This window comes from Triplophysa dalaica, chromosome 10 (assembly GCF_015846415.1).
Source record: "Triplophysa dalaica isolate WHDGS20190420 chromosome 10, ASM1584641v1, whole genome shotgun sequence".
NCBI classification, from domain to species: domain Eukaryota; kingdom Metazoa; phylum Chordata; class Actinopteri; order Cypriniformes; family Nemacheilidae; genus Triplophysa; species Triplophysa dalaica.
The window spans coordinates 9539834-9608833 of record NC_079551.1 but is presented as its reverse complement, the minus strand read 5'-3'; the positions used below and the strand labels follow the sequence as shown (position 1 = coordinate 9608833).

Here is a 69000-nt window from a genome sequence, read left to right as displayed (position 1 = left end):
CTCCTTGCCTGCTACAAAACTCCCCCTCGCGTCTTCCTGTCACGGGACGGCAGGAGGAAAGGTGATTGAGTTTAATCCTTTCTTTCCATATACGTTTCCTTCAACTCCCTCCTCCTCCCGCGATCTGGTGAGCCAACAAATCAAGGTCAGTCTTTGACGGTGACTAATGCTCTAGCTCGACAACTTTCACAACGTATGACTCACAAACACGCCACAATCGGATCTGTTGCAGTCGAGGGCGTGCTGACCCTCTCGCTCATTTTCTGTTCTTTTTTGATGCTCACGTTTTCCTGATTTGCTTTTTATGAGCTGGCCTGCTCGGCATATGACTCGCGGCAGACGAATTTTGAAATTAAACCGTCTAACCGAAAGTGAGCTCATCCGAGAGATTTATGATGAAGCTGGCTTTTATTTCTGCTTTCATAAGGACAATGTGGCGGTAAAGTAAACGGTAAAGTCACAACAAATTCCAAGGTTGGCATACCAATAAGATCTACTCCAACAATTCGTGCCTCGAAGTAGACATTTGGGTGTCACTAAAATAGGGCTTAAGAAATCACACCTGTCTCTGTGTCAATAAAAGAGTGAGCAGGTGACAATGGCCCAGTTAGTCATTGCTGGTAGATACCGTATCTGCACTTTCCTTTTCCATTAACCGTCATTTAACAAATATAATCTGTAAACTCAGTCAAAGCTCATGAACCAGACCTTTCCGACCAAAAACTGTTTGTCTGTGTTGCATCTGGACGCAACCAGAGGCAGCTGGACAGGGTCATATACTTTTGCAGGATGTTGTCTGGAGTTTCCCAGGCTCCAGCAGTCCTGCCCTTCCTCACGGGCAACTTCACAGGGCCTGACCTGGAATCTGCTGTAGGTCTTCTTAAATTGTTTTCAGAAGCGCTCCGCAACTGAATAATTGAGCGACGCAACCCCTCCTGGCTCTTGAAAGCAAAGGGCCTCTTTTTCAACCTTCTCTCGGAATCTTTTCTTGCGAGGCTACCTCTTCACTCCTTCACGTTCCTCCCCCCTTTGCACACTTTTTCTGCCCACGGGCGCTACACCCCCTTTTCTGTTTGACAGACTTCCTCCTACTCTTTGCCCCCTGGCCCCGTCCCCGGGGCCCCGCGCACCCCCTACATTCTTTAACGCTGACGTGCCGTGTTTACATGGATGTCGAACTGGAAGAGCGCTTCGATCCCTTACCAAGTTGAAGAATGACATTCATGCAACTCGGAATTCCTTCAGCGCTGCTTATTATTCCCATTTAAGGTTTTAAACTTGGAAATTTTATTCGGGGAGTTAAAGATAGAAAGGGAGTCTAAGGGGGGATGCGGCACAATAACAGTCTTTGTAGTGACATTTTGGAGTCTGCTTTGTATGCATCTTATTATTCTGATTTGCTTCACTGTAAGTGCTCAGAATATCCAAGTTTCGTGTTTGGTGGAGAACATGCTATTCATACAAAAACAGACCGCCGTTTATAAAGAGCACCTTTACCTTTTAAAAAACTTGGCATTTGTGACTAATTAATACAGTATTCTTGTATAAAGAGACACATTTGGCAAAAGTGTTTTTGGCAGACTAGCAGGGGCAGGAATGCACAACGTGCGTTTGCAGTGCCTCTATCGAGAAGGTCATCTTTTTCCATCACATACACATGCGTGTCGCCACAAGACAGTCAGCACATTCAAATGTCATTATCTGCTGACTTGTTGCGTAATTCATGTTGAATAGAAGGGTCACAAAGTTCCCAATGATCCTGGCTCCTTCCCATTGTGCCATTACATACATCCTATTTCTTATATGTTACCGGGGTGTCATTGTTAAGTACAGTGATTTAAAAAACTAAATCCAGACATCTTGTACCATAAGGTCAGTGGGCCATTTTTAAGCATGCACAAACCACACCATGACCTTCTCGGGTGCGTAACCACATGCTGTACACGTGAGAGTTTCCTTGTTTAAAGGCTGAAACGTACCAACAGTAAAAGTGCAAATGGTCTCTTGTCTTATTTCGGTTGTCATTTTAAAAGCCAAACTCCAGCTAAAATAAATAAAAAACACCACGATTAGTCCAAACAGTAGTCCAATGATGTCATACCTAAAGGTGATACTACATTTTTGTGCAAATAATAAAAGCAGATGACGTCATTTTGGGTTCGTTGCCACGGTGCTTCAGTAGGCTGCTGACTACTATCATGATGTCCGTCCAAACAAAAAAAAACTCCTTTACTGTACAATTTTTTTTTAGTGCGTAGTTCCTTTCAATAAGCTCATGTTCAATAAGATATTTCAAACGTTCTGCTTTCTCTTTTCCAACCAGACATACATACTCATTCCAGCAGCGTCTCTGGAGGCGGTTAAGTACAGACGCGCACATTCAAAGACCGAGATGGAGTGTGAAAAATGGGGAGGGGGGATTGCGAATGGGGAGTGGGAGGCAGCCACAGTAAGCGTCCAGCTCAAAGGTGACAAGGCTCAGGGCCACCGAATCGGCACCTCACAGACGTTGCCCTTTGCACAGAAACGCCCATGCACCACCATCCCGCCTACACCCAGCTCTCTCCGCTCTAAACGGCACGCTGCACCCTCTCTCCTCGTTAACCGGCGTCGCCTGTTTTGCGTCTGGCTGAGGCGTCCGGCCTTCGCCGAAGAGACCCGCGTACGGTCCTCAAAGGCACTTTCAGTTTGAGTAGTCATGAAGTGAGTGGGAATAGGCCCTCGCGAAACATGGATTTATGTGCTTGATGTTAATCAAGGGCTCAGCGTGTGTTTTGCCAGCTTAGCTTTGACTCATCGTTATGTCGTATTAAAGTAGCCGTAAAAATTCATCTTGGCAGAGAAAAGATGTGTAGGGATACAACAGTGAACTTAGACGTAGGCCTACTACATGTCAGTGCTATTCAAACCAAACAAATGAGAATTTTTAGTTATACTACAAAGTTAAAATATGTAAATGACAATGCATTTTTAGGAACGCTGTTCCTTTAAGTCATTCACTTATACATATTATTGCTGTTCAAACCCACCAAACAAGAAACGTTATAGTTATTTCAATTAAACATTAAGTTTCACATGTGACATGAAAATACAACTCCTTCACTTAATACATTCACTATTAAACGCCTAAAATGAAAATTCTGTCATCGTTCATACTCACCGTCTTGTCATTTTAAACCTGTTTGACTTTCTACTGCAGAACACAAAAGAAGACATTTTGAAGAATGTTGATAACCGAACAAAGATGGTACCCATTCACTTCTACCGTACGGACACAAAACCAAGGCAAGTTAGGGGTAGCGCAGTTGTTCATTGACCGACATTCTTCAAAATATCTTCTTTATGTGTTTTGCAGTGGAAAGTCAAAGTAAATGATGAGAGATTTTTTTTTTTTTTTGGGTGAACTCTCCCTGTAGCATGTTTCTCTTGCTGTTCAGACACGACTTCTTACTAAAGGAATCTGAAGTGTCATTTTTACTCCATACTTTTTCAACAATTCAAAACCAAAACCTTTTTATAAATGACTAAATAAGCTCAAAATATCACTACTTCATCACAAACCATCATTTCAGAACACACTTATTAACACTTTGAGTGTTAATACACGTTTGGAGTCACATATAAAAGGATAAAATCACCATTTTAATATAAAATATTTTGTCTTTGTTCTGCTGAAGAAATGAAGTCATCCAGATCTGGGATAGCGCGAGGGTGAGTCAGTTATGAGAGAAATATTTCTTTAATATAGCTCTCTTTGCATAAATACAAATGAATGGGTTGACTCGTATACAAAAATGTGGGAACAACCAAACTCAGCCCACTGCATAGATACAAGTACCATGGAATGACACGCACTTTCCTAGGAATCTGAAGAACAGCACATATGATATCCTAGGTTGACCTGTGCATTGCCTAGACAAAATGAGTCTTAAATGTCCCACCCTTTTTGCAGGACACCTCAAAGAGGAGAGTCCTTGCAGAAGGCCACATGTGCCTAAGGAGGGGTCATTATGTCTTTTGTCAACACCACCTGCCCTGGCTTGTGTGGACTGAGCCGAACCCTTATGCCTCATTCGTAGTTGTGTGTGTCAAGGTTCTTTGCGTCCCGTTTGGAAATTCCCAGTCTTGCATCCCAAATACGGGCCATTCCTTAGCATTTCTGATAGCAAATCGTTCACGCCCAACGCAGGCTGACGCTAATTATTATTCCCAGAGTTCCTTAAGCTTATCGGTTGTACATGCAAAGAGGTCAGAAAGCAATAATTTCGACAGTAGCGCTGCGAAAAAAATGCTTGTTGACACACATAAACTAAATAATAAACTTGCTTATCTTTTTTGCTATTTAAAAGTATTTTCTATTTACAATGAATAATTTAGTGTCATTTACCGAATTTCAAAAGTACAAAATCTAGAGCAGAAGTGTAAAACAGAGGGAAAAAAAGATTAATATGTTATCAAGTTACAATGTTCTTATTTACCTTAATAGAGCTTTCCAAAGTTTCAGTTTACAAAGTTAGGTCAAGGTGAAACATTCGTCTAAAGCGTAATATATTGTTGGCTTTGAAATGATTCGTGTCTCTCCTGACATCGAAGGAATGTTCTGAATGCATACATCAGCCTTCACGAGCATATTGTTTGAGATGAACTCTACCAGATAATGTCTGCACTGATGTGATTTTCCATCTGCAGACAAAAGCCCATGTGTGTGCGGTGTAAAGGCATGCAGCATGACCTGCGGGTTCATTTTGGCACATGACAAAACAAGCTCGAGTGTAGAATGAGGCACTGATCGGGGACATACGAAGAACCGTGGTTTGCTCTGAGAATCCCTGTTCCTCTTTTCAGCTCGAAATTTTCTAATTTTCGTACAATTCCACTCGGCCCCATGGCGTGGTCTTCTCAGATCCCCCGCCCCAGCATTCCTTTGTGTGTGGGTGGAAGGTTCAATGGGCATGTGTGAGCCCAAAGGGGGCAGACGAGGGAGTCACCAGCACGCGGCTAAGTAGGCTTTGGGGGAGGGCAGCTGTTCTATTTCCCGCGACGAGGGCTACCGTGCAGGGATCCGGATTGCTGTGAAGTCCCTTCAGTAGAAATAATAAAGATCAGTGCCTTAGACAGCTGTTTTCCACCAGATCGGTTCACAAACCAGCTACCCTACAGATTCCTTTTCCCGGAACGTGAGGGTGAGGTGGTCAGTGAGAGACCCCTTCTGGTGTGTTTGAGCTACTGCGAGTCATCAGAGAACATCTGTGGACCACTGCACAGTAGTCTGTCTTGTGAGTCATGAAAAATGAAATGGAAAATAGACCAAAAAACAAATACTTGTCAGATTAATGCAAATCATGCATTTAGAAGACAGCTTGGGACTTGTACCACAGGACGCTCTTGCTCTTTACAAATATTTACTGTTCTTGTCATAATAGGAATGAGGAAGTACAGTAAGGCTTCTTATGGACTGTACATACTGTATACAAAAGCAGACAACACTTTGGAACATATATTGACGTTACTGAACGAATCCATCATGAAAAACAGACACAAATATCAATTTTTACACAATTTATAACAATGTCAGGCCATTTCGATTGATCTACGTAGGCCTCATAAAATTTCTGAACCCTGCACCTAATCCAGGTTATATGTACATATATGTACATATACAATGACGAGCTCCGCCTCCCAACGAGAGGTGGTTCATCAGGTCAGATAAAGAGCAATGTTACGTTGTGTAAATAAGGGCACCGACTCATGCACATTATTTTAGAACAATTGCAAATGATGCAGAAAATGAAATGAATTCTAGATGGTTAGGCAATACATGAGGGTTTGCATGTCAATGCGATGTGTCACCTGCACCTCACTGTCTGGCTTGCATTCTCCATCATCTCCAATTGTGATCCGTGGCGAACCATTCTGTTGCCTTGCATCTGTTTGTTTCATCGCATATTTGTTTGGTTTCATTTCCCCAGCCCCAATCAAACAGGTTTTTTAGAGGCCGAGCCTGTCTGTGGGCTGCGTTGGGGGGGCGGGACAGGAAGAGGTGGGCGACCAGAGAATTGCATTTCCTTGTGTATCTCCACTCCCTGCCCTCGGGTTATCGATTCAGCTCCTACTAAAACAGCACACACCCACGTGGGCTGGCACAATACACACGCGTTTGTTTGGCAGCGGACTCTCTCGCACATAGAAGAAATACACATGTACGTAATGCACTTGATCCTCCGAGCGTTACAAATAAAAAGCTTTTTGCGTTTTGGCTTGTTTTGCCGTTGTTCATTTTACACCATTTTCTCTCCCCCACCTCACACATTAGGGCCCACACAGATATGATACACGCGCAAACACACATTCACATGCCTCTTCCTGCAGACAGCTGATCCTAAGGGACAGTGCATGGAGTGAAACATTATGACTCATGCAGCCTAATTATCTAAACCAGAGAAAAGGTGTTGGATCAAATCAGGACAGCATCTATTTATACTTCTCTATCCATTTAAATTTCTCTTAAACTGTTGTACATGAAATTAGAATTTAGCAAAACATGTTCCTGAGGTCTTTGTTTGCCACATGTGGTCAGTAAGTCGGTTGTGGCATGCGGTTAATACTGTTTACGGTTGCAACTGTTGTAACCGTTTGAAGGGACAACCCTCATTTCAAACAAAGAGATAATAGCATGTTTTTGTGTGAAGATAAAACTTGCTGAATCTCAGGAAAACATTTGGTCCACCCAATAAATTAATAAATTAATAATAATAAAAAATAAATACATACATATATAAATAAATAAATGAAAGAATGAATCAGAAAAAGAAACAAAAATAAAAAAGCATATTTTTGAACCATTAAGGGTTTTATATTAGGGCATTTTCTTCATTGCGATATTCACCATTTTTTCCAAATTTGGGGTCTTTTTAAAAAAGTAATCCTTTATGTTCAATGATGCCTTTTTTGAAACTGTAAACATTTTGAAATTGTATAATTTAATGAGCCTACGTTTAAGGTATGTAAGGGAGGTATATCAAATCTATTACATGTATTTATAGGACTACTGTACCAATTTAAATAATACAACTTGTGGGGGTTTACAAAATGTTTGTATGTTTTACATGGCGGTTATGAGAATTGGGGAGTCTAGTGTGCTACATACTACCACAGTATGTATAAAAACGAAATCTTTACGATCAAAAACAGACTTTTATAAAATTATGTATATACTATATAAAAAAAAGATTTTTAGATAAAAAAACTTGCATTTTATGAAAACTACACTATTGTATATGGGTCGTTGACTAAAATAATGCACATGCGTCCTATGACATGACAGCTAAAAAAAATAACAATGAAGATAAATGCTATTTTATATTGTGGGTATAAATATTGATAATGTAAAATAATATATTAAAAAAAATCTAAATTTTGCTGTCAAACCGTTGGAAACGTGGTATGGTTTATAAAAGCAATAACCTCCAAGAAGCAGTGGGTTACAGTGCATTTTATAACAGCTAATGGAGTTGTGGCAAGACGCGAAACGGAGTGCCAAAAAACCCCTAAGCTGTTATAAAATGAACTGTGACCCACTGCTTCGCAGGGCTTATCGCTTATATAAAACAGTTATTCCATATGTGTAGCAATGTTTCAGAAATAAAGTAAATAAAGTGATATTTAGGCTATGTAATGCGTTTGTCAGCTGTATTTTATAACAGCATAAAACTCTGCTAAACCAATCAGAATCAAGGACCAGAACTGACTGTTTTTTAATTTGTTAACTACCCATAATTCTTTTGTAGTATCTACTCGTTCTGTAGTAAAATAGGACCCTGGCATGTTTTTTTAGATTCACCCAAGTAGGTTAGAAATAATATGAATCATTAAAGGAGCTCTCAACCTTCTCTCAGGATTGAAATTTTCCATTCCCCACCCCCAGGTAAATTATCAACCATCTCTAACATCAAAGTAGCTTTTTATCATATTAGCATACTGTGGGGCACACGCAAACATCTTGAAAGGCTTTCAGTAAATTCTTGATTAATATTGCGTCCATCAGCCTGATGATGAGGAGCTCTCGCAATGCTGAGAGAGATGAGGGCAAACGTGAAACAGGAATGTTTCGTTGGCATCAGCTAGTGTATAATTGGCTTGTAAAAGTCTAATTAGTCTTACAACCTGCAGAAAGGCAATGAACACAAACAAAATTATAATATCCAATGTGCTAGCTGTCAGGCAAGTGTTTTTCAATCAGCAAGTGCCAATCATGCACGTATGCTTACATTTGCTCCGAGCAAATTATGTTTGACAGGAGAATTTAAATAAACTGTATCTTTCCCTTCATTATTTCATATTTGTTTAGCATTTTTAGCATTGCTTAATTCCTGTGTGCCAAATTTGCTGTAAAATTGGTTTGACACAGCAAACTGGAGTGGGAGACCGGGGCAAGTTGTCACTGGGGCAGTAACGTAATGGTCTTGAATAAAACATCTAATTACACAAGTGCTTTTCTTTTTGTAATACCACAGTCTGTTTGTTTACATTTACATATGGACTACTGCATTGACTACCATACATACATCAGAAAATAGTATATACGGTATTATATCTATATGGTGTTTCCTGTTATAAAAAGAAAGCTAACCTTAACACTTAATGTTACATTACCTGTATTTTAAACAAAATGGCACAAAGTATCCGATTAACTGGAGTGCTGATAGTCCCAAAAGTGTCTACATATGAAGAACTGTTTACTTGTTGTCATATATTTACTTCACGTTTCCTAAATAAAAGTGAATTTTCTCCTAAACCAAGGTATCTGTTGAGATGTGGCGTTCATACTTAACTACAGGGGGCGACCACGAGCTGTTTTGAATAGCATACAAACAATAGAAGAAGTAGGCTGCATCCTGCCAGAGCCTTATATGGGTATCCGACAGGTGTACGTTGAAAAGACGAAAATTGCGACATACGTTTGTGTATCTTCCTCGACAAAGCGCTTTCTAGTTTTATTTATGTTAACATACAAACGGAATGATAATGTTTCAAAATACCGCATTTTAAATACACACGCAAATAACAAAATAATATATTGTTATTCATTCAATAATGATGTTTGGAGTTCCTCACTCATTCATTATAACATCTCCGTTTGTAATCAAAAATATACCTTCTCTATCTGTTGGTTGCCATGGCAGCGGCGTTTGCCGTAAACCGCAGATCACCTTGATGAATGGAGACCTGCGAATCTCGAGCAACAGAGGGTGGAGTGGAAGTGCGTCAATCACCAAGCGCTGGTACACGCCCACGGCAACGAGCGTTGTTTGTGTCTGGCCCAGGATACAGAAAGACACAGCTGCCTTATTCCCAGATTTTACCCCACAGAGTACAACAACAAGCCAACACCCTTCAGTGTTCACATCCTGTCGATACTGCTTATTTATTTGCAGTGCAAATGTTTATTTCATTTGAAGTGTAGGCCTATTTATGTAGGCAGAAGTAATGTGCATTATCACCACCGAGAGACGATTATGGCAGAGGCTACTACGTTTTTTGTGTCATTTAGTGTTAAAGGGATAGTTTAAACATAAAAATATTCATGTATTCACTCTAATGTCATTCAAAACCTGTATATGACTTTCTTCTGGGGAACAAAAAAGAAGATATTTTGAGAAAAGGCTCAGAAATGTTTTGTGTCCAAACAATGAAGGTAAACGGGGGCCAATGGGGTTTTGTTATTTAAATTCTTCAAAATATCTTCTTTTGTGCTCTGAAGAAGAAACTAAGTCATACAGGTTTGAAATGACATGAGGGTACATTATGATTGAATAATTTTCGTAAATGATTTTAGTTTTATTTAATTCCATAGTTTGGTGAACATTTGAGCACAATTTTACGCTTTAAAGGTGATAAAGAAATGTATTTATCAGAGGTGAGTGAATAGTCACACATTTATTCACCAGTTGGCTCTGCGTTCAATCTCATTGTTGTCTAAAAGAAAAACTGAGACGTCATAGAGATCTCATCAATTCAGACATTTCGATAACTAAGGCATCGATACTTCTCCAAAAAATTAAAATTCTGTCATCATTTACTCATTTACTTCTTCCAAATCTGAATAAATGTATTTGTCCTGATGAACATAGAGAAATCTATTTGGAAGAATGCTTATAACCAAACATCTTGCCCCCGATTGACTCCCATAGGAGTAGGAAAAATTACTTTATCAATTTTTTTGTTCTGTTGAAGGATGTAGGACAGCAAACACTTCTGGGGCACTTTTGACAACCATTGTATTTTTTCCTACTATGGTAGTCAGTGGGGGGCAAAATCTGTTTCGTTAAAGCATTCTTCCAAATATCGTTCTCTGTGCTCATCAGAACAAAGAAATGTATACAGATTTGGAACAACTCGAAGGTGAATAAATTATGTCAGAATTTTCATTTTTGGGTGAAGTATCCCTTTAAGAATTACACAAGAAATATGCCGGTTCATCCTGTCATGCCCTATATATGATATTGTATGACAATCTGCTCTTCAGGACTGGCAGGTATGGCCAGTTGCTATGACAACATGCCAGCATGTACTCTTCTTCAGTGGTGGCGTGGTGCTATCGAGGGTCTCTAGCATGATCATGCGAGACACAGACAGGACGTACAGTTGGAGAGGGACACAACAGCCTGTGCCCACTCAGAACAGCGTGTACTCTCAGTGGATGGCAGGATATTTAGGGCTTGGCTAAGAGACTGATACACAACTGCTGCTTACACCTGCACAAGAGAGTAATCGAAAGACAAAGAGTCTATCGAGGCATTGTCCATCAAGGACATTTTGCAGAGGCGAGTGTGATTGTTAACTGCTTTTGCTTAAAGCCTATTACTGAGACGGTTGTTACGTAACAACTATGCAATCGAGTCAAACCAGATCACTTCTTTAAACTAAAAGTCTATCGCCGGCCTTAGACAATGATGTCTGATATGGGACTGCAGTGATACAACAAAGGTGTGTTTATTCATAAGGTGAGATGTCTTTAAGGGCTTTAATAGAACATGGTCTGGACTGAAAAGCAACTGAGTCATAGGTGTTTGAATATATATCTAGAAACACACTTTGTCATCATGAGTCTTATGCACCCGATAATAATAATCATGTCTTGTCTCTGCACGCTGACAGAATCAAGTGTCCCATTTTGAAATATAGTCACACCTGATTCAGCCATGAGTCATTTTTTTCCATCACTGATAAGTCATTGCAACAAAACCTGTTGTTAATCTTAAAATGTCTTCACTTTTCTCAAAAACGGTACAGTGGCTGCATTCTAAGTTAATGGATGTGTTTTGTGTTATGAGTTTAATGTGAAGAACCGTGATGCTCATAAATGTGGTTCTCGGAGTGTTATGTAACAAGTTTTCAATGTGAATGAAGACACGTCCCCGTGCGCATATGCTAGCACAGCACAGTCTCTACTGTGCAACCAACAAAGGCAGTAACCACAGTTCATCCACCCCCGCAGTGAGCTTGTAAACAAAACAAGAGCTCACTCCTTACCTCTTAAATATACAAGCTGTAAAATGTGAGCTTATGCAAAATCCAATCAGTGCGGCCCTATGTAAGTGATATGAGCATTTTAGAAAAGCTGAATGGATTATAGCTCTGTGCAGTCTCTCAATCGACTTTATATGGTGCATCAGAATTAGAAGGACCTTTATTACCAAGTATGTTTACACACACATGAATTACACTTGGCAAGGATTCTCGGATCTCCTTCTTAAACCGGATTGAAGGTTGTTTTTTTACTGAGATTTTCAATCCTGACCCTAAAGTCTGACCCTAACAAATTAAAAAAAGTTAAAAAAATGAGATATAGAAAAAAATAAACAAAACTGCATTTGGAGAATTGTATATTTTGTCTACATACTTATGGTATTTCATTGTAAGCCTTTACGTCTGATATATTTCAAATTAAATGGAAAAATTTAATTCTAAATGTGATAAAAAATGATTGATTTTTAGAATCATTGCAGAATATTATATAAGAGTCATTCTCGCTGTGAATATCATCACATGTTTAAACTTGATATTATGCTTCAAGGTAACAATATATGTGACCCTGGATCCCAAAACAAGTCTTAAGTAGCACGGGAACATTTTTAGTAAAAGACAAAAATACATTGTGTGGGTCAAGCTGATCGATTTTTCTTTTATGCCAAAAGTTATTAGTATATTAAGTAAAGATCACGTTACGTGAAGATATTTTGTATATTTTCTATCTTAAATATATAAAAACCTTATTTTTGTGAGTGTATAGCCTACTACAGCACCTCTGATTCACAACTTCAAAGGCAATTTTCTCAATATTTCGATTTTTTTGGACCCTCAGATTCCTGAGTTTTAAACGGTCGTATCTCAGACAGATATTGTCTTATCCTTAAAACTCATACATCCATCGAAATCTTATTTATTCAACTTTCATATTATGTAAAAAAATTAATTTCAAAAAATGTACCCATAAGAAAGGTTTTGTTGTCCAGGGTCACATATGATATTAGACATGATATGCTGACCATGCTTGTTAAACAATGGAAATACTTCTGTTCTGAGACACATGCATTTACTGCCCTCCACTGGCTAAATAGCATAATACAATGTTGAAAATTAAGACAATTTTCAACCCCTCTGTGTCGGCCAAACCTGTAATCCACCCCCTCCCCAAAACACGTGGGTTATGGTTCACAAAAATAAAACCTGTTTAGGCACATCTCACACAAACATATCTCTAACTGACTAATACATGAACTTTCAAGCAATCTTGAGCATACATTTTGCCAGAACAGACCTACAAATCTGCACATAGGTCTATCTAAAAATAGTGATGCACGACGCTGCTTCCTGAGTGCCAAATGACATTAGTACTGTGGTTTGGTGAAAAAAAATACTTAAAAATATCTAATATTCTATTATTATTATTGCTGTTAAATATTTAAACAAACTATTTCATGTTGATCAGGCTGTGTGGTGGTGGGAGTGTATGTTCGAGAAATGGAAAGTTATGGTAAGGTACAGGAAGAGCATGTGTGGGTGGTTTAAGCACAGGACCGCTCTTAAGGTCCTAAGGCTATGATATTTATAACCCGACTGGTTCACCCCTGTTCTAGCATGCTTTCGCTTGGCTTGTAGAAGAAGCATCTTTATCCAGGTCACGGCACATCTTTGAGTGATGATATTTATAGCCCCTAGAAAGAGCAGACATGTATTTTTGTGCATTTGAGTCAGGGCCCCAAACGTACCTTGCACAGTCATTTAAAATATGAATTTGATATTATGCTACAAATAGTTGGTAACTACAGAATATAAAAGATTGATTTATCTAACATTTTTTAGCAAAATAGGAACAAGCTGTTTGCTTTGCAAAGCTCTTAATGTGTCTCTTTCAAGGGTCATGGCAATGTAAGACAAAAGGATGATTATGCATCAAGCTAGCCCCATCTATTTGATTGTTGCAGGATGGTACAATGAGTGGCAAATGTTCACATTCACACTGCAACCAACTGTTTTTGGGTGGGGTCATTGCTGCCCTGTGGGGGTTCTCAGTCGGCCACATTGTTCGGGGTGCTTAAGAGATGCATGAGAAGTGGTTGATTCCATTGATGTGATAATGTTATGGAAGAGCAGTGATTTTCTGTTGGGGGCCATTACTTAGTGATATCAAGGCTGGTCTACTGATAAATTAAATTAGCAAATTAAATTAGCAATACTTCTTGAGATTCTGTTCTATTTCAGCATAGAATCGGCAATAAAGTTTTTTAGACCCTTAAAAAATAAGTATTGAGATCTGTACTTGTAATAGGTAAATCGCAAGGAACCTTATCTTTTTTAAACTTTTATCATCAATTCCTAACAGCCTAGAAACCAACTCTACTCTAACAAACAAACCCTGTTTCTCTTGATTGTTTTATGTAAAAAGCAAGAACTCGTTTTTCATTCCCTTTGATTTTTTGCAGATGTTAAAGCAGGATTCGTTCCTTGGCCTATTCCCTCAAATTATGATTTTGCTGAAGAGAGGTATAAAAAAGAGTTTAAAATTGTCAACTAACTAAATGAGGCATGGTTTCACTGACAATGGTAAGAGGCTAATCCTAGCCTAAAACGAATGTTTGACCTGCCTTACCTGAATATAACTTGCCCTGAAATGTCTTAAAATATATCTGTGCTATTGTTTTGCCTCGAGATGCAGACCAGTGATGTCTTTTTCGATATATATATTTTTACAAAAGTGACGTAAATATCTTAATTCCACTAAGGCGTAGTTCTGGCTTTAGCTAAAGCTGTGAAACCGGGCCTACATTTTTTATTCTTAGCCAATGTAAACACTTTTAATGCTAATGGCTTGCAACACTATAGGGTCGGCCAACCCCCCATTTGCTGTGCTTCTAGGTTTTACTTTGTTCATTGGGTCTAGGGCTAAAAATGGAAACAATAGTGGTTTCTGTAGGCCTATAGAAAGTGAAAATAAATATTTAAAAAAAGAATCATATGCTTCATACACTTTTATGCAAACATTTAAGAAAGTTAAATCTAACTTCTGAATCGTACACATGGTTAGTTTAATCATATATATATATATATCAACGACTAAAGCTAGCACTTCAAAAAAAAACTAGCATTTAAAATATTAAAAGTTTGCTAAAGGATATTTTAGTTTATAAAACAAAAATATTTTCAACACTGTGTGTGATATGAACGGAAAAGTAAATTCAGTTCCTGTAGTTGAATTAAAAGTAACTGTTTTAACATACAATGACCGTCTTTTCTCATGTTAATCAATCAAGGAAGGCGACGTGGTCACGCCCACCGTGATTTGCATCCACGTGATGCCTTTAAACTCGCGCCATTTTCTCAACACGGTCTCATTCTGTCGCAGTCTGCGTCACGTTCACTACCTGTTCTTTGGTCCCGAGAAACCCTAAGGTAAAAACTAATTTTAACTATCTTGTATAGGACAAATACGCGTTGTTTTGTATTATGCTTGAACGTTTTATGGTCTTATTGTAGCGAGTAATTTTGGCGCATTTATCGTGTTTTAACGGTATTAATTTCCTATTGTCGAAACCATGTGTAATTTTATATGCGCTTGTAGATATTTTGCGTCTCAATTGCTGCTTTATTTGAAAGTTAACAAACGCATAATATTATAGTTTAAGACCGCGGTAATCGTTGTAACGCTAGATTTCTTTGTTCGTAACGGGCTGTAAGCCCATCAACGGCTGACCTAGTTCCGCTGACCTACAGTTAACTAAACCGAATGAATTTGCATGATTTTGCTTTGTAATGTTTGTTTCTTGCGTTTTCCACGATTTAACTCTAATGATTAACCTTCAAAATACAGCTGGGGAGTTTTTTTTGTTAAAATAGTTTGTGGTAAAATGGCTGCTGCACGTTGTGAGGATGAGATGAAGGTGGGGGAGAAAATGGCGTTTCGTTTCAGCATAATTCGATTAGATAAACTTGCACAATACATCCCGGGAGGTTTTCGTTTGAGAATAAGAGTTTCTGTCTGGTAAAATGGCGGCTGCACGTTGCGAGGGAGATTAAGATGGGGGAGAAAATGGCGTTACGTTTTTGCGCAATTTCAAACACGCGTTGCATTAAAGATAATTTGCTTTCATAAGTGTTCCAACGATATAATAACTTCCACAATGCAGCCCGGTTTTTTTTGGTGGAAATATTTTCTTTGTGTTAAAATGGCCGGCAGCGTTACACGTGGATCTGGAGAATAAAACGGCGCTTATTTTTGGCGATTTTTCAAACTTGAGTTGCACCAAAAATACATTTTTGCGCTAATGTATTTTCCACGATAAATACCGTTAGATTTACCCGAAAAGATGCAGCCCCGGGGGTTTTCTTTATGATAGTTGCTTCGTGGTAAAATGGCCGCTGCACGTTGTGAGGATGGGGGATGAAATGGCGTTTCGTCGCGGTGCATTTTCAAACTCGCTTTTGCGCCTAAAATACATTTGCTCACATGCTTCCACCTACGAATAACGTTAGATTAATTTACACAATGTTGCACGTTAGGTTTTCCGTTAAGAGTTTCTTTGTGGCAAAATGGCTGCTGCACGTTGTTCGGTTGAGATGATGGGGGTGGGGGGGGGAAATGGCGTTTCTTTGTGGCGCATTTTCAAACGCACGTTGCACTGAAGACTAATTTGCGTTAACAAGATTTTCTACTTGCGCTTGTTTGCAGTTACTTTTTTATACACTTTGCTTTAACTTGTATAGATTTAATGACTTTTTTTTTTTATAGATTTTCAACATGTCTGACGAGGGAAAGCTATTCATTGGTGGTCTGAGTTATGATACCACCGAGCAGTCCTTGGAAGATGCCTTTTCCAAATATGGAACGATTGCAAAAGGTTTGATTTATTTTTAGCTTTTGTTTTAAACAATTTCACCAAATTCAATTTTTTAACCAATCAATTTTTTTTAGTTGACGTCATCAGAGACAGAGAAACCGACCGTTCCAGAGGTTTTGGCTTTGTAACATTCGAGAATCCCGAGGATGCTAAAGATGCCATGGCTGCCATGAATGGGAAGGTGAGGGGAACAGGTCTTAATTTTTTTAAATCAGTTTGGCAGCTCTTAAGGTGTAATTTTCTCACAATGGTCTGTTCTTTTTCTTGCAGTCTGTTGATGGCCGTATGATCAGAGTTGATGAAGCTGGCAAGTCTGGTGGAAGATCTGGGGGCTTCAGAGGTGGTTCTGGAGGTGGCAGAGGTTTCTTCAGGGGTGGAAGAGGTAGAGGTGAGTTTTTATTGTTAAAGGCGGGATGTCCGATTTCTCACAGCCATTGATTTTCAAATCAACCCCTATTTTCGCTTGGGTCAGCACTTTGCTTGACTAATGTCCATACTTTGCACCTTGCTTGTAATTAACTACAAGGTAGTTTTGGCACTCTGCTGCCTCACTTCGCGTAATTCAGAAATCGGACTCCCCGCCTTTAAATGCCGAAAGGTTTCTTAGTATAGTCTTAATGCTAATAAAGACCACTGTGGCTATTGCTGCACAGTAAGAGATAGTCAATACAAAAATAAACCTGTTGTGTTAAACCCATGACTGGCTGTTTGAAACACATTGAGTTCACTACATTTTAAACAGGTGGTGGAAGCTATGGTGGTGACAGGAGTTTTGGTGGTGAGAGGAGCTACGGTGGGGACAGAAGCTATGGTGGTGACCGTAGCTACAGCGGTGGTGATAGAGGCTATGGTGGTGGCGGAGACAGGAGCTACGGCGGAGGTGAACGATCCTACGGTGGTGGCGGATACTCGTCCAACAGGAGTGGAGGCTACTCCAGTGGCGGATATAGAGACAACAGGTGAGTTATTTCTACATGCAATAGCTCTACATGTTTTTATATTTAACATATTGTTACTCTAACACTAATGTTAGTTCTTAATCTCGCTTGACTTGTAGGAACCAGGGAGGTTACGACCGTTCCGGTGGCTCCTACAGAGATAACTATGACAGCTACGGTATGTATTGATTTGACCGAATAGACACGGGAATATATTCCTTTGGTTTTTAGTTTTATTTTTTTAATAACCTGGACCTCTCCCAGTCCACTGAGTCGCTGTAGAATACAAGACTGCCATTTTTGAAAGTTTGAGATCTGGTCTACTTTGTTGCCTTTATCTCGGAATAGCAAGCCAAAGTTCAAAACGTAAAACATTTCTCTATGCGAGTCCAGTTCTATGATCAAGTAAAATCAAAGACCTTGTTCGACAGAATCGTGAAAATGGGTTGTCTTGATGTCAGTTCACTGTTTGGAAAGGATGTTGAAAATGCTCCAGTGCCTTTACACTCTTGCCTACTTCTTGTCCTCAGCTTCACACGAGTAAAAAATTCCTGATTGCAAGATCATCACTTCGCTGGCTGTATTTAAAAAGATGTGCTCTTCGAAGACCTTTTTATTTTTTGCTTTTTTGTTTTCTGGTTCAAGTGTTCTATTAAAAAGACTCCTTTTTTACTGTGTTAAGTATCCGCAGGATGTTCCTCTCACTGAGGCACTACCTAAAAAATCCTTGAGCAATTACTGTAAAAGCCTGTTGAGGTTCCTGTACCCATCATTTTACCTTGCGATGCGTTATGGATGCTCGCAGGGGCTTGAAATTGTCTTTGTTTTTCCATTTTAGTATGTGTTTGAGAAACTGTCTCTGAACCATGCGTGAAAATTTGACCTGTCCAACACAGCCTGATAGCTTCTACGACCAATTGTTTTAAAAGATCTTTTGGACCAATTCTTTATAGTCGCTCACTAAAAGCGCCAAGGGTCATTAACGTTAAAGGAACTGAGTTTTAAAGCGGCAGTTTCGCCACAAAATATTCTAATCCGATCCTCAATAGAAGCTTGATAAGCTGTGATGTGTTCTTTATGGCTCCTTGCCACCTCCATTTTGTGATGCATTCCTTTAGTGAAGCAAGGCAGGCATATTGCAAACCTTGACGTTGCTAAAGATTTGTAAATATTCATCATCCAAAGAGTAAACTACACAAATGGCTTATTTGGCCCCTTTTTGGGGCTTTGTTGTATTCCTCTCCATGGCCCGGGTTACTTTACTCTTTGGGTAGTCTAAATTTTTTTTAAGTATGCTCTACTGTGGACTGAACTTATCCTCTTAAATGTCAAGATTTTGTTCCTTCTGGGGAAAGAAATGTGCTCTTTTCTGTATATCAACACTTCAACAATTCCTTTTCTTTTTTTGTATTAATCTGGCTTCATGAAGCCCATTAAAAAGTGGATGGAAAATGCTCTGATTTCTTGTGCCTCTGATCAAAATTCTTAAAATGACCTGATGCATGTGTTAATGGGCTTAGGGGGAATTGGTTAGGTTTTGGATGTTTTGGGCCCGGTTTCACAGACATGACTCTGGCTTAAACCAGGACTATGTCTTAATTAAATTATATGAAAATCACTTTTAATCAATTACTTGGAAAAAAAATTACTTAAAATAAATTAATGGAAATGACATGTTTAGGTATTCTCAGTAAAGGGTAGTTTTAAGACTTGTCTGTGAATTTGGGCATACAAATATTAAATTGGGCTAATAAAAGCTTCAGCATATAGAATCGGGGTGAAAGCCTTGCTGTTATGATAAAGCAAACAATGGTTCTGTATAATGCTTCATTGAATCCAAGAGTGCTCTGCGATCAAATTTGGAAATCAACAATGTCCTTGGAGAATGAAGTGTTGTGCCTTCCGACTCAAGAATCCTGAGATGAAAGCTGCTCTCTTGGCTAGGTCAATTGTGGAAATAGGCCTGTAATGTGAGGTAAACATTTTGCTCTCCTGTACGCATCCTACAACAGTTCTCATTGTCCATGTTTTCTTCCACTAATGTCTCGGCCAGTCGATCTATTAGACCTCCAGACTTTGTTCCACAACCCCTCCATACAAGCTGCATGATAGTATTGGTAGCCTAATTGTGTTGCTGGTAAATTCTTCATGTGGCCCTTGAAATGAGAGATTAAAGTACATACCTGTTCTGGTGAATATTAAATGCACCCGTTTGAAGACTCTTGTCAGTTGAGTAAATCATTCGAAATGAAATTAAACAAATTTGAAGAAATGTAGACTGCATCATTTGACCTTTGAGTGCATCTCTATGGAGCCCTGTATAAAAAAACATTCTGCCTTTTTTCAAATCTGTGCTGATTTATCTTAAACACATTTGGATTTATAAGATCAGAACTTAACTGGGTAAACCCCTTGTTAATGCATGAGTTTTCTATTCTCAAGTCTTCTGTTTAATAAAAGACATTTTTCTTTTTCAGGCTGAAATCCTGATGCTGGACTAGACGGGAAACTAACCTTGTGAAGTGCTGACATAAAGCGCTCTGTTTCGTGGCAGAAATGGACAGGTATGTATTTGCTGACATTAAATTAGTTCATGACAGAATTACAATTTCCCAATAATTAAGTCATCCGTCATTCTTCACTTCAAAAGAAATCAAGGTTAATGATTAAAACATTACAAGAATTTTCACCATAAGATGGAAGTTACTTTAATAAGGGAAAAGCAAGCTGTACTTAATGTAAGAAATATATTACTTGTGGTCAAATTTGAGATACAACCTTACACTAAGGATGTACTATTCCACATTAAGTGACCATGCCTGTTTAAATAACCCCATCTTTTTCGCACAATCCTACATAATATAAACTGTATTCTGTGAAAATAAGATCTTGATATCTTTAAAATTGACCAAGTTAGGCCATGTCAAAGATTCAACTCGTAGTGAAATTAATGCTTGAAAATCAAACTCGTATTCTTGTCTGTTACATTTTAATAGATGATCATGCTACTGTGTATTTTATGACTGCGCTCTGTCATTCAGCATAACGCTTCTTCACATCTTTTAAAAAATTGTGGATATGTGTATTTGTTTTCATCTCGGGACAATTAATTGTATATCAGGCAGTTATTCATCACACAAATGTTTGTATGCATTTTAGTATTGACCGTTTCATCTGACACGCGCAACTGGCCACCAGTTAACTTCCCGTTTGTGTTAGGCTAGTTACAAATACTAATACCTAACTGAACTGCATTTTTCCATTACACAGGTGATAATGATGGGTTAATGCTTGGAGACAGGCTGTATTAATGCCACCACTCCCTGATCCAAACCCTCAGCCCAAGTGCCCTTGGATCAACCTAGTGGCAGAGCGGCAAGAAAGAGATTGTGCAACACCATTTTGATAACTCATCTTGAATAAAAAAACAAATCAAACAAGCTTGGGCCATTTTATTTGTAACCATCTTGGATAACAGGCAGTGATCAGAATTTGACCAGCAACAAGATTTAATTTTATACACTGTAAACTGTGTTTCTCCGTGTCCAATAGTGCGTTAGCAAATTTCCGTTTGTAGCAACACTTTCTCCAGCTTCAGTTTTGTCAATTTCTTGTTGTTTTAAGGCATATATTCAATCTTTGAGGACTCTGTTTAGATAAGAAATTTGTGTTAGTCTCTGCCCCTTGTTCTAGAAATCAAATTCACAATATATTAAAAAAGCTTAAGAAATATAAACCAATAAGGTCAAATGTCCCTCACCTCTGTACCAGTTTTCTCTGGTGACTCTGAAGTAGGGCTTATGGTTGATATTGACTCCTAAAACAGTTATTGCAGTCAGATAAAAGTTGAGTACGTGACTTTATGGTTCAGTAAAGAACAATCGTCTGAGGGAGCTTTTTCAGTGTCCTATGCAATGAATGTTATAGCTATCAATAACAGGCGTGCTTTTTGCTTTAGAATTTTTTTTTACTTACTGCGTTTTCCACTGGCTTGGTTACTGCTGAGCGAGCTGTATTATCTAAAATTGCACAAAGGTTGGGAAACACCATCTCATTAAAATAAACTACTAAGGAAAAAGCGATGGAGCTGCATCTGCAATCCGTCAGTTCACATTAAACCTTGTGCAAGCTCTTCTGTCAGGTTATAAGGGAGTATAGTGATATAGTATTGCCACTTTGTTTAATGTTCTTGTATTCACTTTTACTTGGAAGATATCAAAATTATTATACGAAAATGTGGGAACTTTTAATTTGAAAAAATAAAAACTTGTCAAATAACATAATTGGTGATAGTGTTTTGAGTGTTACTGAAAAAGTATCTTAAACATTGTATCTCAACAGAGCATCTTATAGATCCTCTGTAATTTGTATGTCAAGCCTCTAGACGGGTAGAGAATGCCATTTTAACTGTGTATGCAGTGATGGCCAGCTGTACCGTGAACATTTGTAATACTAATAGATCATGTAGATTTTAAAAAGTAACACGAAGCTACATTACATATCAGATGAAATTTCCTTAAATGGCTCTAATACTAAATGTATTGACCATATCTAGTTTTGTCTCACCGCGTTGTATTTGATGAGGTGCTTGCATGATTTTATTAATCCAAAGGAGATGCTGAGAAATAAGAGTATATCCTATAACCGCGCCTTTAGACGGACGAATGCTGAAAGACACGATCCCCTGTGCGATATCTCCACAAACAAGTGGACTTCCAGAGTCTCCCTTTGAATGACATTCAATAAGTAATTATTAAACATCAATATACAATAACAAGATAACTTAAAAGTTTGAATTCAACAGAAAATGTTAAAGCTTTTAAAATGCATACGTATGAGGGCCCTGCGTTGCCTTTACTGTATAAAATATCAGTTAGACTATGTGTCAGGTCTCCAAGAGCCATGTTCAACTCATTTAGGTGTCCTGATGGGGAGTGGATAGAGAAATTGGACGAGCCCCATCCCACAATAAAACATTCCTTTGAGATTTTTTCATTCCAAGGTTTTGGCAAGGCAATGATACCCACAGTCTCGTTCAAAGTTGCTGGAGTTTTAAGCTAAATAGGAAGACGAGATGTTTTTGTGTCAGCAGGTTTAAAAAAATTGCGTATCAACGTTCATATCAAGTTTCTATGTCAATTAAGAATCTGTAGACGTTGAAGACATACCTTCAAAAGCATGATGTCATTACCGGGCTTGTTCTTAAAATCTGGATGTGGAAAGGAATCGACACCTATGCCATGGGGTAAAAACTTGGTGTTGTTGATTCCCACATACACCTTAAGATGACTAAAAATAGCAAATTAAAGTTACAATTGAAAGCCTAAAGAAAAGTTTAACAAAATAATTTTTTGACAATAATTGTGTTTCATAATTAACATATGTCCAACATTCAATAAGTGTAGCCATTTAATAGTTCTTATACGTGAAATATGTTTTGGTTATAAAGTTTCTGTTGTCTCAGGACCATTTCAATTTCATTGTCCACATAATAGAAAAATCATCCATTTCAGTTAAGTTGCACCTGAGCATCTTTACAGTTCGTTGCAGTGCATTCAACACACAGATCTTTTGACGGTAAAGGTGACTTATAGTATATATTTATTCACCTTTTTTTGCAGTGGGCGGCTGTCATCACAAAATCTTTTCTTACCAAAAAACCACCACACTCCATTTTACTTGTTGAGTCTTGAATGTAGACCATGTAAGGCCGACTGTGTGGAACGGACACATTTCCCCCCACAATACAGTCACCTTAACAGAGATTGTTTTAAAGCCAAACCATTTGGTGTTTATATTAATGCTAATAATAAGCAACATCAAACATATGAACAAAACTGAGAATTGAGAAAAAAACGATCTACTATATATTTTTTAATTATTGGAACTTGTTATTGTAGACAAGTCTATGAAACAATTTCAAAAGTTATAAAAAATCTTCTGGGTGTAAAAACTTTTGTGATATAAAGTGTTTACCTGGAGTGCAGGAATGCAGCAGAAGTAAGAGAGTTATAAACCAACAGATGTTCATTGTAGTAATGCAAAGTGTGAACCACACTAGTATAAACGTTTTCACCTTTTATACGGAGTCAGAGGACACGAAGCAGGAAGATTGAAGGTAGAAACTTGACCACACATTTAATCAGATCATTTTATCTAGGCATCTTTTGCTGATGTCTCTTAATGTAACCACAGCTCATAAATACACACACGGGAGGAAAAAGATTTGTCAGTAAAAGATTATTTAGGGATTATTCACATTTTTCCAAAATATGTTGTCTCCAAAACACTTTTGTTAATGTGTCTGCATGCATAAAGGCCTGTGCAAACCACCATGTAAAAATGCTTCATTTCAAAACTCTTGTACATTACATAGTATTTCATATTATTATGTGGGGAATATAATAATGAGGCATAACAAAAAAGCTTTAATTTCATTACATTAGTGTTGTTGCGTTATATTCCAGTTCCTTTATTCTTTTCAATTGCAATTTATTAAATAAAGGGGTTATACCCAGTGCTTATTACGCAGTTGTTTGAATGTCTTAAACTTTGACCTCAAAATGGCGCTGGTTGACGGTTGTAATGAGGTTGTTTATATTACAAATGTAACACATGGAAAAGAAAAAAAAAACATCAATAGACTTTGGAAGGAATGCAATAAGGAAACTTTTATTTGAATTTTGTACATTATATTGCAGGTACACATCTTTTTAAAGGGCTCAAATGTTGACTTTATCAGCTTTGATTGCCTTAGTCATGACTGTATTAATCCATAGTAGGTGCTGAGATATACGAGTATATCCTGATATGTAGTCTTCAGATATCCCGATGTAGAAAGACACAATGCCTTGTGCAACACCTCCACAAATGAAAGGGCCTCCAGAGTCTCCCTGTGAATGACATGAAGTTAGTCAATATATAATCATTCTACAATAAAATAAACTGTTCCCGTTCAACATAAAAAGCAACATTTAATTAAATACATACCAGTGATGGCCCAACTTTGCCTTTATGGCATATAATATCAGGCTTGCCACAGTTTGCGTCACTTGTAAGAGTCACATTTAATTCTCTCAGGACTGTCGATGGAGAATCGTGATCATATATCGTCGAGCCCCATCCCATAACCAAACAGTCCTTAGAGATTTTGTCATTCCAAGGATTTGGCAGGTCAATGATAGTCACAGTCTTGTTCAAAGTAACTGGAGTTTTAAGCTAAATGGGAAGATGGGATGTCTTGTGTGAGCAGATACCTCATAGGTTTTTTGATAGAACGAACACATTGAAATTTTTTGATGGCAAATAAGAACAACAGAGACACACCTTTAGAAGCATGATGTCGTTACCCATATTGTTCTTGAAACCTGGATGTGGAAAGGAATCTACCTCTATACCATGGGGTAAAAACTTTGTGTCGCTCACGCCCAAATACACCTTGGGACGTCTGAAACCAACAGAAAAGTTGTTCATTAAATAATTCTTATATATAAAATGGAGTCAATTACGCATAATGTCCACATAATACAAAAATCATTCTTGTCGAGTTGCTTCATATATCAACACACAGATCTTATCTTTTAACGTCATTGGTCACATGTGTGCGGCTGTCATCACAAAATCTTCTCTCACCAAAAAACCGTCACACGCTGTGTGGGTTATTGAGTCAAGAATGTAGACCATGTAAGGCCGACTGTGTGGAACGGACACATGACCTCCGACGATACCATGATCCATGCCATCTCCTAAAAGAAATAGTTTTGATGACACTTGTTTTCCTGTTTAGTTAACGCCTATAGTGAACATTTAACATATTAATGTGACCATTAACAATCAGATCTACTGAATTCCCTCCCTTTCTATAATTTCCTCCAAGTCTAGGAAACTATTTTAAAGATAGAAATCCAGAAATGCATAAAGTGTTTACCTGGACTGCATGAATGCAGGAGTAGCAGAAAAGTTATAAACCAACAGATGTTCATTGCAGTAATACTTTGTGAACCACACTTAAGTTAAAATGTTTTCTGCTTTTATATTGAGTCAGAGGACACGTAGCAGGAAGACAGATGGCAAGAACTTCACCACACATTAAATCCAGGTCAGTTTATCTAACATAGCATCTTGTCTTTTGCTGATGTCTCGTAAATGAATCACAGTTTGGTGACACAAAACAGATCACGCTGGGAGGACTTTATTTTACTGATCTGATTTGTGTTTTCAGTAATAGCCTCTTTTTAGCCAAAATATGTTGCTCCCTAAAAAACTGAAATGTTGATTCATTGACTGGATTGATTTAGTAGTTATACTGTAGTTAGGGACTACATGATGTTTAAGGAAAACATAAGAATGATTTTTTTTAAACCCGTTGTGGGGTTCAAAGCCCCCAGCCATTTTATTACTGCATTACCATCTTTTGAACATCACTTCTTTTGGTTTTCCATCAAATGTAATCTAACCAAGTTGTGTAGTCAAATATATTTACTATTTGACTGATGGTTTATTTATTGATGTTTAATGTTCATTCATGTTTATTTAGTTTTATTTTGGGTTTTATTTTTAAGCTAAAACTGCTTATACTGTAAATGTATTAAGCAAATTGTGTTGTCAGAGTTGGGGCATTTTACCCCGTCTTTAGTACATTTTTCACCCTCCGCAGAAATCTAAAAGCATTAAAAACTTTTTCATACTTCATAACCATTCTAGACACATTTGAATCTGTATTTTTATTAACTTGGTGGGACTGTATTTTATTTTACGCCTCTTTCTTTTAATTTGACATTTTGTTTATTTGCTTATTTGGCAGTTCTTGAATGTCTTTAACTTCGACCACTAGGTGGCCAGCTGTAGTTTTTGCATAATCTAGCTACCTTTCATCAGGTGGAAAAGTAAAAACATCAACAGTCGTTTGAATGAATGCTAAAAGTTATTTTAATCTACAACATTGCAGATATAGATCTTTTTAAAAGGCTCAAATGTTAAACATATTGGGGCAGTTTCCCAGACAGGGATTATTTAAAAACAGGACTAGGCTTTAGTTAAATTAGGATATTTAACCATTTAAAAAACATATTTTACAAAAAAATATTACTGGTGTGCATCTTGAGACAAAACAATCGCACTGAAATATTTAAAGATATGTAAATACAAGTTGTTTTCCATCAAGACACCTCTAACATAAAGATGGTCTGAGACTAGTCTTAAGGCCTGTATGGGAAACCGGCCCATAGAGTTTATCAGGTTTTGCATGTTCACTTATGGATTTTCATGACTCTTTGAATCCATAGCAGGTGCTGTGATATACGAGTATATCCTGTCATGTAGTCTCCAGATGGTTTATTCCAGTTTAAAGACATGATGCCACTTGCAACACCTCTACAAACAAGGGGATGTCCAGAGTCTCCCTGTGAATGACATTCAATGAGTCATTATTAAACATCAGTATGCAATAACAATAGACCTATACCTTAAAAAATCCTCACCTAAGTGTTTACCTGGAGTGCAGGAACGCAGGAGTTGCAGAATAGTTATAATCCAACAGATGTTCATTGCAGGCTTTGCTTGTCCCAAGTGTGAAACACAGTAAAAGTTTAGAAGTTTACTTTTGTAGGCTACTGTGTCAAAAGACCCTTACCAGGAATACAGATTGTAGATACTTTACCACACTTTAAATTCTGGTCAGTTTATCTGACATCGCATCTTTTGCTGACGTCATAACGTAACCACACTTTGGTGATGAGAAAACTGTACACCCGTGGGAAGAAACAAGTTTTAGTCAATAGGCTCTTTAGAAATTATTTAATGTAATGCAATGATAAATCCTGACCTCTTGTTGCTGAAAGAGTCGTATCAGGGCTTCATATCAAAAGTCTATGAGCCTTAGACTTGAAAACAATTGTATAACTTCTTTAAGTTTAAGTTATAACTCCTTTTCCACGGTGTCATTTTAGTACTTCCGGTACCAAATGGTCCTTTGTTGAATATTGAAGAATATGATCAATTCTCCACTTATTTGAATCTGTGTTATAAATATTCACCACTAGGTGTCAGTACGACCAGCTCGTGATTCAGATCATGTAGCCACAGAAAGTCAACAGACTTTTATGAGATTAAGTTTTATTTTAATCTAGTACATTACATTGCAGATGAAGAGCTTCTTTTTTTAAATGGCGATAATGTTACACATATTGTGTTTATCTGGTTTAGCCTTTCATATGTTGTTTTTCTTCATGATTTCATTAATCCATAGAAGGTGCTGAGAAACACGTGTGTATCCTGTAAGGTAGCCTTCGGTCTTCTCCATGTTAAAAGATACGATACCCATTACGATATCTTTACAGACAAGAGGACCTCCAGAGTCTCCCTGTTATTGACATTCAATGTGTTATTATTATGCTATTAAAATACAGCAATGCAACTTAAATGTTAAAGTTTATGAAATGCATACCTGTGCTGGGCCGAATGGGTCTTCGTTGCATATGACGTCAGGTTCAAAACAATGTGTGAGGTTTTTCAGAGTCACGTTTAATTCTCTCAGGACTGTCGATGGAGAATAATGTTTATGTATCATCGAGCCCCATCCCATAACCAAACAGTCCTTTAGAATTTTGTCATTCCAAGGATTTGGCAGGTCAATGATAGTCACAGTCTTGTTCAAAGTTGCTGGAGTTTTAAGCTAGATGGGAAGATGGGATGTTCTTGTGTGAGCAGTTAACTCTTTAGTTTATTAAAAAGATTATGAATTAACAACCTGAAAGACGTTTTGGTAAAAAAATCTGTAGACATTACAAACATACCTTTAGTAGCATGATGTCATTCCCGGGCTTGTTCTTAAAACCTGGATGTGGAAAGGAATCTACCTCTATACCATGGGGTAAAAACTTTTTGTCGCTCACGCCCAAATACACCTTGGGACGTCTGAAACTAACAGAAAAGTTGTTCATTAAATAATTCTTATATATAAAATGGAGTCAATTACACATAATGTCCACATAATACAAAAATCATTCTTGTCGAGTTGCTTCATATATCAACACACAGATCTTATCTTTTAACGTCATTGGTCACATGTAGCATGTTATATTACTTACTTCATTTTGCAGTGGGCGGCTGTCATCACAAAATCTTCTCTAACCAAAAAACCGTCACACGCTGTGTGGGTTATTGAGTCAAGAATGTAGACCATGTAAGGCCGACTGTGTGGAACGGACGCATGACCGCCGACGATACCATGATCCATGCCATCCCCTAAAAGAAAAAGTTTTGATGACACTTGTTTTCCTGTTTAGTTAACGCCTATAGTGAACATTTAACATATTAATGTGACCATTAACAATCAGATCTACTGAATTCCCTCCCTTTCTATAATTTTCTCGATGTCTAGGAAACAATTTTAAAGATAGAAATCCAGAAATGCATAAAGTGTTTACCTGGACTGCATGAATGCAGGAGTAGCAGAATAGTTATAAACCAACAGATGTTCATTGCAGTAATACTATGTGAACCACACTTAAGTTAAAATGTTTTCTGCTTTTATATTGAGTCAGAGGACACGTAGCAGGAAGACAGATGGCAAGAACTCCACCACACATTATATTCAGGTCAGTTTATCTAACATAGCATCTTGTCTTTTGCTGATGTCTCGTAAATGAACCACATTTTTTATGACACAAAACACATCACGCTGGGAGGACTTTATTTTACTGATCTGATTTGTGTTCTCAGTAATAACCTCTTTTTAGCCAAAATATGTTGCTCCCTAAAAAACTGAAATGTTGATTCATTGACTGGATTGATTTAGTAGTTATACTGTAGTTAGGGACTACATGATGTTTAAGGAAAACATAAGAATGATTTTTTTTAAACCCGTTGTGGGGTTCAAAGCCCCCAGCCATTTTATTACTGCATTACCATCTTTTGAACATCACTTCTTATGGTTTTCCATCTAATCTAACCAAGTGGTGTAGTAAAATATTTATTATGTTTTCTTGTTTATTTACTATTTGACTGATTTTCATCATGGTTTATTTATTGATGTTTAATGTTCATTCATGTTTATTTAGTTTTATTTTTGGTTTTATTTTTAAGATAAAACTGTTTATACTGTAAATTTATTAAGCAAATTGTGTTGTCAGAGTTGGGGCATTTTACCCGCCTGTGGCACATTTTTTTCCCCTCCGCAGAAATCTAAAAGCATTAAAAACTAGTGGTGGGCATAGATTATTTTTTTTAATCTAGATTAAAATGGCTCATTTGAATTCTGCCGAAGGCATTCAGAATATGTGTGCTACCCAAATAATGACTAAAAGTAAGTCTTTGAGAACGGGTGTCTCAAGCCAGGTGGCGCATTAGACCAGGGGCTCATCTCCTGTTTCCAAAATGCATCACAAACTGCTTGAGAAAGCTGTTCTACTATGATAATTTGTGATGAAAATTAAATTATGTTCAATAAAATGTACTTGTGTTTACTTTCGCATTAGCTAAGGGATGATTTGCGTTTAGGTGGTACTTGAGACTGGAAGAGCTCCTACAGTACATTTACATTTAGTCATTTAGCAGACCCTTTTATCCAAAGCGATTTACAAAGAGTGAGGGAGCAACAAGCGATGTCATACAGGAGCCATAATACATTAGATCTCAATACAAAGTTACTGGTTTCAACTAAAGCTAGACCACTACCTGTTGAGAGAAAGCGTTTTTTTTTTTAAACCAATTGTATGTAAACCAATTCCGTACATTTAACCAATTCCACATTGAACAAGGTGCAAACAACCTTAGTCTTGTCGATGTTTCCATTGGGAAGCTTCTTAAAAATGAATATTCCCTGAAGAAAACCCGGCGGCTTCATAGCTGCATCCATGTTAGCACGTCACGTTTGATGCGGTAATTTCACAGTAACGTTATGTTGTGTTCAGACCAAACGCGAATGGCGCGTCAAGCGAGAGTGATTTACATGTTAAATCAATGCAAAGACGCGATAGACCTACTTGCGGCGCGAATCGCGCGAATGACGCCCTGGTTATGAGATGATGAGGCGGCTTCTGCTTCCGCGAATGACGCGAATCAAGCGAGTTGAAAAATCTCGTTCTCGCCCCGTACAGTGCAGTTAAGCTGGTATACATCCGCGCTAAAATATCAAGGTGAAAGTCATCATAGCTTGCGTAGTATAGACCCAGCTCCCAACCCAACTTTGAGAATAGATTAACGGCGACATTTTTTTTATGATGCGATAAGAGTCTCACGTTAACGCAGCACGTCAACGCCGTTAACGGCCCACCACTATTAAAAACGTTTTCATACTTCATACTTGATAACCATTCTAGAAACATTTAACTTTAAATTACACAATCCTTAAGGGAATAGTGAAAACAAAGGTTTTGTAAGAACTTTAATAAATCTGTATTTTTATTAACTTGGTGGCACTGTATTTTATTTTGAGCCTCTTTCTTTCAATTTGACATTTTGTTTTAAGATATAAGATATAAAGTTTAAAGTTATTTTTCATCAAGACACCTCTAACATAAAGATGGTCTGGGACTAGTCTTAAGGCCTGTATGGGAAACCGGCCCATAGAGTTTATCAGGTTTTGCATGTTCACTTATGGATTTTTATGACTCTTTGAATCCATAGCAGGTGCTGTGATATACGAGTATGTCCTGTCATGTAGTCTCCAGATGGTTTATTCCAGTTTAAAGACATGATGCCACTTGCAACACCAGTGAATGACATTCAATGAGTCATTATTAAACATCAGTATGCAATAACAATAGACCTATACCTTAAAAAATCCTTACCTTAGAAATCCAGAAATGTATAAAGTGTTTACCTGGAGTGCAGGAACGCAGGAGTTTCAGAATAGTTATAATCCAACAGATGTTCATTGCAGGCTTTGCTTGTGCCAATTGTGAACTGCAATAAAAGTCTAGAAGTTTACTTTTGTACTGTGTTAAAAGACCCTTACCAGGCATACAGATTATAGAAACTTTACCACACTTTAAATTCTGGTCAGTTTATCTGACATCTCGCTCTTTTGCTGCTGTCGTAACACACTTTGGTGATGAGAAAACTGTACGCCCGTGGGAAGAAACAAGTTTTTCTAGTCAATAGGCTCTATAGACATTATTTAAGTTTTCCCAAAATACGTTGTCCTCCAAACAATCTTACTATGATGCAATGATAAATCATGACCTCTGGATTGACGTTGATGAAAGAGTCGCATCAGGGCTTCATATCAAAAGTCTATGAGCCTTAGACCTGAACAATATAGTATATCTTCATTTAAGTTTAAGTTATAACTCCTTTACCACGGTGTCATTTGAGTACTTCCAGTACCAGATTGTCGTTTGTTGAATATTGAAGAATATGCTCAATTCTCCACTTATTTGAATCTGTGTTATAAAGATTCACCACTAGGTGGCAGTACGACCAGCTCGTGATTCAGATCATGTAGCCACAGAAAGTCAACAGACTTTTATAAGATTAAGTTTTATTTTAATCGAGTACATTACATTGCAGATGAAGAAATTCTTTTTTTAAATGGCGTTAATGTTACACATATTGTGTTTATCTGGCTCAGCCTTTCATATGTTGTTTTTCTTCATGATTTCATTAATCCATAGAAGGTGCTGAGAAATACGTGTGTATCCTGTAAGGTAGCCTTCGGTCTTCTCCAGGTTAAAAGACACAATACCCATTACGATATCTTTACAGACAAGAGGACCTCCAGAGTCTCCCTGTTATTGACATTCAATGTGTTATTTTTATACTATTAAAATACAGCAACGCAACTTCAATGTTAAAGTTTATGAAATGCATACCTGTGCTGGGCCGAATGGGTCTTCGTTGCATATGACGTCAGGTTCAAAACAATGTGCGAGGTTTTTCAGAGTCACGTTTAATTCTCTCAGGACTGTCGATGGAGAATAATGTTTATGTATCATCGAGCCCCATCCCATAACCAAACAGTCCTTGAACATTTTGTCATTCCAAGGATTTGGCAGGTCAATGATAGTCACAGTCTTGTTCAAAGTTGCTGGAGTTTTAAGCTAGATGGGAAGATGGGATGTTCTTGGGTAAGCAGATAACTCTTTTGTTTATTTAAGGTTAAAACAATCTGCAGACATTACACACATACCTTTAGTAGCATGATGTCATTCCCGGGCTTGTTCTCGAAACCTGGATGTGGAAAGGAATCGACATCTATACCAGTGGGTAACAAAGTTGTGTCACTGACGCCCAAATACACCTTGAAAGTACTAAACAAACAGGAAGAAACAATCTCAAGCAGCTAATCTAACTACCCATGCCCGAAAGAAAAGGTTTATAAACTAAATAGAAAATGCTCAGCTTTTATCTGCATTACATACACTGACCATTTTTCAGTAAGTGTAGGTTGTAGTAAGGGATAAACCAGTATAGGTATCAGGCCTGATACTAAGCTCATGTACTCGTAAAAATGCACCGAAAACAAAGACCGATACCTCATGTGACATAAAGTACCCTCCATAATTATTGGCACCCCTGGTTAAGATGTGTTCTTTGGGTTCAAATAAATTCAGTTTTGTTCAAAATAATACAGGACCCAAAGGAAAAAAAGATGAAAATCCAACTTTTAATTCAAGTGCATTTATTCAGTGGGAAAAAAATCCCACGTTAAAAATGAATTATTTTACATCAAATCATGTGTGCCACAATTATTAGCACCTCTGATTTTAATACTTTATACAACCTCCATTTGCCAACAAAACAGCACCTAATCTTCTCCCATAATGTTTCACAAGATGGGAGAATACAGAAAGAGGGATCTTCGACCATTCCTCTTTGCACAATCTCTCTAAATCATCCAGCGACCTGGGTCCTCTCCTCTGCACTCTCCTCTTCAGCTCACTCCACAGATTTTCAATGGGGTTGAGGTCTGGGGACTGAGATGGCCATGGGAGGAGCTTGATTCTGTGTCTGGTGAACCAGTTCTGTGTAGATTTGGCCACATGTTTAGGGTCATTATCTTGCTGAAAGACCCAGTGATGACCCATCTTCAGCTTTCGGGCAGAGGCCACCAGATTTTGCTTTAAAATGTCCTGGTATTTCAAAGCATTCATGATGCCATTCACCCTTACAATGTTCCCAGGGCCTCTGGAAGAGAAACAGGCCCACAGCATCACCAACCCTCCCCCATACCTCACAGTGGGCATGAGGTGCTTTTCTGCATACTCTCATACTTTGTGACCCCAAGATGCTACCATTTGTTGGAATTGTTTCAGAGTGAGCTTTAGAGAACTTTTTATTTCTCTTACCATCCTCCTCATTGTGCGTGGAGGCAAAATTAACATGCGTCCTCGTCCAGGCTTGTGTACCACTGTTCCAGTTGTTTTAAACTTCTTAATGATTCCTCTGACAGTAGATATTGGCAGGTGCAGGCGAGTGGCTATTTTCTTGTAGCCATTGCCTGACTTGTGAAGGCCGAAACACATCTGCCTTACTTGAATGGTGTGTTCCTTTGTCTTTCCCATGTTGAAGAGTGGATAAGGGAAATGGTCTTAAAATTCACTTGAGTTGAAGCTTACATTCTTCTACAATTTTCACTGTAACTCACAGAAATTTGTTGTGAAATTTGCTTTGAACGTTTGTGAAAAGACCTGAAAATTATATTTAAATAAGTATTTTTTCATAAGGTGTTTGCAGCGTTGTTTGTTATTATGAAGCTATTCTATTTTTATATTTCTCACTGTGTTTTGAAAGTTAATCTTTTTGAATTAAAATGAGTCTTTTCAGTGCAACGTGTGTTTGAAAATGCGCCACAATGAAACGCCATTTCCTCCACCCCCATCTTCATCTCATCCTCACAACGTGCAGCAGCCATTTTACAACAAAGAAACGGAACAAAGAACGGTATTGTCAGGGGTCAGGTGTCAGTTCCATTTAAATTTGGAATATTAAATTAAAATACAGGGGGGCACGGTGGCTTAGTGGTTAGCACGTTCTCCTCACACCTCCAGGGTTGGGGGTTCGATTCCCGCTTTGCATGTTCTCCCCGTACCTCGGGGGTTTCCTCCGGGTGCTCCGGTTTCCTCCCCTGGTCCAAAGACATGCATGGTAGGTTGATTGGCATCTCTGGAAAAATTGTCCGTAGGGTGTGAGTGTGTGAGTGAATGAGTGAGTGTGTGTGCCCTGCGATGGGTTGGCACTCCATCCTCCATGTATCCTACCTTGATGCCCGATGACTCCTGAGATAGGCACAGGCTCCCCGTGACCCGAGGTAGTTCGGATAAGCGGTAGAAAATGGAATGGAAATGAAAATATTAAATTGGGCTAATAAAAAGCTTTAACATAAAATCAGCGTGAAAGCCTTGCTGTTATGATAAAGCAAACAATGGTTCTGTATAATGCTTCATTGAATCCAAGAGTGCTCTTTCTTAACATTTGTTAATCTTGTCACGATGAAACCGTCTATAAGCACTCAATTACAAATACTAATACCTAACTGAACTGCATTTTTCCATTACACAGGTGATTATGATGTATTGCTGTATAAATGCCACCATTCCCTGATCCAAACCCTCAGCCCAAGTGCCCTTGGATCAACCTAGTGGCAGAGCGGCAAGAAAGAGATTGTGCAACACCATTTTGATAACTCATCTTGAATAAAAGACAAATCAAACAAGCTTGGGCCATTTTATTTGTAACCATCCTGGATAACAGGTAGTGATCAGAATTTGACCATCAACAAGATATATTTTTATACACTCCAATAGTGCGTTAGCAAATTTCCGTTTGTAGCAACACTTTCTCCAGCTTCAGTTTTGTCAATGTCTTGTTGTTTTAAGGCATATATTCAATCTTTGAGGACTCTGTTTAGAAAATAAATTTGTGTTAGTCTCTACCCCTTGTTCTAGAAATCAAATTCACAATATATTAAAAAAGAAAACGAAATATAACCCAATAAGATCAAATGTCCCTCACCTCTGTACCAGTTCTCTCTGTCGACTCTGAGGTAGGTCTTTCCATTGATATGGACTCCTACAACAGTTATTGCAGTCAGAAAACAGTTGAGGGAATGAACTTATTGTTTTTAATATATTGTTCAGATGGTGTCTGATTTGTGAGATGCGCTTGGTTAGACAAATTCGGGCCGAGTACCAAAACATCCTTGTAGCCAATGAGCAGGAAGGTGCACAGGATTGACATTAGTTGAGCCGAGCGCTGAATAAAGCGAAAGATGGTGGTAGGATCTTGTCTGTGCTGATGATTTGAACATCAACAATGGCTATGAGAAATCGGACATCCAGCCTTTTAGCACAATCATCTGAACAATATATTAAAAAATCAGAAGAAATATTACCCAATTAGATCAATTGTCCCTCACCTTTGTACCAGTTTTCTCTGTCGACTCTGAGGTAGGTCTTTCCGTTGATATGGACTCCTACATCAGTTATTGCAGTCAGAAAACAGTTGAGGTAATAAATGTATTGTTAAAGGCGGGGTGTCCGATTTCTGAATTACGCTTGTTTAGACAAATTCGGGCCGAGTACCAAAACATCCTTGTAGCCAATCAGCAGTAAGGTGCACAGGATTGACATTAGTTGAGCCGAGCGCTGAATAAAGCGAAAGATGGTGGGATCTTGTCTGTGCTGATGATTTGAACATCAACAATGGCTATGAGAAATCGGACATCCAGCTTTTAAGCACAATCATCTGAACAATATATTAAAAAAGCAAAAGAAATATTACCCAATAAGGTCAATTGTCCCTCACCTTTGTACCAGTTTTCTCTGTCGACTCTGAGGTAGGTCTTTCCATTGATATGGACTCCTACAACAGTTATTGCAGTCAGAAAACAGTTGAGGGAATGAACTTATTGTTTTTAATATATTGTTCAGATGGTGTCCGATTTGTGAGATACGCTTGGTTAGACAAAGTCGGGCCGAGTACCAAAATAACCTTGTAGCCAATGAGCAGGAAGGTGCAAAGGATTGACATTAGTCGAGCACTGACGAAAGCGAAAGATGGAGGTTGGGGTGAGTCTGTTTTGGTTATTTGAACATCTGAACAATATATTTAACAAGCAAATGAATTATAAACCAATAAGGTCAAATGTCCCTCACCTTTGTACCAGTTTTCTCTGTCGACTCTGAAGAAGACCTTTTGGTTGATATGGACTCCTAAAACATTTATTGCAGGACATGAATTTATATTAAAGTAAAGAGCAACCGTCTGAGGGAGCTGCTTCAGTGTCCGATGCAATGAATGAAAATAGTTATCTAAACAGGTGCGTTTTTTACTTTTTTCTTTAATAAAAAATTCACTTACTGTTTTTTCCTTTTGCTTGTTTACTGGTGAGTGAGTTTCAGTACCTGCAATTGCACAAAGGTTGTGAAACACCATCTCTACACTACCATAAACTACTTAGGAAATAGCAATGGAGCTGCATCTGCGAATCCGTCAGTTCACATTAAACTTTGTGCAAGCTTTTCTGCTAGAGTATAAGGGAGTATAGTGATATAGTATTGCCACTTTGTTTAATGTTCTTGTATTTCACTTTTACTTAGAAGATATCAAAATTGTTATACGAAAATCCGGGAACATTTAATTTGAATAAATAACACTACCATCATTAGTGATTGTTTTGAGGAATACTGAAAAGTATCTTAAACATTAAATCTCAACAGAGCCTCTTATAGAGCTCTTAAGGGTAGAGAATGCCATTTTATCTGCGTGCATGCAGTGATGGCCAGGTGTAGCGTGAACATTTGTTATACAAATAGAAAGCACCCTAAGCAGAATTTTATCTGGGGACCCTTCTGTGCTACCAAAATAACTAATTTACGCATTATAATTTTTTTTGTAGCTGTGTTTATTTGCTTACATCATACCAATGTTCTTACCCTTCTACGGATTTTAATTGTAACAGTAGTAAACCCACAGGAGTGATCAGGTGTTTATTTGCACTTAAAAATTCAAAGTCTTGCAGTACCAATTGGCATACTTAATGTGATGTAGTGGAAATAAGCGAAATAAACCATTAGACAATATGTAAGGAATACCGCCGATTGGTTCGCTAGTCCTTGGGCCGGCTCTGCAAATAGATCATTTAGATTATACAAAGCAACACTTTAAAGGAGTGCTTTTGTAAGCTACTTTACATATCAGATGTTTTTTTTCTTTAAACGGCTCGAATACAAAATGTTTTGACTATATCTAGCTTTGCCTTACGGGGTACTATCCAATAAGGTATGTTTTTTTTCTTCATGATTTCATTAATCCATAGAAGGTGCTGAGAAATACGTGTGTATCCTGTAAGGTAGCCTTCGGTCTTCTCCAGGTTAAAAGACACAATACCCATTACGATATCTTTACAGACAAGAGGACCTCCAGAGTCTCCCTGTTATTGACATTCAATGTGTTATTTTTATACTATTAAAATACAGCAACGCAACTTCAATGTTAAAGTTTATGAAATGCATACCTGTGCTGGGCCGAATGGGTCTTCGTTGCATATGACGTCAGGTTCAAAACAATGTGTGAGGTTTTTCAGAGTCACGCTTAATTCTCTCAGGACTGTCGATGGAGAATAATGTTTATGTATCATCGAGCCCCATCCCATAACCAAACAGTCCTTGAACATTTTGTCATTCCAAGGATTTGGCAGGTCAATGATAGTCACTGTCTTGTTCAAAGTTGCTGGAGTTTTAAGCTAGATGGGAAGATGGGATGTTCTTGGGTGAGCAGATAACTCTTTTGTTTATTTAAAAGGTTATATAATAAAAAACTTAAGGAAGTTTTGGTTAAAAGAAATCTGTAGAAATTACACCCATACCTCCAGTAGCATGATGTCATTCCCGGGCTTGTTCTCGAAACCTGGATGTGGAAACGAATTGACCTCTATACCAGTGGGTAACAAAGTTGTGTCACTGACGCCCAAATACACCTTGAGAGTACTAAACAAACAGGAAGAAACAATCTTAAGCAACGTATCTTACTACCCATGCCCTAAAGAAAAGGTTTATAAGATAAATTGAAAATGCTCAGGTTTCACCTTTTATATGCGTTACATACACTGACCATTATATTAGTAAGTTTAGGTTGTAGTTAGGGATGCACCAGTATAGGTATCAGGCCTGATTATAAGGTCATGTACTCGTAAACATGTACCGATACCTCATGTGACAGAACTGATTGTAAAGTTTCTGTTGTCTCAGGACCATTTCAATTTTATTGTCCACATAATAGAAAAATCATCCATTTCAGTTAAGGTGTACCTGAGCATCTTTACAGTCCGTTGCAGAGCATTCAACACACAGATCTTTTGACGGTAAAGGTGACTTATAGTATATATTTATTCACCTTTTTTTGCAGTTGGCGGCTGTCATCACAAAATCTTCTCTTACCAAAAAACCGGCACACACCATTTTCCTTGTTGAGTCTTGAATGTAGACCATGTAAGGCCGACTGTGTGGAACGGACACTTGACCCCCAACAATACAGTCACCTTAACAGAGATTGTTTTAAAGCCAAACCATTTGGTGTTTATATTAATGCTAATAATAAGCAACATCAAACATATTAACAAAACTAAGGATTGAGAAAATAAATGATCTACTATATATTTTTTAATTGTTATTGTAGACAAGTCTATGAAACAATTTCAAAAGCTATAAAAAATCTTCTGTGTGTAAAAACTTTTGTGATATAAAGTGTTTACCTGGAGTGCAGGAATGCAGCAGTAACAAGACAGTAATAAACCAACAGATGTTCATTGTAGTAATGCAAAGTGTGAACCACACTAGTATAAACATTTTCAGATTTTATACGGAGTCAGAGGACACGTAGCAGGAAGATAGAAGGTAGAAACTTGACCACACATTTGATCAGATCATTTTATCTAGGCATCTTTTGCTGATGTCTCGTAATGTAACCACAGCTAATAAATACACACATGGGAGGAAAAATAGTTGTCAATAACAGATTATTTAGGGATTATTCAAATTTTTCTAAAACACTTACATAGTAATTCATATTATTATGTGGGCTATATTATAATGAGGCACAACAAAAAAGCTTTAATTTCATTACATTAGTGTTGTTGCGTTATATTCCAGTTCCTTTATTCTTTTGGATTGCAATTTCTTAAATAAAGGGGTTATACCCAGTGCTTATTACGCAGTTGTTTGAATGTTTTAAACTTTGACCTCAAAATGGCGCTGGTTGACGGTTGTAATGAGGTTGTTTATATTACAAATGTAACACATGGAAAAGAAAAAAAACATCAAGAGACTTTGGAAGGAATGCAATAAGGAAACTTTTATTTGAATTTTGTACATTATATTGCAGGTACACATCTTTTTAAATGGCTCAAATGTTGACTTTATCAGCTTTGTTTGCCTTAGTCATGACTTTATTAATCCATAGTAGGTGCTGAGATATACGAGTATATCCTGATATGTAGTCTTCAGATATCCCGATGTAGAAAGACACAATGCCTTGTGCAACACCTCCACAAATAAAAGGGCCTCCAGAGTCTCCCTGTGAATGACATGAAGTTAATTGTAAATACTTAATCATTCTACAATAAAATAAACTGTTCCCGTTCAACATTAAAAGCAACATTTTATCAAATACATACCAGTGATGGCCCAACTTTGCCTTTATGGCATATAATATCAGGCTTGCCACAGTTTGCGTCACTTGTAAGAGTCACTTTTAATTCTCTCAGGACTGTCGATGGAGAATCGTGATCATATATCGTCGAGCCCCATCCCATAACCAAACAGTCCTTAGAGATTTTGTCATTCCAAGGATTTGGCAGGTCAATGATAGTCACAGTCTTGTTCAAAGTTACTGGAGTTTTAAGCTAAATGGGAAGATGGGATGTTCTTGTGTGAGCAGATACCTCATAGGTTTTTTGATAGAACGAACACATTGAAATTTTTTGATGGCAAATAAGAACAACAGAGACACACCTTTAGAAGCATGATGTCGTTACCCATATTGTTCTTGAAACCTGGATGTGGAAAGGAATCTACCTCTATACCATGGGGTAAAAACTTTGTGTCGCTCACGCCCAAATACACCTTGGGATGTCTGAAACTAACAGAAAAGTTGTTCTTTAAATTATTCTTATATATAAAATTGAGTCAATTACACATAATGTCCACATAATACAAAAATCATTCTTGTCGAGTTGCTTCAAATATCAACACACAGATCTTATCTTTTAATGTCATTGGTCACATGTAGCATGTTATATTACTTACTCTTTATTGCAGTGGGCGGCTGTCATCACAAAATCTTCTCTCACCAAAAAACCGTCACACGCTGTGTGGGTTATTGAGTCAAGAATGTAGACCATGTAAGGCCGACTGTGTGGAACGGACGCATGACCGCCGACGATACCATGATCCATGCCATCCCCTAAAAGAAAAAGTTTTGATGACACTTGTTTTCCTGTTTAGTTAATGCCTATAGTGAACATTTAATATGTTAATGTGACCATTAACAATCAGATCTACTGAATTCCCTCCCTTTCTATAATTTCCTCCAAGTCTAGGAAACAATTTTAAAGATAGAAATCCAGAAATGCATAAAGTGTTTACCTGGACTGCATGAATGCAGGAGTAGCAGAATAGTTATAAACCAACAGATGTTCATTGCAGTAATACTATGTGAACCACACTTAAGTTAAAATGTTTTCTGCTTTTATATTGAGTCAGAGGACACGTAGCAGGAAGACAGATGGCAAGAACTTCACCACACATTAAATCCAGGTCAGTTTATCTAACATAGCATCTTGTCTTTTGCTGATGTCTCGTAAATGAACCACATTTTGGTGACACAAAACAGATCACGCTGGCAGGACTTTATTTTACTGATCTGATTTGTGTTTTCAGTAATAGCCTCTTATACATTCTCCCAAAATATGTTGCTCCCTAAAAAACTGAAATGTTGATTCATTGACTGGATTGATTTAGTAGTTATACTGTAGTTAGGGACTACATGATGTTTAAGGAAAACATAAGAATGATTTTTTTTAAACCCGTTGTGGGGTTCAAAGCCCCCAGCCATTTTATTACTGCATTACCATCTTTTGAACATCACTTCTTTTGGTTTTCCATCTAATCTAACCAAGTGGTGTAGTAAAATATTTATTATGTTTTTTTTGTTTATTTACTATTTGACTGATTTTCATCATGGTTTATTTATTGATGTTTAATGTTCATTCATGTTTATTTAGTTTTATTTTTGGTTTTATTTTTAAGCTAAAACTGCTTATACTGTAAATGTATTAAGCAAATTGTGTTGTCAGAGTTGGGGCATTTTACCCCGTCTTTGGTACATTTTTCCCCCTCCGCAGAAATCTAAAAGCATTAAAAATCTTTTCATACTTCATACTTGATAACCATTCTAGACACATTTGAATCTTTTTTTTTAACTTGGTGGGACTGTATTTTATTTTACGCCTCTTTCTTTTAATTTGACATTTTGTTTATTTGCTTATTTGGCAGTTCTTGAATGTCTTTAACTTAGATCACTAGGTGGAAGTGGTGGCCAGCTGTAGTTTTTGCATTATCTAGCTACCTTTCATCAGGTGGAAAAGTAAAAACATCAACAGTCGTTTGAATGAATGCTAAAAGTTATTTTAATCTACAACATTGCAGATACAGATCTTTTTTAAATGGCTGAAATGTTAAAAATGTTGGGGCAGTTTCCCAGACAGGGATTATTTAAAAACAGGACAAGGCCTTAGGATATTTAAGTATTGTGAAAAATATATATGTTTTACAAAAAATATTACTGGTGTGCATCTTGAGACAAAACAATCGCAATGATATATTTAAAGATATAAGATATAAAGTTTAAAGTTGTTTTCCATCAAGACACCTCTAACATAAAGATGGTCTGGGACTAGTCTTAAGGCCTCTATGGGAAACCGGTCCATAGAGTTTATCAGGTTTTGCATGTTCACTTATGGATTTTTATGACTCTTTGAATCCATAGCAGGTGCTGTGATATACGAGTATATCCTGTCATGTAGTCTCCAGATGGTTTATTCCAGTTTAAAGACATGATGCCACTTGCAACACCTCTACAAACAAGGGGATGTCCAGAGTCTCCCTGTGAATGACATTCAATGAGTCATTATTAAACATCAGTATGCAATAACAATAGACCTATACCTTAAAAAATCCTCACCTAAGTGTTTACCTGGAGTGCAGGAACGCAGGAGTTGCAGAATAGTTATAATCCAACAGATGTTCATTGCAGGCTTTGCTTGTGCCAATTGTGAACTGCAATAAAAGTCTAGAAGTTTACTTTTGTACTGTCTTAAAAGACCCTTACCAGGAGTACAGATTGTAGATACTTTACCACACTTTAAATTCTGGTCAGTTTATCTGAGATCTCGCTCTTTTGCTGCTGTCGTAACACACTTTGGTGATGAGAAAACTGTACACCCGTGGGAAGAAACAAGTTTTTCTAGTCAATAGGCTCTATAGACATTATTTAAGTTTTCCCAAAATACGTTGTCCTCCAAACAATTTTACTATGATGCAATGATAAATCATGACCTCTGGATTGACGTTGATGAAAGAGTCGCATCAGGGCTTCATATCAAAAGTCTATGAGCCTTAGACCTGAACAATATAGTATAACTTCTTTAAGTTTAAGTTATAACTCCTTTACCACGGTGTCATTTTAGTACTTCTGATACCAAATTGTCCTTTGTTGAATATTGAAGAATATGCTCAATTCTCCACTTATTTGAATCTGTGTTATAAAGATTCACCACTAGGTGGCAGTACGACCAGCTCGTGATTCAGATCATGTAGCCACAGAAAGTCAACAGACTTTTATAAGATTAAGTTTTATTTTAATCTAGTACATTACATTGCAGATGAAGAAATTCTTTTTTAAATGGCGTTAATGTTACACATATTGTGTTTATCTGGCTCAGCCTTTCATATGTTGTTTTTCTTCATGATTTCATTAATCCATAGAAGGTGCTGAGAAATACGTGTGTATCCTGTAAGGTAGCCTTCGGTCTTCTCCAGGTTAAAAGACACAATACCCATTACGATATCTTTACAGACAAGAGGACCTCCAGAGTCTCCCTGTTATTGACATTCAATGTGTTATTATTATGCTATTAAAATACAGCAATGCAACTTCAATGTAAACGTTTATGAAATGCATACCTGTGCTGGGCCGAATGGGTCTTCGTTGCATATGACGTCAGGTTCAAAACAATGTGTGAGGTTTTTCAGAGTCACGTTTAATTCTCTCAGGACTGTCGATGGAGAATAATGTTTATATATCATCGAGCCCCATCCCATAACCAAACAGTCCTTTAGAATTTTGTCATTCCAAGGATTTGGCAGGTCAATGATAGTCACAGTCTTGTTCAAAGTTGCCGGAGTTTTAAGCTAGATGGGAATATGGGATGTTCTTGGGTAAGCAGATAACTCTTTTGTTTATTTAAGGTTAAAAAAATCTGCAGACATTACACACATACCTTTAGTAGCATGATGTCATTACCGGGCTTGTTCTCAAAACCTGCATGTGGAAAGGAATTGACCTCTATACCAGTGGGTAACAAAGTTGTGTCAATGACGCCCAAATACACCTTGAGAGTACTTAACAAACAGGAAGAAACAATCTAAAGCAACTAATCTTACTACTTTTTTAGCTTCAAATAAATTCATTTTTGTTCAAAATAATACAGGACCCAAAGGAAAAAAAGATGAAAATCCAGCCTTTAATTCAAGTGCATTTATTCAGTGGGAAAAAAATTCCACATTAAAAACTAATATTTTACAACAAATCATGTGTGCCACAATTATTAGCACCTCTGATGTTAATACTTTATACAACCTCCATTTGCCAACAAAACAGCACCTAATCTTCTCCCATAATGTTTCTCAAGATGGGAGAATACAGAAAGAGGGATCTTCGACCATTCCTCTTTGCACAATCTCTCTAAATCATCCAGCGACCTGGGTCCTCTCCTCTGCACTCTCCTCTTCAGCTCACTCCACAGATTTTCAATGGGGTTGAGGTCTGGGGACTGAGATGGCCATGGGAGGAGCTTGATTCTGTGTCTGGTGAACCAGTTCTGTGTAGATTTGGCCACATGTTTAGGGTCATTATCTTGCTGAAAGACCCAGTGATGACCCATCTTCAGCTTTCGGGCAGAGGCCACCAGATTTTGCTTTAAAATGTCCTGGTATTTCAAAGCATTCATGATGCCATGCACCCTTACAATGTTCCCAGGGCCTCTGGAAGAGAAACAGGCCCACAGCATCACCAACCCTCCCCCATACCTCACAGTGGGCATGAGGTGCTTTTCTGCATACTCTCATACTTTGTGACCCCAAGATGCTACCATTTGTTGGAATTGTTTCAGAGTGAGCTTTAGAGAACTTTTTATTTCTCTTACCATCCTCCTCATTGTGCGTGGAGGCAAAATTAACATGCGTCCTCGTCCAGGCTTGTGTACCACTGTTCCAGTTGTTTTAAACTTCTTAATGATTCCTCTGACAGTAGATATTGGCAGGTGCAGGCGAGTGGCTATTTTCTTGTAGCCATTGCCTGACTTGTGAAGGCCGAAACACATCTGCCTTACTTGAATGGTGTGTTCCTTTGTCTTTCCCATGTTGAAGAGTGGATAAGGGAAATGGTCTTAAAATTCACTTGAGTTGAAGCTTACATTCTTCTACAATTTTCACTGTAACTCACAGAAATTTGTTGTGAAATTTGCTTTGAACGTTTGTGAAAAGACCTGAAAATTATATTTAAATAAGTATTTTTTCATAAGGTGTTTGCAGCGTTGTTTGTTATTATGAAGCTATTCTATTTTTATATTTCTCACTGTGTTTTGAAAGTTAATCTTTTTGAATTAAAATGAGTCTTTTCAGTGCAACGTGTGTTTGAAAATGTGCCACAATGAAACGCCATTTCCTCCACCCCCATCTTCATCTCATCCTCACAACGTGCAGCAGCCATTTTACAACAAAGAAACGGAACAAAGAACGGTATTGTCAGGGGTCAGGTGTCAGTTCCATTTAAATTTGGAATATTAAATTAAAATACAGGGGGGCACGGTGGCTTAGTGGTTAGCACGTTCTCCTCACACCTCCAGGGTTGGGGGTTCGATTCCCGCTTTGCATGTTCTCCCCGTACCTCGGGGGTTTCCTCCGGGTGCTCCGGTTTCCTCCCCTGGTCCAAAGACATGCATGGTAGGTTGATTGGCATCTCTGGAAAAATTGTCCGTAGGGTGTGAGTGTGTGAGTGAATGAGTGAGTGTGTGTGCCCTGCGATGGGTTGGCACTCCATCCTCCATGTATCCTACCTTGATGCCCGATGACTCCTGAGATAGGCACAGGCTCCCCGTGACCCGAGGTAGTTCGGATAAGCGTTAGAAAATGGAATGGAAATTAAAATATTAAATTGGGCTAATAAAAAGCTTTAACATAAAATCAGCGTGAAAGCCTTGCTGTTATGATAAAGCAAACAATGGTTCTGTATAATGCTTCATTGAATCCAAGAGTGCTCTTTCTTAACATTTGTTAATGTTGTCACGATGAAACCGTCTATAAGCACTCAATTACAAATACTAATACCTAACTGAACTGCATTTTTCCATTACACAGGTGATTATGATGTATTGCTGTATAAATGCCACCATTCCCTGATCCAAACCCTCAGCCCAAGTGCCCTTGGATCAACCTAGTGGCAGAGCGGCAAGAAAGAGATTGTGCAACACCATTTTGATAACTCATCTTGAATAAAAGACAAATCAAACAAGCTTGGGCCATTTTATTTGTAACCATCCTGGATAACAGGTAGTGATCAGAATTTGACCATCAACAAGATATATTTTTATACACTCCAATAGTGCGTTAGCAAATTTCCGTTTGTAGCAACACTTTCTCCAGCTTCAGTTTTGTCAATGTCTTGTTGTTTTAAGGCATATATTCAATCTTTGAGGACTCTGTTTAGAAAATAAATTTGTGTTAGTCTCTGCCCCTTGTTCTAGAAATCAAATTCACAATATATTAAAAAAGAAAACGAAATATAAACCAATAAGATCAAATGTCCCTCACCTCTGTACCAGTTCTCTCTGTCGACTCTGAGGTAGGTCTTTCCATTGATATGGACTCCTACAACAGTTATTGCAGTCAGAAAACAGTTTAGGGAATGAACTTATTGTTTTTAATATATTGTTCAGATGGTGTCCGATTTGTGAGATACGCTTGTTTGGACAAAGTCGGGCCGAGTACCAAAATAACCTTTTAGCCAATGAGCAGGAAGGTGCAAAGGATTGACATTAGTCGGGCGCTGACGAAAGCGAAAGATGGAGGTTGGGGTGAGTCTGTTTTGGTGATTTGAACATCTGAACAATATATTTAACAAGCAAATGAATTATAAACCAATAAGGTCAAATGTCCCTCACCTTTGTACCAGTTTTCTCTGTCGACTCTGAGGTAGGTCTTTCCGTTGATATGGACTCCTACAACAGTTATTGCAGTCAGAAAACAGTTGAGGGAATGAACTTATTGTTTTTAATATATTGTTCAGATGGTGTCTGATTTGTGAGATACGCTTGGTTAGACAAATTCGGGCCGAGTACCAAAACATCCTTGTAGCCAATGAGCAGGAAGGTGCACAGGATTGACATTAGTTGAGCCGAGCGCTGAATAAAGCGAAAGATGGTGGTAGGATCTTGTCTGTGCTGATGATTTGAACATCAACAATGGCTATGAGAAATCGGACATCCAGCCTTTTAGCACAATCATCTGAACACTATATTAAAAAATCTGAAGAAATATTACCCAATTAGGTCAATTGTCCCTCACCTTTGTACCAGTTTTCTCTGTCGACTCTGAGGTAGGTCTTTCCGTTGATATGGACTCCTAAAACAGTTATTGCAGTCAGAAAACAGTTGAGGGAATGAATTCATTGTTAAAGGCGGGGTGTCCGATTTCTGAATTATGCTTGTTTAGACAAATTCGGGCCGAGTACCAAAACATCCTTGTAGCCAATCAGCAGTAAGGTGCACAGGATTGACATTAGTTGAGCCGAGCGCTGAATAAAGCGAAAGATGGTGGTAGGATCTTGTCTGTGCTGATGATTTGAACATCAACAATGACTATGAGAAATCGGACATCCAGCCTTTTAGCACAATCATCTGAACAATATATTTAACAAGCAAATGCATTATAACCCAATAAGGTCAATTGTCCCTCACCTTTGTACCAGTTCTCTCTGTCGACTCTGAAGTAGGTCTTTCCGTTGATATGGACTCCTACAACAGTTATTGCAGTCAGAAAACAGTTGAGGGAATGAACTTATTGTTTTTAATATATTGTTCAGATGGTGTCCGATTTGTGAGATACGCTTGGTTAGACAAATTCGGGCCGAGTACCAAAACAACCTTGTAGCCAATCAGCAGTAAAGTGCACAGGATTAACATTAGTCGAGCGCTGACGAAAGCGAAAGATGGAGGTTGGGGTGAGTCTGTTTTGTTGATTTGAACATCTGAACAATATATTTAACAAGCAAATGAATTATAAACCAATAAGGTCAATTGTCCCTCACCTTTGTACCAGTTTTCTCTGTCGAATCTGAAGTAGACCTTTTGGCTGATATGGACTCCTAAAACATTTATTGCAGTCAGAAAACAGTTGAGGTAATAAATGTATTGTTAAAGGCGGGGTGTCCGATTTCTGAATTACGCTTGTTTAGACAAATTCGGGCCGAGTACCAAAACATCCTTGTAGCCAATCAGCAGTAAGGTGCACAGGATTGACATTAGTCGAGCACTGACGAAAGCGAAAGATGGAGGTTGGGGCGAGTCTGTTTTGTTGATTTGAACATCTGAACAATATATTTAACAAGCAAATGCATTATAAACCAATAAGGTCAATTGTCCCTCACCTTTGTACCAGTTTTCTCTGTCGACTCTGAGGTAGGTCTTTCCGTTGATATGGACTCCTACATCAGTTATTGCAGTCAGAAAACAGTTGAGGGAATGAACTTATTGTTTTTAATATATTGTTCAGATGGTATCCGATTTGTGAGATACGCTTGGTTAGACAAAGTCGGGCCGAGTACCAAAATAACCTTGTAGCCAATGAGCAGGAAGGTGCAAAGGATTGACATTAGCCGAGCGCTGAATAAAGCGAAAGATGGTGGGATCTTGTCTGTGCTGATGATTTGAACATCAACAATGGCTATGAGAAATCGGACATCCAGCCTTTAAGCACAATCATCTGAACAATATATTAAAAAATCAGAAGAAATATTACCCAATAAGGTCAATTGTCCCTCACCTTTGTACCAGTTCTCTCTGTCGACTCTGAGGTAGGTCTTTCCATTGATATGGACTCCTACAACAGTTATTGCAGTCAGAAAACAGTTGAGGTAATGAACTTATTGTTTTTAATATATTGTTCAGATGGTGTCCGATTTCTGAATTACGCTTGTTTAGACAAATTCGGGCAGAGTACCAAAATAACCTTTTAGCCAATCAGCAGTGAGGTGCAAAGGATTGACATTAGTTGAGCGCTGACGAAAGCGAAAGATGGAGGTTGGGGTGAGTCTGTTTTGGTGATTTGAACATCTGAACAATATATTAAAAAAGCAAAAGAATTATAAACCAATAAGGTCAAATGTCCCTCACCTTTGTACCAGTTTTCTCTGTCGAATCTGAAGTAGACCTTTTGGTTGATATGGACTCCTACAACAGTTATTGCAGTCAGAAAACAGTTGAGGTAATAAATGTATTGTTAAAGGCGGGGTGTCCGATTTCTGAATTATGCTTGTTTAGACAAATTCGGGCCGGGTACCAAAACAACCTTCTAGCCAATCAGAAGTAAGGTGCACAGGATTTACTTTAGTTGAGCCGTGTGCTGAATAAAGGGAAAGATGGTGGTAGGATCGTGTCTGTTTTGATGATTTGAACATCAACAATGGCTATGAGAAATCGGACATCCAGCCTTTAAGCACAATCATCTGAACAAAATATTAAAAAATCATAAGAAATATTACCCAATAAGGTCAAGTGTCCCTCACCTTTCTACCAGTTTTCTCTGTCGACTCTGAAGTAGACCTTTTGGCTGATATGGACTCCTACAACAGTTATTGCAGTCAGAAAACAGTTGAGGTAATAAATGTATTGTTAAAGGCGGGGTGTCCGATTTCTGAATTATGCTTGTTTAGACAAATTCGGGCCGGGTACCAAAACAACCTTCTAGCCAATCAGAAGTAAGGTGCACAGGATTTACTTTAGTTGAGCCGTGTGCTGAATAAAGGGAAAGATGGTGGTAGGATCGTGTCTGTTTTGATGATTTGAACATCAACAATGGCTATGAGAAATCGGACATCCAGCCTTTAAGCACAATCATCTGAACAAAATATTAAAAAATCATAAGAAATATTACCCAATAAGATCAATTGTCCCTCACCTTTGTACCAGTTTTCTCTGTCGACTCTGAGGTAGGTCTTTCCATTGATATGGACTCCTACAACAGTTATTGCAGTCAGAAAACAGTTGAGGGAATGAACTTATTGTTTTTAATATATTGTTCAGATGGTGTCCGATTTTTGAACTACGCTTGTTTAGACAAAGTTGGGCCGAGGACCAAAATAACCTTTTAGCCAATCAGCAGTAAAGTGCACAGGATTGACATTAGTCGAGCGCTGACGAAAGCGAAAGATGGAGGTTGGGGTGAGTCTGTTTTGGTGATTTGAACATCTGAACAATATATTAAAAAAGCAAAAGAATTATAAACCAATAAGGTCAAATGTCCCTCACCTTTGTACCAGTTTTCTCTGTCGACTCTGAAGAAGACCTTTTGGTTGATATGGACTCCTACAACAGTTATTGCAGGACATGAATTTATAGTAAAGTAAAGAGCAACCGTCTGAGGGAGCTGCTTCAGTGTCCGATGCAATGAATGAAAATAGTTATCTAAACAGGTGCTTTTTTTACTTTTTTCTTTAATTAAAAATTTACTTACTGTTTTTCCCTTTTGCTTGTTTACTGGTGAGTGAGTTTCAGTACCTGCAATTGCACAAAGGATGTGAAACACCATCTCTACACTACCATAAACTACTTAGGAAATAGCAAAATTGTTATACGAAAATCCGGGAACATTTAATTTGAATAAATAACACTACCATCATTGGTGATTGTTTTGGGGAATACTGAAAAGTATCTTAAACATTAAATCTCAACAGAGCCTCTTATAGAGCTCTTAAGGGTAGAGAATGCCATTTTTGTCATGGTTCCACCTCTCCTTGTCAGGTATTTCTTGGTTTAGAGGTGGAATCATACAGAATCCTCTGTTTCATGTGGGAGAGAGACGATTTCATCTCTCTCTTGTCTCGTCATCGTTCCTACCCTCCTGTTCCCTAGTTTGTGTTGATTAGCCTTCCTTGATTGTAATCCCTTGCACCTGTTCCCTCTTGTTATCTTCCCTATAAGAATCCTCATGTTTCATTGTCCTGTGCGCGTTCATTGTTTGAGGTTTGACGTTCATTGTATATGATACCCTGTAAGCTGTACCCTGTCTGTTCCTGTAGTTGAATGCTGTGCCCATCAAAGTCTTGCTGTTTCAAGTTTGTTGTCTCCTGAGTTCCTGTCTTGTAAGTGTAGTTTAGTTCAGTTTAGTGTTTGTCTCTAGTGTTTGTTTTCTTAGTTTATTGAGACAGTGTCCTTGTTTATTATCTTAGTATATTTATCCCTGTATTGTTTTCCCCCATCGTGGGTCTTTGTTTTACCTGTTTGTTAGTATTTCTTTGTTAATAAATATCCTTGTTTACCCCACGTCTGAGTCCTGCCTGCACTTGGGTTCTCCTGCCTTATCTCCCTGCGAGATTCATGACAATTTTATCTGCGTGCATGCAGTGATGGCCAGCTGTAGCATGAACATTTGTTATACAAATAGAAAGCACCCTAAGCAGAATTTTATCTGGGGACCCTTCTGTGATACCAAAATAACTAATTTACGCATTATAATTTTTTTTGTAGCTGTGTTTATTTGCTTACATCATACCAATGTTTTTACCCTTCTACGGATTTTAATTGTAACAGTAGTAAACCCACAGGAGTGATCAGGTGTTTATTTGCACTTAAAAATTCAAAGTCTTGCAGTACCAATTGGCATACTTAATGTGATGTAGTGGAAATAAGCGAAATAAACCATTAGACAATATGTAAGGAATACCGCCGATTGGTTTGCTAGTCCTTGGGCCGGCTCATTTAGATTATACAAAGCAACACTTTAAAGGAGTGCTTTTGTAAGCTACTTTACATATCAGATGTTTTTTTTCTTTAAACGGCTCGAATACAAAATGTTTTGACTATCTAACTTTGCCTTACGGGGTACTATCCAATGAGGTATGTTTTTTTTCTTCATGATTTCATTAATCCATAGAAGGTGCTGAGAAATACGTGTGTATCCTGTAAGGTAGCCTTCTGTCTTCTCCAGGTTAAAAGACACAATACCCATTGCGATATCTTTACAGACAAGAGGACCTCCAGAGTCTCCCTGTTATTGACATTCAATGTGTTATTATTATGCTATTAAAATACAGCAACGCAACTTCAATGTTAAAGTTTATGAAATGCATACCTGTGCTGGGCCGAATGGGTCTTCATTGCATATGACGTCAGGTTCAAAACAATGTGCGAGGTTTTTCAGAGTCACGCTTAATTCTCTCAGGACTGTCGATGGAGAATAATGTTTATGTATCATCGAGCCCCATCCCATAACCAAACAGTCCTTGAACATTTTGTCATTCCAAGGATTTGGCAGGTCAATGATAGTCACAGTCTTGTTCAAAGTTGCTGGAGTTTTAAGCTAGATGGGAAGATGGGATGTTCTTGCGTGAGCAGATAACTCTTTTGTTTATTCAAAAGGTTATATAATAAAAACCTGAAGGAAGTTTTGGTTAAAAGAAATCTGTAGACATTACACCCATACCTCCAGTAGCATGATGTCATTCCCGGGCTTGTTCTCGAAACCTGGATGTGGAAACGAATTGACCTCTATACCAGTGGGTAACAAAGTTGTGTCACTGACGCCCAAATACACCTTGAGAGTACTAAACAAACAGGAAGAAACAATCTTAAGCAACTAATCTTACTACCCATGCCCTAAAGAAAAGGTTTATAAGATAAATTGAAAATGCTCAGGTTTCACCTTTTATATGCGTTACATACACTGAGCATTATATTAGTAAGTTTTGGTTGTAGTTAGGGATGCACCAGTATAGGTATCAGGCCTGATTATAAGGTCATGTACTCGTAAACATGTACCGATACCTCATGTGACAGAACTGATTGTAAAGTTTCTGTTGTCTCAGGACCATTTCAATTTTATTGTCCACATAATAGAAAAATCATCCATTTCAGTTAAGTTGCATCTAAGCATCTTTATAGTTCGTTGCAGTGATTTCAACAGACAGATCTTTTGACGGTAAAGGTGACTTATAGTATATATTTTATTCACCTTTTTTTGCAGTGGGCAGCTGTCATCACGAAATCTTCTCTTACCAAAAAACCGACACAGGCTGCTTTACTTCTTGAGTCTTGAATGTAGACCATGTAAGGCCGACTGTGTGGAACGGACACATGACCCCCAACAATACAGTCACCTTAACAGAGATTGTTTTAAAGCCAAACCATTTGGTGTTTATATTAATGCTAATAATAAGCAACATCAAACATATTAACAAAACTAAGGATTGAGAAAAAAACGATCTACTATATATTTTTTAATTATTGGAACTTGTTATTGTAGACAAGTCTATGAAACAATTTCAAAAGTTATAAAAAATCTTCTGTGTGTAAAAACTTTTGTGATATAAAGTGTTTACCTGGAGTGCAGGAATGCAGCAGTAACAAGACAGTAATAAACCAACAGATGTTCATTGTAGTAATGCAAAGTGTGAACCACACTAGTATAAACATTTTCAGATTTTATACGGAGTCAGAGGACACGTAGCAGGAAGATAGAAGGTAGAAACTTGACCACACATTTGATCAGATCATTTTATCTAGGCATCTTTTGCTGATGTCTCGTAATGTAACCACAGCTAATAAATACACACATGGGAGGAAAAATAGTTGTCAATAACAGATTATTTAGGGATTATTCAAATTTTTCTAAAACACTTACATAGTAATTCATATTATTATGTGGGCTATATTATAATGAGGCACAACAAAAAAGCTTTAATTTCATTACATTAGTGTTGTTGCGTTATATTCCAGTTCCTTTATTCTTTTGGATTGCAATTTCTTAAATAAAGGGGTTATACCCAGTGCTTATTACGCAGTTGTTTGAATGTTTTAAACTTTGACCTCAAAATGGCGCTGGTTGACGGTTGTAATGAGGTTGTTTATATTACAAATGTAACACATGGAAAAGAAAAAAAACATCAATAGACTTTGGAAGGAATGCAATAAGGAAACTTTTATTTGAATTTTGTACATTATATTGCAGGTACACATCTTTTTAAATGGCTCAAATGTTGACTTTATCAGCTTTGTTTGCCTTAGTCATGACTTTATTAATCCATAGTAGGTGCTGAGATATACGAGTATATCCTGATATGTAGTCTTCAGATATGCTGATGTAGAAAGACACAATGCCTTGTGCAACACCTCCACAAATAAAAGGGCCTCCAGAGTCTCCCTGTGAATGACATGAAGTTAGTCAATATATAATCATTATACAATAAAATAAACTGTTCCCGTTCAACATAAAAAGCAACATTTTATCAAATACATACCAGTGATGGCCCAACTTTGCCTTTATGGCATATAATATCAGGCTTAAGACAGTTTGCGTCACTTGTAAGAGTCACTTTTAATTCTCTCAGGACTGTCGATGGAGAATCGTGATCATATATCATCGAGCCCCATCCCATAACCAAACAGTCGTTAGAGATTTTGTCATTCCAAGGATTTGAAAGGTCAATGATAGTCACAGTCTTGTTCAAAGTTACTGGAGTTTTAAGATAGATGGGAATATGGGATGTTCTTGTGTGAGCAGATACCTCATAGGTTTTTTGATTGAACACACACATTGAAAGTTTTTGATGCCAAATAAAGACAACAAAGACAACAAAGACACACCTTTAGAAGCATGATGTTGTTACCAATCATTCTTTTCTTAAAACCTGGATGTGGAAAGGAATCTACCTCTATGCCATGGTGTAAAAACTTTGTGTCGTTCACGCCCAAATACACCCTGAGATGTCTAAAGCTAACAGGAAAGTTGTTCATTAAATAACTATTATATATAAATTGGAGTCAATTACACATAATGTCCACATAATACAAAAATAATTCTTGTCGAGTTGCTTCATATATCAACACACAGATCTTATCTTTTAACGTCATTGGTCACATGTAGCATGTTATATTACTTACTTCATTTTGCAGTGGGCGGCTGTCATCACAAAATCTTCTCTCACCAAAAAACCGTCACACGCTGTGAGGGTTATTGAGTCAAGAATGTAGACCATGTAAGGTCGGCTGTGTGGAACGGACGCATGACCTCCGACGATACCATGATCCATGCCATCCCCTAAAAGAAAAAGTTTTGATGACACTTGTTTTCCTGTTTAGTTAATGCCTATAGTGAACATTTAACATATTAATGTGACCATTAACAATCGGATTTACTGACTAATTTCCTCCAAGTCTAGGAAACAATTTAAAAGATAGAAGTCCAGAAATGTATAAAGTGTTTACCTGGAGTGCAGGAACGCAGGAGTTGCAGAAAAGTTATAAACCAACAGATGTTCATTGCAGGCTTTGCTTGTCCCAAGTGTGAACCACAGTAAAATTCTAGAAGTTTACTTTTGTACTGTGTCAAAAGACCCATACAGTATACAGATTGTAGATACTTTACCACACTTTAAATTCTGGTCAGTTTATCTGAGATCTCGCTCTTTTGCTGCTGTCGTAACACACTTTGGTGATGAGAAAACTGTACACCCGTGGGAAGAAACAAGTTTTTCTTGTCAATAGGCTCTATAGACATTATTTAAGTTTTCCCAAAATACGTTGTCCTCCAAACAATCTTACTATGATGCAATGATAAATCACGACCTCTGGATTGACGTTGATGAAAGAGTCGTATCAGGGCTTCATATCAAAAGTCTATGAGCCTTAGACCTGAACAATATAGTATAACTTCATTTAAGTTTAAGTTATAACTCCTTTACCACGGTGTCATTTGAGTACTTCCAGTACCAGATTGTCCTTTGTTGAATATTGAAGAAAATGCTAAATTCTCCACTTATTTGAATCTGTGTTATAGACATTCACCACTATGTGGCGTGAATACTCGTGATACAGATCATGTAGCCACAGAAAGTCAACAGACTTTTATGAGATTAAGTTTTATTTTAATCTAGTACATTACATTGCAGATGAAGAAATTCTTTTTTTAAATGGCGTTAATGTTACACATATTGTGTTTATCTGGCTCAGCCTTTCATATGTTGTTTTTCTTCATGATTTCATTAATCCATAGAAGGTGCTGAGAAATACGTGTGTATCCTGTAAGGTAGCCTTCGGTCTTCTCCAGGTTAAAAGACACAATACCCATTACGATATCTTTACAGACAAGAGGACCTCCAGAGTCTCCCTGTTATTGACATTCAATGTGTTATTTTTATACTATTAAAATACAGCAACGCAACTTCAATGTTAAAGTTTATGAAATGCATACCTGTGCTGGGCCGAATGGGTCTTCGTTGCATATGACGTCAGGTTCAAAACAATGTGCGAGGTTTTTCAGAGTCACGTTTAATTCTCTCAGGACTGTCGATGGAGAATAATGTTTATATACCATCGAGCCCCATCCCATAACCAAACAGTCCTTGAACATTTTGTCATTCCAAGGATTTGGCAGGTCAATGATAGTCACAGTCTTGTTCAAAGTTGCTGGAGTTTTAAGCTAGATGGGAAGATGGGATGTTCTTGGGTAAGCAGATAACTCTTTTGTTTATTAAAAAGATTATGAAATAGCAACCTGAATGAGGTTTTGGTAAAAACGTAGACATTACACACATACCTTTAGTAGCATGATGTCATTACCGGGTTTGTTCTCGAAACCTGGATGTGGAAAGGAATCTACCTCTATGCCATGGGGTAACAAAGTTGTGTCACTGACGCCCAAATACACCTTGAGAGTACTAAACAAACAGGAAGAAACAATCTTAAGCAACTAATCTTACTACCCATGCCCTAAAGAAAAGGTTTATAAGATAAATTGAAAATGCTCAGGTTTCACCTTTTATATGCGTTACATACACTGACCATTATATTAGTAAGTTTTGGTTGTAGTTAGGGATGCACCAGTATAGGTATCAGGCCTGATTATAAGGTCATGTACTCGTAAACATGTAATGATACCTCATGTGACAGAACTGACAGAATTTTTTTGTGAAATTTCATTTGAAGATTGTGAAAAGACCTTAAAATTATATTTAAATAAGTATTTTTTCATAAGGTGTTTGCAGTGTTGTCTGTAACTATGAAGCTATTATATTTTTATTAGTCTCACTGTGTTTTCAAAGGGTACAGGCATCAGAAAGAAAATTTGTATCGGTGCATACCTAGTTGTAGAAAATGTATCGATTAAATGTTTTGGAAAGTTTTAGTTATTTTAAGAAAGTTTTTCCACTCATAAAAAACGTAGCTTCAGTTACTTAAAGTGAATTATCAACAGACAGATATTTTTTGACGTCAAAAGTGACTTCCATATTACTCACCTTTTTTTGCAGTGGGCGGCTGTCATCACAAAATCTTCTCTTACCAAAAAACCGTCACACGCTGCTTTACTTCTTGAGTCTTGAATGTAGACCATGTAAGGCCGACTGTGTGGAACGGACACATGACCCCCGACAATACCGTGATCCATGCCATCCCCTAAAAGAGTTTATGGATGTGACATTTTGTGTTATGGATGTGACACTTACACCAATATACTGAATCGTTTGTTAATATTTTACTAAACCCTTGCTGAGTTTAAATATCAGAAAAAGATCAGTTTATGGACGAGTTTTCTATTTAAAAAAAGCAAAATACAAACATTCGTTGATGGATGTGACAAAAAAAGGTCACAACAAACTTTGTAAACTTTGTCAATTTAAATTCACAAATCTGAAGCAATTGTACCCGACCAATGGAGAAAGAAAGCCTCTTTATAGATAGTTACTTTATTTTCATGTTCATGTGCCCCTTTATGAGGAATATGTGCTGTTCTGGATGTGGCAATCCTGAAAATGGCACTTACCTGACTATGCTCATTCACTAAAAATAAGACAAATGCTTTAAAAACTTGACGAGAGACCTCACATGGGTATTTGAAGCACAATGTTAATTTGAGTAAAGTAAACCCCTTTGGTTCAAACATTTCATAAGGTTGAAATTTTCACCGAATTGTTTTGATTATACTCAAGCAGCATTAAACATATTAATGTGACTGTTAAAAAACAGATTGACTGAATTTCCTCCCTTTGAAAGAACTTAATCCAGACAGTTATATGAAACAATGAGGAACTATTGTGATATGAAGTATTTACCTGGATTGCAGGAATGTAGCAGTAGCAGAATAGTTATAAACCAACAGATGTTCATTGTAGTCATTGTTCAGTGAAGATGAACAACAATGAAGTACCCTTCAGCTTTTATACTGTGACAGAGGACCCGTACCAAGAACATGATATGATAGAAACGTGACCACACAATGAATTCAGTTTCATTGCATATTTTGTTGATGCAATCTTACATAACCATACTTTGGTGATAAGAAGAAAACACACTGGTGAGAAGAAAAATGTTTTACCTATAAAAGATGTTATCTAATTCAGGGGTTTTCAAACCGTGGGTCGGACCCACTTTTGGGTCACACAGTCACATGAGGAGGGGCGTGGAAAGTCATTTGGCTTTTGAATGACACACAAAAAAACAGATAATGACTGGCAATAACAAAAGCTTTGATATTTTACCATTAGATAGTTTGGTATTGCAGCTTAAATTTCATTTGTACTATTTATGGAAAGTAAAAACCTTTATAGAAGATGAATGTGTATTTTCTCCCCATATTGCCATTAAAAAATATTTTGGTGGGTCTCAAAATAGGTCTGGGTGGGTCCTGAAATGAAAAGTATGGGAATCGCTGATCTCTAGGCATTATTTACATTTTTCTAAAATAGATTGTCCCCAAAACAGGCTGACATTTTCAAAACCTGGATTCAGCAATGCTGAAATACACTAAAAATGAATGATAAGAAATCTTGTTCATGGCAATGTTGGACTGGTACAATATGGAGATACAAATGAATCACTTAGATAGTAGACATAGAAAGTAAACAATAAAAACACGCTTTCATAAAATGAAGTTTTATTTTTAATCTAGTACATTGAAATGCAGATTAAGAGTTTCCTTTTTAAATGGCTCTATTGTTAAACATATTGTGTATATCTGACTTTGGTTTTCATGGTTTGTGTGGCTTCATGACTTTATTAATCCACAGGAGGTGCTGAGAAATCCGAGTATATCCTGTAACATAGCCATTAGATTGCTTCATGTTGAAAGACACAATCCCCTGTGCGACACCTCCACATATAAGAGGACCACCAGAGTCTCCCTAAAAATGACATTCACAAAAATGATTAAGTTAAGTTTCCATTTAACAGAGAACCTGAAAGCTTATGAAATGCATACCTGTGATGGGCCGAGGGGGTCTTCGTTGCAGATGACGTCAGGATCGAAACAATTTGTGAGGTTTTTCAGAGTCACGTTTAATTCTTTCAGGACTGTCGATGGAGAATAATGATCATATTTCGTTGAGCCCCATCCAACAACCAAACAGTCCTTAGAGATTTTGTCATTCCAAGGATTTGGCAGGTCAATGATAGCCACAGTCTTGTTCAAAGTTGCCGGAGTTTTAAGCTAAATGGAAGATGTGATGTTCATTGGTGAATATTTACCTCATGCGTTCTCTAAAAAGGTTAATTGCGTAGAAAAGACATACCTTCATAAGCATGATGTCATTACCAGCCCTGTTCTCGAAATCTTGAAGTGGAAAGGAATCCGCCTCTATCCCATGGGGTAAAAATTGTGTGTCGTTGACACCCAAATACACCTTGGGATGTCTTAAACTAAGAAAAAAATAACCATTTCGGTTTACAAAGTAATTTAGACGGTTTGGTTTTACCTTTTATATATGTTAAACACACCGGGCAATTTATTAGTGTTTCAGTGTTATATAGTTTACAGTCATTAGTTACACCTAAAAGTGCTTCTATAACATTTTATTCTATAGTTACCATGACATATCAACATACATAAATCACTTACAGCATATAACATTACTCACCCATCGTGGCAGTGGGCGGCTGTCATCACGAAATCTTCTCTCACCAAAAAACCATCACACTTTTCTTTAGTTTTAATTGAGTCTTGAATGTAGACCATGTAAGGCCGGCTGTGTGGAACGGACACATGACCGCCGACTATACCATGATCCATGCCATCCCCTAAAAATATTTTGATAATGTTACTTATGAGCTTTCCTGTAGCTCGGTGGTAAGAGCATTGTGTTGGCAACGCAAGGTTGTGGGTTTGATCCCAGGAAATTGCAAATACCTATGTAAAATGTATAGCATACAGCAATGTAAGTTGCTTTGGATAAAAGCGTCTGCCAAATGCCTAAATGTAAATGTTAATCTTACTGCTAGCATGAAAAACATCAGATCTACTTTATTTCCTCCTGTTCTGAGAACTTGTGGGCAAGTCTATGAAACTTTTTTAAAAGTCACTGAAGTGTGATATGAAGTTTTTACCTGGAGTGCAGGAATGCAGCAATAGCAGGATAGTCACAAAACAACAGATATTCATTGCAGTCACTGTTCAGTCAGGATACCTCAACCACACTGAAGTATAAAACACTTCTGTTTTTATACTGTGACAAAAGGAAAGGAAACTGATAACCTTTGCTGACGTTTCGAAATGGGACGACACTTTCTGTTATTTCTTTCATTGAACATCTGAGCATGCCGACATGATTTATTGTCTATCATTGTTGAATGCTCTTGACTATTATAGTCAACTTGATGTGTTTATAGCTCAAGATGTTTCACCACTCGTCCAAGTGGCTATGTAAAAACCGTGGGATGACGACAGAGATGGGGATTTACTATGGGAATTCATCACACGCAAGGACATATCAAGACATGTAAATGATAATTATTGAGTTGTCGCAGATAAAGATTACAGTTGTTCATTGATATGAAACTGCAGGGGTGAAGATGAAAGGACGGTGTTGTGAGAAGCTGACAAATGGTGTCTCATCCTTTCTGGCATGCTGTGTTGTGATATCCCCTTGCACAGCGATGTACAGTTTCTGTATATCCCTCATTAAGCTGTATACCATTCTACTTTATTAGGGACTTGTGACTGGTTTGGAGTTATCTGATCTGCTTTTCCCTAGTATTTTGATTATTTTAAGATCCATGATTATCAGTATTGTGTTATAGTACACATATGATACTTTCGTAAATAATTCAACACCCATTCGAAAATTGATTGATGATTGAAAAGATTATTCTGAGTGATTTATCAGAATTTTACCAAAAAATATCTGCGATATTAGATATCACGATAATATCACTACAGTGAAATAGTTGGCGACAATTATTGCGTAGTGAAAATACTATATCGTGACATGACAACACTACTCGTACTGTAATGTAACTACTAGGGGTGTAACAAAGCGCTCAGCTAATGATTTCATACAAAACGCTTATCACAATATTTAAACAGTTAAAAAAAACATGAAATTCAGCTAATAGATGAATTTCTGAAACATTAACAATTTTCAATATCTTTTTAAAAATAATTTTTCATAAAATGTAAAAAAAGAATTAAAAAAGCTAGACCTGAAGAGATAACTATTCAAAGCATTAAATCGGTTGCATGTTTATATAAAATATCACATTGTGTTCATGCAGGGCAGGTTTTGGAAGGTCAACCAAAATTATTAAGTAGACCGACACCATATCGTCAAAAACCGCCATCGCTCTACGATACATATTCAAAAACTGAACATAGCAGAAGTAGAAGTAGCCGTAAGATATCGTGGCATACCGTTGGCATTGTAGTGGCTACTACGATGGACTGGAATGATACAGAAATCTCATAGTACACCAAACAACATCAGTTAAATCACATTTGCCTGTCAAAATAAATGACTGAATAGTATGTCAACCAACACGCTGCCCTTGAAGATTTGCAGCATTTGCTCGCCTCAAATTACTCTTGTGTAAGGTCTTTGTTGTTCGACAGATTGAAATACTAGCTATCATAAGTTCAGCAGGCCAGATTTTTGAGTTTTTGTAGCTCCTTGTAGAGTCTTTCTCAATAGGAAATCCATTTTCGTGGCCTTCATTACACGTCTTTGGTGAATGTAGTAAACTGCAAAATCAACAAAAATGCTGTTCTAAATAGCCCTTAAATTAGCGTTGCGGTCGCATAGTTCCTAAACGCTGTAATGCTTTATGCTTGCTTTAGACATGCCAATGCGCCAAGTAGCAGCACAGGAATGCCCATTAAGAAACGTCCTACGTCTAGACTGAGGTATGTTCTTCTCATACCTGAACCACAGGATGTTATTATAATTATTGCGAATGAAGCACAACCAAGGTTCGGTGAGAGCGAGATGTTTGGGAATGGGCTGCACGCAGAAGGCCGGGTCTCCAACAGTAATGGGTATTACAGGAGGAGACTTGTAGAGGCCGAGCAGAAGAGACAAGGGGGGAGCAGGGTGCGTTCAAAAGAAGGTTTACCATCAGACTGTCAGTTTTATAAGAAGCAAGGGGTTGACTGAAGGATGGTGAAGCAATTAGACGTCACGATAGAAGCGGGGAGCAAAATGACAGTTGTAAAAAGTCCATCAATCACGGCGCAAATCGCGATTAATACAAGGAAAAGGGTGGTTTCAAATAAGAAAAATCAATCCTCGCAAACCCGCTTGACACACTTCTGGCCCCTCTTAACTAAAAAACACATACGAGAGGCCGGGGGTTTAGCCAAGTGTTTGGTTTGTGTGACCCAAATTGGTCCACGTATTTTGCTCTGAAACGATTACAAATGAGTCCTGTTGTCTGTCAAGAGTTTCTGACTTCACTTCATAAATGTTCAACATACCTTATCGACATCAACACTCACTGTATCATCTACCCAAACCTGGGAGCTGTCAAGTTTGTTTCAAAATGTTTCGAAGATGTCCACCAGATAAGGCTCCGCAGAGTGTTTCCACACAGTGTTTGCTGTCGCAGGGCATGTGCTTGTGGTTTCAAACGAGTCTTGTCTTTGACTTGTATGTGACCCTTATATGGATGCAGGTTTCTGGTCTCTGTACTGTCAAAGAGACAATAGCAAGAAAGAGCAACATAGCTCTATTAACATACTTTTTTCTACAATATTATTCATATAATGATATCCCACTGTAAAAAAATGTATGTAATAAACTAACATCAATCATCATTTCCTCACTTCCTTGTTATTCAAAATTCAAAACTTAAGTCAGCTTTTAAACTAAAGTTAACTAGGTGAAATGTTTCATAGTGTAGCATAAATGCAGACACTTCAGTGTTGAGGAAATCAAACTTCCTCAAGACATTAAAAATAAGTCAAGCTAAGTTATAAAAGCATATCAAGTTCGTTTGGGCACTGTTTCTTCCGATGTTATATAAACTTGGACTTTGGTTAATTCGTTTAGGCTTTTCTTTCACTTAAATATAGGACCCAAATTAAATTCTGCATCGTCTATTTAACTTGACCGACATTTCAAACCCCATTCATGCGATTAATTTCTCCACCATCGTAATATGACTTAGCTGTTTATTTAACAGCCTGGATTTAATGAATCACATTTCAAATGTGTGCCATGCAGACCGACGGTTCTCATTGTTCATGAGATGGATATGCTAGATGGGAATACATTCAATGCCAATAAAATTATGGCCATTATTTTGACAGGAATTGAAATGAACACTTAGTCTTAAATCTAAAAGGCCTCGCATGTCGAAAAGAAGTTTAACAAAAAGGCCGCGGTTCACATACCCAAAATACGCTGACCAGGCAACCGTTCGTTGGCCTACTTAGAAAATACCTGTCGAAAAACAACAGCATATGCTGGTTGGGTAGGTTTTGAAGAATGATGGCTGGTTTGTGCTGGTGTAAACTGTGTCATGAGCTGGTCCTAAGCTGGTCATGTGCTGGTATAAGCTGGTTAACCAACTATGGACCAGCTCAGAACCAGCTTTAACCAGGGAAGGACTAGCACATGACCAGTTTAAACAAGCACAAACCAGCTACCATGCTTGAAAATCTACCTAACCAATAAATACTAAATATACTGTTTTGTTGTCATGATGGGAACATCGTGGGTCCGCTAAACAAAATCATGAACACCATACAAGAGTTTTGTTCTGTTTACTGTCACGTAAGTCAAATTACATCCATCACATTTTTGTACAAGAGTCCAGTCATACATACCAAACCAGACGATAGGGATTTTATTTTTTATATATTTCTCAATACCCGGGATAAATTCAGAAGCTATGACAGAGATGGAGCAATATGTGGGCCGAGCTATTAGCCAAAGCGCACCGGGGCGATTTTTGTAATGTTTTGTCCAGTTTTATTACTTTCCCCTGGAAGACGGACCACAACACACTTTCTCACATGCAACCGGCTGTCTCCTTCTCTTCCTCTCAGACCGATAAGACATCCATCACAAACTGCGGTTCAGGGTCTGATATTACAAAATGAGTACATCAACTGTGTTTTTATAGCTCTGGCAAGGATCAAATGTGGAACCGTACGTGGATGATCTCATGTCTTCTGTAATGATGCTGTAAACAGAGAATCTGCTTCATCTGGTTTTATGTAGTTACAAAGTCAGGTTGGCTTTGTTTCTACTCAAAACAAAGAAAGAGGGTTTGCTTCAAGTGTAGCATCCTCCATTGAAGTAATCATAAGGTACCAATGATTAAAACAGTAAGGAAGCCATGCTTCACATTGCAACTGCAATAGTGATGCTCAATAAAATAAAAATCCAAAAAAAAGCCTCTCTAACAAACCCAAGTGACCACGAACAAAACGGTCGCCGACATTGAGAGAAGGAGAGGGGTATAAATGATCAAACTCTTGGATGGTGCTTCCACATTTGATCTGTAAAACACATGGTGTCTGTCCACTTCAAAGAAAGTCAGAAACCAATCAAATGAGGACCAAAAAAAAAACACATTGCAGAACTTTTCACGTTGATAATCCCGATGCCATATGAATGACCAGAATTAAAAGGCCTGTTCTATGAAACATCTCCATCTTCATGCAGATGTTAAAGGTTTGGGTTGATAAGAAAACTCTGAACTTTTAGAAAGATGAGATAAATGTCTAAACCGCTAAAGCTTCAAGAACTGCACTTATGTTTCAGTTTAAAGTAATAGAAATGTAATGAAACGGACTCATTTTGCAACCACGAGATAAAAGAAAGTTCAAAAGCAACGTGCAACCCAATTCCTCGTATTCATAACTTTTGGAATTAACACTCTAGAGTGTTAAGCTTTAGCTCATAAAACTTTTTATAGTTGCATAGACGCATTTATCTTTTGGCCTGGTTTCATTGTAGACTTGTTTTTAATGCTTATCTACAGACCAGACAGACATGAGCTCGTGCTGGAGGCGTGAGAATCGAGCACCGTATTTTTAGCAAATCTCCTAAATGTCATTGGCAATTATCTGGTGATGCAAACCGATACCTATATTTAGGCAGTTCTTTCATCATTGTTCAGACCAGGAGGGTAATGGTTTGTCCAGATGCGGTCTGGCCCAAAAGAATGCAATCGGTTAGGGATTTATAAATACATGGAAGATAAAGAAGGATAAAAGCTGTCGGTATAGAAGCCAAGACAGTAACTATAAGAACATCAGATGACATATTGTAGAACAAACACTGAAAACATCATGGTCAAATGAGCTTTTCTTAAATTAAATGTAATAACAGATGCTTTTTAACAGTTGAGCACACTCGGTCCCCAACCCACAATGCTGCATTTATCATTTATCTATTTGCTCCATGAGAAACTCCTGGAATTTGTGTCTCTTGTGCTTTTTAAAAAGTGTTTCATAAAACAATATTTATGAGTCTCTGAGTGAGAGTAAACCAAGAATGACAATTCTCCACCATATTGTCATTTCAAACCTGTATGACTTTCTTTCTTGTGCAGAACACAACTATTTTGAAGAATGTTGGTACCCATACACTTGCACTGGTTTTGTGCATTAAATAGAATCAATAGAAGTGTTTAGCTACCAACTTTGCAGACCAAAGAAAGTCATTCGGGTTTAAAATGACGAAAGGGCGAGTACATGAGGACAGTACTATCATTTTTGGGTACTATCGCTTTAAAAATGGAGGCTTCATGCACCAGGTATTTGAAAGAGAAGTGATGATAAAAGGAATGAGAGAAACAAAGAAGATTGGATCGTGTGGTATTGTTTGGGGCGGTGGGAGGAGTCTTATGGACCAGACAGTCTGTGTTGGTCATTAGTATGGAGAGGATTGAGAAAACAGCCTTCAGTGGACAATCCTCAAAGTCTGTTGTATTGAGAAGAACATTATGTGCTTAAGTTCCTCAGATCTTCTATCATTTATTTTATTGTTGTTATGATGGACAAACAATACTTTTATCCATTTGTCCTTTTATCCAAAGTGACTTGCAATCAAACTTTTTATTGGTATGTGTGCTTCTTGGAAACCCACCAAGCTAAGAACACGGTGTATGACTCATGTCGAGTGTGGTTCAACCAAACATAAATTCTGTCATCATTTATTCACCCTCATGTCATTCACAACCTGCATGACTCTTTTTTTTCTGTGAAACATTTTTTAAGAAATGTCTCAGTGGTTTTGTCTCCAAACAATTGACGTCAATGGGGACTATGTTGTTTGGTTATCAACATTCTTCAAAATATCTTCTTTTGTGTTCTTCAGAAGAAAGAAAGTCATGCGGGTTTAAAATAACACGGGGTGAATAATCGATAAAATAATTTCTCCATCATCCTTTTTGATGCTCTGTTTGAACTGTTTCATATTTTTGAAGTTCCCCTCTCTTGCATCATTTATTATCTTTTTCATTAGGCCGAAGGAAAACAAGAAGTACAAAAATGAGTCATTGCGAAACCATCTAGATCAGTATCAACCAAACACTAATCGCCACAAACCAGCTTAGACATGCAAATATACAGTAGCCAAAACTGATCTTCATGGCAGGGTACTTAAATAAAAGCAAGGTTTAACAAAAATAATCTGACATTATTTATGGAAGCCAAGCTACAGTAGTGTGGCTAGACAACGTTTAGGTCTGACAAGCCTTGACCAGCTTTAAGTACATCTGTATTCAATTTCAAGGAGACGGTTCTACCTCATTTCAGCACTCCAAACCTTTGACCAAAACAACAATTCCAGTCCAAATGGTAGGACAACGGAGAATCCATTATTTAATACTGCTCTTAAGAGACTAATGCCCTAAGACTATAAAAGGCTTTGCATAACCTCAAAAAGCAACCATGACTGAGCAGCAGTGTGTATTTGCACTCATTTTTTCGGTGGTATTGTATTAGTTTCACATTTTCAATATGAATCAGTATCCTGTTTGGTGATTCATACCTCAGATGTTTGAAAGTTGGCCAGCCTTTCATTTAAATATTGATTCGAGTTTGTCGTTGCATTCAGATGCTGGTGGCCTAGCAAAGAGACTTGATTTAATGTTTAACCAATGTTGTGAATGAGGTATTCTCAACATTGATTCGACAATAAATAAATGACCCATTCACCAGACAGGCAAGTATCCATCATGCCAAGTCTTTGTGCAGCAACCCTCAGATTGTAGATCTTAGGTTTGGTGCACAAAGTCATGGGCTGATGGACACGTGTCTGTCTGATTGGGTAGATAACTTGTGGTCAAAAGCTCTGATTGAAAAAACTGTCGATAGTAAGACATGGGCAGTTGTGAAATAGCCCTGGAAACAGCAGCATTTAAGGTTTCATACACATACACATGCTCTCAGAAGCTGTGAAGGCAGCCAGCCCTAAAATCCTTTGGCTTTCACCTCCACACCGTCCCTGTTGTTGTCGGTGTGGATTACTTAGTACCGAGAATGTCTGCGTAATTTAAGGTAAATTTGCGGGTATAATGATTCAGCTGCGGTACAAATACTTTCTTATAATGTACAAAAATCAAAATTTACGGCTTTAAATTAATGGAGAGAATGGGGAAAGTAGAAATTCGACACAGGCATTTGCTCGAGTCATTTATGGCCTTTGGTTCAGGTTTTCCACTGTCCAGAACTGCTGAATGATGGAACAACTAAGGCTGCCAAAGTTAACACATGTAAACTCAAAGTTAACTCGTGAAATACATTTAAAGTTGTTGGATATTTTTGCAATTCAGCACATTTATCCAATTTTAGGTGCTGACATTAAAAAGGAGACAACTAGAGGACAGCATTAGTATTTGCTATTTAACTGAAAGTATATGAGTAAAAATCTAATGCATTACATTTGATGAAAAAGCTGCCATAATTTTAATTGTGAGATTTTTTTAAGCTATAAAGGGGTCTAATGATAAAACATAAACTAGGACATGATGTTTCATGCATTATCTCAGTTCATCTTGAGCAACTTCTGATGCAGTTTTATCAGCATATCCTGTAATGTAGATGTAGATAAAGTACCGAGGAAACTTCCTGTGTAGCAAATATCATCAGCACCTTTTACAAACGTGTAAACAGTGTTACCCAAACATAAAACAAATTCAATTAGATTTTGATGTAAAAACTTTTAAATGTAATTTACTTAAATTTAATATAAATACTGTACATGAATTGGCCAAAATATAAGTACCACCCTTAGGATTTAACGGTGTGTAAACCCATCTAAATCGAAATGATAGATATTATATGTTAAAGAAATGTTATCGAGGAATGACTGTCGGGAAAGCGGATCCAGTACATTTCAAGACCAGTTTCACCCCCAGCAGAGATGGACCGCCATTATCTCCATCATTTGTCCACAGGCTGGCTACAAGCATTTGTCATTCCCATCATTTTTAACTGTTTTATAACGCTCAACTTTTAGACTCTTTTAAGTATGCAAGATCCAGGTCGAGCGCATTGTTCATCCTGTGTCTCTGGGGTTTAGCGTGATGAGCTGTGGCTGCATGCAGGTTTAAAATTAACTGAGGGGGAAAAAACCCCTGACACAAGCCTTAGCCGAAGATTTATCGACCTAACTGACTTCAGCTGAGAAAGACGTGTTTTGACATCTGTCTGAGGGCTGAGAAAAATGAGGTTGGCAGGACTGCTGGAATCGAATGAAGAAGTGAAATAAACTTTTGAGGCTAATGTCCTGTCACTCTCAATTAACAGTAAACCATGTAATGTCACAATAGAAAGTGATTTTGATTGACAGAGGGCTGTCCCCTCAGGTTTACTTTGTGTTTGGTCCACAGTCACGAGCAACAAGTTATATTGGCCTACCTGAGAACTCTTAATTTTTGTATGTTTTTTTGGGTC

General features: G+C 37.7%; 9 protein-coding genes across 13 annotated transcripts; 1 reads left to right on the top strand and 8 right to left on the bottom strand.

Moving 5' to 3' along the window:
• Positions 1-14800: 14800 nt before the first annotated feature.
• Positions 14801-21618, top strand: cirbpb (cold inducible RNA binding protein b). Of its 5 annotated transcripts, XM_056758862.1 has the most exons (8): positions 14801-14952; positions 16289-16397; positions 16472-16578; positions 16668-16785; positions 17140-17356; positions 17455-17513; positions 19813-19899; positions 20606-21618. In XM_056758862.1, the coding sequence occupies exons 2-7, from the start codon at positions 16298-16300 to the stop codon at positions 19815-19817; spliced, it is 606 nt and encodes a 201-aa protein (XP_056614840.1). In that variant the 5' UTR covers positions 14801-14952; positions 16289-16297; the 3' UTR covers positions 19818-19899; positions 20606-21618. The 5 variants fall into 5 exon arrangements, with proteins under 5 accessions (XP_056614840.1, XP_056614842.1, XP_056614838.1 ...); XM_056758864.1 differs by lacking the exon at positions 20606-21618 and having other exon boundaries at positions 17431-17513; XM_056758860.1 differs by lacking the exons at positions 19813-19899; positions 20606-21618 and adding an exon at positions 17866-18789 and having other exon boundaries at positions 16668-16779.
• A 2508-nt stretch (positions 21619-24126) lies between these two features.
• Positions 24127-25099, bottom strand: LOC130429939 (granzyme G-like). The gene is made up of 3 exons (XM_056758793.1): positions 24941-25099; positions 24662-24817; positions 24127-24553 (listed from the first exon to the last, which is right to left on the bottom strand). Exons 1-3 carry the CDS (start codon positions 25070-25072, stop codon positions 24314-24316), a joined length of 528 nt encoding a protein of 175 aa, XP_056614771.1. The 5' UTR covers positions 25073-25099; the 3' UTR covers positions 24127-24313.
• A 2166-nt stretch (positions 25100-27265) lies between these two features.
• On the bottom strand, positions 27266-29328 carry LOC130430213 (granzyme-like protein 1). The gene is made up of 6 exons (XM_056759238.1): positions 28762-29328; positions 28423-28579; positions 28129-28255; positions 27780-28007; positions 27471-27695; positions 27266-27350 (listed from the first exon to the last, which is right to left on the bottom strand). The coding sequence occupies exons 1-5, from the start codon at positions 28814-28816 to the stop codon at positions 27543-27545; spliced, it is 720 nt and encodes a 239-aa protein (XP_056615216.1). The 5' UTR covers positions 28817-29328; the 3' UTR covers positions 27266-27350; positions 27471-27542.
• A 2518-nt stretch (positions 29329-31846) lies between these two features.
• LOC130429938 (granzyme-like protein 1) lies at positions 31847-33429 on the bottom strand. The gene is made up of 4 exons (XM_056758792.1): positions 33143-33429; positions 32466-32586; positions 32149-32376; positions 31847-32064 (listed from the first exon to the last, which is right to left on the bottom strand). The coding sequence occupies exons 1-4, from the start codon at positions 33427-33429 to the stop codon at positions 31912-31914; spliced, it is 789 nt and encodes a 262-aa protein (XP_056614770.1). The 3' UTR covers positions 31847-31911.
• A 2085-nt stretch (positions 33430-35514) lies between these two features.
• Positions 35515-39084, bottom strand: LOC130429937 (granzyme-like protein 1). The gene is made up of 8 exons (XM_056758791.1): positions 39030-39084; positions 38672-38816; positions 38145-38265; positions 37794-38021; positions 37496-37709; positions 36083-36139; positions 35694-35750; positions 35515-35633 (listed from the first exon to the last, which is right to left on the bottom strand). The coding sequence occupies exons 1-8, from the start codon at positions 39082-39084 to the stop codon at positions 35515-35517; spliced, it is 996 nt and encodes a 331-aa protein (XP_056614769.1).
• A 524-nt stretch (positions 39085-39608) lies between these two features.
• On the bottom strand, positions 39609-41041 carry LOC130430540 (granzyme B-like). The gene is made up of 5 exons (XM_056759668.1): positions 40921-41041; positions 40582-40738; positions 40288-40414; positions 39951-40178; positions 39609-39850 (listed from the first exon to the last, which is right to left on the bottom strand). Exons 1-5 carry the CDS (start codon positions 40973-40975, stop codon positions 39680-39682), a joined length of 738 nt encoding a protein of 245 aa, XP_056615646.1. The 5' UTR covers positions 40976-41041; the 3' UTR covers positions 39609-39679.
• A 2206-nt stretch (positions 41042-43247) lies between these two features.
• LOC130429935 (granzyme-like protein 1) lies at positions 43248-44564 on the bottom strand. The gene is made up of 4 exons (XM_056758790.1): positions 44278-44564; positions 43836-43956; positions 43519-43746; positions 43248-43434 (listed from the first exon to the last, which is right to left on the bottom strand). Exons 1-4 carry the CDS (start codon positions 44562-44564, stop codon positions 43282-43284), a joined length of 789 nt encoding a protein of 262 aa, XP_056614768.1. The 3' UTR covers positions 43248-43281.
• A 9280-nt stretch (positions 44565-53844) lies between these two features.
• Positions 53845-58068, bottom strand: LOC130430297 (granzyme-like protein 1). Its single transcript, XM_056759344.1, has 5 exons — positions 57935-58068; positions 57122-57278; positions 56422-56542; positions 56077-56304; positions 53845-55992 (listed from the first exon to the last, which is right to left on the bottom strand). Exons 1-5 carry the CDS (start codon positions 57996-57998, stop codon positions 55840-55842), a joined length of 723 nt encoding a protein of 240 aa, XP_056615322.1. The 5' UTR covers positions 57999-58068; the 3' UTR covers positions 53845-55839.
• Positions 58069-58733: 665 nt separating this feature from the next.
• On the bottom strand, positions 58734-60339 carry LOC130430355 (granzyme B-like). The gene is made up of 5 exons (XM_056759433.1): positions 60201-60339; positions 59735-59894; positions 59390-59516; positions 59080-59307; positions 58734-59002 (listed from the first exon to the last, which is right to left on the bottom strand). Exons 1-5 carry the CDS (start codon positions 60253-60255, stop codon positions 58850-58852), a joined length of 723 nt encoding a protein of 240 aa, XP_056615411.1. The 5' UTR covers positions 60256-60339; the 3' UTR covers positions 58734-58849.
• Positions 60340-69000: the final 8661 nt, after the last annotated feature.

What these genes read in the sequence shown, in the direction of transcription:
- LOC130430297 (XM_056759344.1), bottom strand. Translation starts at nt 57,998, where the DNA reads ATGACTACAATGAACATCTGTTGGTTTATAACTATTCTGCTACTGCTA. An exon ending in GCCGCCCACTGCAAAAAAAG is followed by an intron (nt 56,543 to 57,121) that starts GTGAGTAATATG and finishes CTGTTTGTTTAG; the next exon opens with TACTCTCAAGGTGTATTTGG. An exon ending in ACCCATTCGGCCCAGCACAG is followed by an intron (nt 55,993 to 56,076) that starts GTATGCATTTCA and finishes TGTCAATAACAG; the next exon opens with GGAGACTCTGGAGGTCCTCT.
- cirbpb (XM_056758859.1), top strand. Translation starts at nt 16,298, where the DNA reads ATGTCTGACGAGGGAAAGCTATTCATTGGTGGTCTGAGTTATGATACC. An exon ending in ATATGGAACGATTGCAAAAG is followed by an intron (nt 16,398 to 16,471) that starts GTTTGATTTATT and finishes AATTTTTTTTAG; the next exon opens with TTGACGTCATCAGAGACAGA. An exon ending in GGCGGATATAGAGACAACAG is followed by an intron (nt 17,357 to 17,454) that starts GTGAGTTATTTC and finishes CTTGACTTGTAG; the next exon opens with GAACCAGGGAGGTTACGACC.
- LOC130429938 (XM_056758792.1), bottom strand. Translation starts at nt 33,429, where the DNA reads ATGAATGCTTTGAAATACCAGGACATTTTAAAGCAAAATCTGGTGGCC. An exon ending in AGATTGTGCAAAGAGGAATG is followed by an intron (nt 32,587 to 33,142) that starts GTCGAAGATCCC and finishes CTGTTTGTTTAG; the next exon opens with TACTTTCAAGGTGTATTTGG. An exon ending in ATGACATCATGCTACTAAAG is followed by an intron (nt 32,377 to 32,465) that starts GTATGTGTGTAA and finishes CTTCCCATCTAG; the next exon opens with CTTAAAACTCCAGCAACTTT.
- LOC130429939 (XM_056758793.1), bottom strand. Translation starts at nt 25,072, where the DNA reads ATGGATCATGGTATCGTCGGAGGTCATGTGTCCGTTCCACACAGTCGG. An exon ending in AAGATTTTGTGATGACAGCC is followed by an intron (nt 24,818 to 24,940) that starts GCACACATGTGA and finishes TTTATATATAAG; the next exon opens with AATTATTTAATGAACAACTT. An exon ending in ACGACATCATGCTTCTAAAG is followed by an intron (nt 24,554 to 24,661) that starts GTGTGTCTCTGT and finishes CTTCCCATTTAG; the next exon opens with CTTAAAACTCCAGTTACTTT.
- LOC130429935 (XM_056758790.1), bottom strand. Translation starts at nt 44,564, where the DNA reads ATGAATGCTTTGAAATACCAGGACATTTTAAAGCAAAATCTGGTGGCC. An exon ending in AGATTGTGCAAAGAGGAATG is followed by an intron (nt 43,957 to 44,277) that starts GTCGAAGATCCC and finishes CTGTTTGTTAAG; the next exon opens with TACTCTCAAGGTGTATTTGG. An exon ending in ATGACATCATGCTACTAAAG is followed by an intron (nt 43,747 to 43,835) that starts GTATGTGTGTAA and finishes ATTCCCATCTAG; the next exon opens with CTTAAAACTCCGGCAACTTT.
- LOC130430213 (XM_056759238.1), bottom strand. Translation starts at nt 28,816, where the DNA reads ATGAACATCTGTTGGTTTATAACTATTCTGCTACTCCTGCATTCATGC. An exon ending in GCCGCCCACTGCAAAATGAA is followed by an intron (nt 28,256 to 28,422) that starts GTAAGTAATATA and finishes CTTTTCTGTTAG; the next exon opens with TTTCAGACGTCCCAAGGTGT. An exon ending in ACCCATTCGGCCCAGCACAG is followed by an intron (nt 27,696 to 27,779) that starts GTATGCATTTCA and finishes TGTCAATAACAG; the next exon opens with GGAGACTCTGGAGGTCCTCT.
- LOC130429937 (XM_056758791.1), bottom strand. Translation starts at nt 39,084, where the DNA reads ATGAACATCTGTTGGTTTATTACTGTCTTGTTACTGCTGCATTCCTGC. An exon ending in ACCCATTCGGCCCAGCACAG is followed by an intron (nt 37,710 to 37,793) that starts GTATGCATTTCA and finishes TGTCAATAACAG; the next exon opens with GGAGACTCTGGAGGTCCTCT. An exon ending in AACATTTTGTATTCGAGCCG is followed by an intron (nt 36,140 to 37,495) that starts TTTAAAGAAAAA and finishes TAACTGTTGTAG; the next exon opens with GAGTCCATATCAATGGAAAG.
- LOC130430540 (XM_056759668.1), bottom strand. Translation starts at nt 40,975, where the DNA reads ATGAACATCTGTTGGTTTATAACTATTCTGCTACTCCTGCATTCATGC. An exon ending in ACGACATCATGCTTCTAAAG is followed by an intron (nt 40,179 to 40,287) that starts GTGTGTCTCTGT and finishes CTTCCCATTTAG; the next exon opens with CTTAAAACTCCAGTAACTTT. An exon ending in GCAAAGTTGGGCCATCACTG is followed by an intron (nt 39,851 to 39,950) that starts GTATGTATTTGA and finishes TGTCATTCACAG; the next exon opens with GGAGACTCTGGAGGCCCTTT.
- LOC130430355 (XM_056759433.1), bottom strand. Translation starts at nt 60,255, where the DNA reads ATGAATATCTGTTGTTTTGTGACTATCCTGCTATTGCTGCATTCCTGC. An exon ending in ATGACATCATGCTTATGAAG is followed by an intron (nt 59,308 to 59,389) that starts GTATGTCTTTTC and finishes TCTTCCATTTAG; the next exon opens with CTTAAAACTCCGGCAACTTT. An exon ending in ACCCCCTCGGCCCATCACAG is followed by an intron (nt 59,003 to 59,079) that starts GTATGCATTTCA and finishes TGTCATTTTTAG; the next exon opens with GGAGACTCTGGTGGTCCTCT.